This window comes from Labeo rohita, chromosome 5 (genome assembly GCF_022985175.1).
Source record: "Labeo rohita strain BAU-BD-2019 chromosome 5, IGBB_LRoh.1.0, whole genome shotgun sequence".
Taxonomy (NCBI): domain Eukaryota; kingdom Metazoa; phylum Chordata; class Actinopteri; order Cypriniformes; family Cyprinidae; genus Labeo; species Labeo rohita.
Window position 1 is genome coordinate 8,270,025 of NC_066873.1, and position 71,581 is coordinate 8,341,605.

The following is a 71,581-nucleotide window of genomic DNA, read 5'->3' on the forward strand; positions in this document are numbered from 1 at the left end:
GGAGGAGGTGGAGGAGAAAAAGAAACTGATAGCAAACATCCGGAACAAGCCCTGGCGAATGAGAAGACGACTTAAAGTCCTCAAGTACTGAGGGATCTTATGCAAATAAATGTGATGCAAATAATGTTAAAATAAACCAGTAAGGTTGAAGAGACACCCTTTATCCATGACTAAATTCACAATACAGCATGATTTTCTAAAACAATGCTAAATAACCTGCTAAATAAAAGCACAAAGAACAAATTTTAGTGGAGACATTATTTTATTAAGTGGTTTCATTAAGTTCATTCTTCCACTAGTAGATAAAGTCACTGGCATAATTTAAAGGGATACTCCACACAAAAACTGACCATTCTGTCATCATTTACTAACCCTCACGTGGTTCCAAACCTGTGTCTTTCTTCTTTGGAACACAAGAAGATATTTTGAAGAATGCTGGAAACCAAATAGCTTCACTGTCATGCAGTTTTGAAATGATATTAAGGTAAGTAAATGATGACAACATTTTGGGGTGGAGTAGTAGTTTTATACTTTGTGTGGTTACTGCACTGTAAAAAATAAAAAACACAATTTGTTGAGTCAGCTTAAAATAACTTGTTATCCTGCTGCCTTAAAATTTTAAGTTCAGTCAACTAAAATAAGTTTAGTCAACTTGAAATGTTAAGTTGTACTAAGTAACAACTTACATATTTGTGTTTGCTAAACTTAACAGATGGGTAAGTAACCCAGTTGCCTTAAAATTTGAAGTTGATTCAACTCAAATATCTAAGTTGTCACTTAGTATAATTTTAACATTTCAAGTTGAATAAACTTTTTTTGAGTTGACTGAACTTAAAATTTTAAGGCAGCCAGGTTATGAAATATTTTAAGTTGACTCAACAAATTGTTTTTTACAGTGTGGGTTTAATACTTCAATAGGCCTTTATGACTGCTGTGCAGTGGCACAATAGCTGGTAAACAACTGTTTTACATCAAATTTCTTTCTATATTGTGTATTTCAACTGCAGTATTGTAATAATCAATCATCTTCAAGAAACTGTTTAGTTTGATCTCTTCCTTTTAATTTCTTGTTCTCCTTGTGTCCATAGAGAGGCTCAACAGTTTGTGGATAAATTTGAAGGTGCTTTGGGCAAAGGGAAAGGCAGGAAACTATATGCCTACAAAGTGATGATGATGAAGGTAGGAATATGTAAATCTTCAATTTATCCTTTGTTTGTGTTTTTGTTAAAGAAATAATTGTTAATATTACTATTGCTGAAAATGAAACAACCCTATCTTGAGAAAGATCCAAGATAAATCTAGAGATCAGAATGTCATAGAGTCATAGAGACTCTTTTGACTAGAACCAGTATGCAACCACCTAGCAAACCCCTACCCACAACCTGGAAATACCAATAGCAACAATATACCAATGGGAACACACTATTTAATACCTTAGCAACCACATATTAACCACCCAAGCATTATGATGGCAACATGTGCATAGGCAGATGCCACTGACATGTTCTTGAAAAATGTAAAAATCTAGTTAATTGCAGCCTCTTAATTTTCCCTATATGCTTTGTTCCTCATCATACAGAAATGGATAAAGTTTCAAAGAGATTTTGAAAATTTTAGGACAGCCTGCATCCCATGGGAGCGGAAAATAAAGGAAGTTGAGAGTAAGTACTAAAGATTTTTTTCCCCCCAAAGGAATGGTACATATCACTTCTGATGTCTAGAAAATTATTTCTTTTACTCATACTGAATTAGAAATTGAACCACATTTATGTACATGTTTTCTGCAAGTGACCAAAAAAAGGTATTCACATGAATGTTCCTTACTGTGAGCCCTGGTGATGTTTAATCCACTTGTAGGTCACTTTGGCTCCTCGGTTGCTTCATACTTTATTTTCCTCCGTTGGATGTACGGCATGAACTTGGTCCTCTTCAGCTTAACCTTTGGCCTGGTTGTGATACCAGAGGTCAGTAAAGATCAGTAATATATCTTTCTACCTTATTTTCTTATCTTATTTCTTTAATGGTTCACCCAAAAATGAAATTTTGCACATCTACATATCTAATATGTAGATGAGGTTTTTTTTTAGTTTGGTTTTTTTTTTCATTTGGAGAAATGTAGCATTACATCACTTGCTCTTCAATGGATCCTCTGCAATGTCTTAGGGCAGCGTTTCCCAACTCCAGTTCTTGCGCCACTGCCTGCAGCGTCTTCACACACGGACGAAACTTGCTAGAGGACTGGAGTTGGGAAACGCTGTCTTAGGGGTCTAAACTTCCACAAGTAATCAACAATTATTTAGATGAGATGACTTTTCACTGGAGGAAGCAATATTATTGATTGAGGACTTGTGTTTTAGCTGGAAACAAACACATTTTATTACACACACAGAGTTTTTTGCTTTACAAGACATTAATTGATGGACAGGGGTCGTGCTGATTACTTTGTAGACTTTTTATCAGCTGTTTGAATTCTCATTGGGATGGGACTCTTTCACTGCAGAGGATCCATTGATAAGCAAGTAATGTAATGCAAAATGCAATTGTAATGCAAATCTCTTTAGACAAAGAAACAAAGTCATCTATGAGTACATTTTCAGCAAATTTTTACTTTTGGGTGAACTATTCCTTAAACTATTTAATTATATGACTAAATAATTTGGAACTGTCCACAAGGTTCTAATGGGACTTCCATATGGGTCCATTCCTCGGAAAACTGTGCCGAGAGAAGAGCAAGACACTGCTATGGACTATTCTGTTCTCACAGATTTCAATGTAAGATCATGATGCATGCATTATGCAGTAGGATTAAAAGATCACTAGTGAAAACATTTCTATTTAGCTTTTAAATACAATTTTCAGCATTCTCTAACAGTTTGAGGAAAAAAATAATATTAAAAAGAACACAAATTTCAGAATATCTTTAGAATATATTTTTATGTTCCCTTTTTGACAGCAGCACACTGAAAAAAAAAAAACCTTTGTACCAAATAATAATAGCAAAACATTCATGCAAAGTAAAAATATTATTCATTAGAAAGACTATTTTAAAATGTGGATTATATTTTCTGTTATATAACAAACATATAATTAATACAAAAAAAATTAATACAAAAAAGTGCAGAATCTGAGATATTTCGTTTTATTTTGCAACATTTATTTGACATTTTCTGTTTAAATTAATTTTTTTAAAGGTTTAAATTACATTTGAAACCCTGATTTTTAAAACATTCTCAGATTTTTTGACCCCTCTGTACACATTTCATCACACAAAAATGTGTGATGAAATGATCCCACTATGTCTTTCACATTAATTTCTTATTATAATAATATAAATGTATGGTTATCAATAACACTCTCTGATGCCTTTTCTTTGACAGGGTTACTGCAAGTACTCAGTTCTTTTCTATGGCTACTATAATAACCAGAGAACCATTGGCTTCCTGAAGTTTCGTCTCCCTCTGTCTTACCTCATGGTGGGCATTGGGACCTTCGGGTATAGCCTCATGGTTGTGATCAGAACGTGAGTCCCTCTTTCATTCATTGCTAGATGTGGTAGCAATGACATGAAATGTTCTTGAGAAGTACATGTCACTGTGAATGTCTATGCCATTACCAAAAAGTGTTTTTGAAAGATTACAATTGTTACAAATACTTACTTGATGACAGAAGGTTGTGCAGGTTGAATATAGTGTGTTGTCTTTAATTCTACATCTAAGATGGTTAAAAAGATGAACTGTCTAGTCATATTAGACAGAAAGAATAAACCCTCCAACCTAAAGGTGAAGTGTTTAATATTACTAGTGGAATTGTAGTAATAATAAAAATGAGATCTCCAAACACTAATCCTATACTAATCCTTATACCATTCAGTGATCGATTAAATGTCTACATTTTTATAAATAACATGCATATCTGCAATCTGATTTACATGTTCACCACATGCATTTGAAACAAAAAATCAGCAAATTCAAACAGTAACATTTAGTATTAATATACTATAACAGGGACAAGCTTATGAGTCTTGTCAGAGAAATATGAAGGCATGTTTCCACCTCAGACTAAAATATAGTAATGTAATTGTGAGATTAAAAAGCTTGTAATTACAAGTAGTAGCTATTTTGAGATATAATGTTGCAAAAAATAAAAAAATAAAAATGCAATTACAAGAAATAAAATAGAAATTGTTTAATATAAACTTGCAATAACAGAGTATATAGTCACTATTGTTAGTAAATGAAGTCATAATCATGAGAAATACAATCACAATTGTGGTACTGACTGAAATTGAAATAATGTTTCACTGAAAATCTTCCCTTCTACCCATTAAAATTAAGAAATGACACCATTTTCATTGGTTCTTGTGTAATATTTTTAATACTATAAAATATCGTAAGATTATTGTAAAAATAGGCTACTAAATTTGACTTAAAAGACACATTAACCATATTAGCCTTAAGTTAATTTCTCCACTTACAAGGATTCAAAAGTTTGCATGTCATTTACAAAACTCATGACACTGGTCAAGCCAGAGGTTGAGATGTTACTCAAATAATGATTTTAAATTGGGGTGAGAGTCAAAAACAATAAACACTTCACCTTTAAATACAAAAACTTTTCTTCAGTTATCCGAGAAAAAAGTTCACTACATCATTACTGTATTATAGCATATTGCCAACACGATCGTTGTTATTTTGACTGCAATTAGAAATTGCGCTTCTGTTATCCTGCCGGCGAGAATGGATTCTCTACAAGTGTTGAATAAAGTCCACTCTCGCTGTTAGGATGGCTAAAAACGCAGATGTGGGGGGAGGGGACGGAGAAGACAATGAGTTCACCTTTGCCTGGAAGATGTTCACCAGCTGGGATTATCTTATTGGGAATGCAGAGACAGCTGACAATAAATACGCCTCCATCACCACCAGCTTCAAAGTATGTAATTGTGTGTGTATGTGGAAGTGCTTGGGTAGGTGTTGATGTGTGTGTGCTGACCACTGCAGTTTTTGTTTCATGGTCTGGTTGTCCTTTCAGACAACTGAGGAGGTCAACTCTCTTTCAGACCATATTTCTGCCACTGGTTTGATAAATCCTCTGGCCAGATCAATTGATATGATTTATAAGAGTGTTCATACATGATCTGTAGCTCAAAAATGCTCATGTATGAGTTTTTCTCAATTTGGAAGCTCTAATGCATTTTGCAGGAGTCCATTGTGGATGAGCAGGAGAACCAAAAGGATGAGAACATTCATCTAAGGAGATTCTTACGTGTCCTAGCCAACTTTCTCATCACCTGTACACTGGGAGGAAGTGGCTATCTCATCTACTTTGTGGTAAAACGCTCCCAAGAGTTCGCCAATATGGACAACCTCTCATGGTACGAGAAGAACGAGGTAAAAATAACCACAAGACCGCATTCAACATTTTGTCTTATGTATAGCTAATGTATTGTTTCACTAAAAAGACAAATATTAACACAGAAGCCCAATTAATAATGTAATAACAATAACATTGTATCTTAGCTTGAGATCATCATGTCTCTGCTGGGGCTTGTGGGTCCGATGCTCTTTGAGACCATCGCCGAGCTGGAGGAATACCATCCACGTATAGCCCTCAAGTGGCAGCTAGGGCGTATATTTGCACTCTTCCTTGGCAACCTCTACACATTTTTGCTTGCTCTGTTCGATGAGGTTAATGCGAAAGTAAGTTCTCTGATGACAGCAGTGTTTACTTTCTATTCTTAGTTGGGAATCAGTGATTTTTAAGTGCACAAAACTGTTTTTGGCTTCAAGCTTGAAGAGGAGGAGTCTATAAAAAATGCCAGCATTTGGTTCATGAAGGAGTATTATGCCAACTACTCAGCCAACAACCCAAATGACACAGGCACTCCACCTCCTATCGACCCTGCTGATGTCATCAGAGGCCCATGCTGGGAAACTACAGTTGGAATAGTAACATGTCTTGTGTTTATGTAGCTTCTCCAGCAAAATAATGTATAGATTATATTGTTTAATTGATAAGATGTAAACTTTTGTTTGCACATTTGGTCAAAATCAAATTATTTACCTTAAACCATTCAAACTCTACTTTTAGGAGTTTGTCAAGCTGACTGTATCAGATATACAAGTGACTTATCTGACCATCCTCATCGGTGACTTCTTGAGAGCAATGATTGTACGTTTTCTGAACTACTGCTGGTGTTGGGATCTGGAAGCTGGCTGGGTAAGTCCAGTATATAAGCTTATCACCAACACCCTAAACTGTGGCCATTTAAGGATTTTACATCTAACAGCCTTTTTTTCATTCTCAGCCTTCCTATGGTGAATTTGACATAAGCGGCAATGTGCTTGGTTTGGTATTTAACCAAGGAATGATCTGGTAGGAACAAATGCACACAACATAAAAACAACAGAACATAAAATATAACCAATGGCAAACGTATACATTAGTGCATAGTTTGCTGTGTACAGCCATGACTTTTTTTATGTAATGTGCAAAATATTGCTACTACTTGAAAAAGTTGTCTGCAGTTGTCTGCATACCTTTGAGATTAAATGACAGATTTACTCACAGCTTGTTCTAGTGCAAATGTCTCGGTTACGTTTGTAACCCCTTGTTCCCTGTAGGAGGGAACGGAGACATTACAGCCCAATCACCTCTGAGCTTAAGTAGAAAAGGGCAATGAGAATTGGCAAGTGGAATTTGCATGCTAAGCCACTCCCCCCTACATATGGGTATATAAGGTGGTTGCGTGCATCTGCTCATTCAGGTTTGTGCTGAGGAGCCGAGACGTATCCCAGCATTTAGCGCAGGATTGTGGCATGAGGGATGTAACGTCTCTGTTTCCTCCCCAATGCCCTGAATAAAGGGCCAATGCCAGTGCCAGTGTTTCTGAAGCAGACGTTTCCGGGGTGGGGGGTCTTGTGGAGAATTTTGGAAAAGTTAAAGAAAAAAGGAAACGTAAACTGTGCAAGCCAACACCGAGCCAGCCTCACGCAAATTACCTGACGTTACCCAACACACGGGAGGACAGGGGCTTCACACTAAGATTGTAAAATCTTGCAAAGGTGTTAGGTGTCACCCAGCCCGCAGCTCTGCATATGTCTGCAAGAGAAGCACCATGCACCAAGACCCAGGAGGAGGCAATACTCCGAGTAGAGTTAGCCCTCACTCCTAGGGGCTTGGCTCTCCTTGGCACTGGTACGCCAAGGTGATGACGTCCACCACCCAATGAGCCAACCTCTGTTTGGCGACAGCATTGCCCTTCAAAGAGCTGCTCAGAGCATCTGAAGCTCTGGGTGCATTCCACGTAAATGTGAAAGGCACGAATGGCACACAGCAACACAAAGGCAACGCAAAACCCTCCTCTGGAGGTTGCGATTGCAGGTTCACCACCTGAGCTCGAAAAGGGGTGGTGGGAACCTTTTGGGCACATAACCGGGCCGGGCTCTTAAGATCACGTGAAAATCAGCTGGGCCAAACTCTAGGAACGATACATTGACCAAGAAGGCGTGCAGTATCCACTGCATCGTGGTGGACCGCATTGCAGCCTCTGCTGCAGCCACACTAACTGAGTATCTCTGGGGGTCCTCTCGGTGAGAGGAACACTATTCAGTGAACAGATCCCACTTCAGAGCGCAAAGCTGCCTCATAGAGGGGGCCCTAGTAGTATCTATTACAGCCTGGGGAAGGCCCGTCCAGAAGCCAAACATGCAGGTTTCACAGATTGGGTCGTGGGTGTGAGATCATGCCCATCCTCTAAGAAAGAAGGTCCTTCCTTAGAAAAATCCTCCAGGGAGGAGCTGTCACAAGGAGCTTGAGGTTGGCAAACCATGTTCTGGTGGGCCAATACAGTGCAACCAGCAGGACCTGCTCCTCATCCTCCCTGATCTTGCACAGGGTCTGTGCAAGGAGGCTCACTGGGGGAAAGGTGTACTTAAGTAAGCCCCGGGGCCAGCTGTGTGCCAGTGTGTCCATGCTGAGGGAAGCCTTGGTCAAGGAGTAAAATACCTGGAAGTAGGAGGACTCCTGGGAAGCAAACAGGTCCACCTGAGCTTCCCCGAATCAACTCCAAATGAGCTGGACCACCTGGGGATAGAGTCCCCATTCTCCAGGACAGGTGAGCTGTCATGAGAGCTGCACGATTCAGCTCTCCCGGAATGTGATCGGCATGCAGCGACTTGAGCCATGTCTGACTCTAGAGGAGGAGATGGCGGGAGAGTTGATGTAAGCCACCGTCGCTATGTTGTCTGTACGGACTAGTACATGCTTGCCCTGCAACATCGGCCGAACATTGGCCTGCAACATCGGCGAAGAGCAAGCATCACTGCCAGCAGTTTGAGGCAATTGATGTGTCATTGCAGTCGAAGTTGGAGCACTAGATCACTGTGCTTGCACAATAGATCTTGCGAGTGAGCGAGCCAGTTGTCGAGATTACAGTAATTTTGGCGTGCTGTGAATCCATATAATGTCTAGCAAAAGTTAGCAAAATGGCTGACATCATTTACATCATATTCATTATCAGAATAGTGATCCCAAAATGCATTGCGTTGAGCTCAGTAATAAACTCTAAAAAGTTGGGAAAAGTCGATAGAAATGTTGATTATACTGAAAATATTGCATTAAATACTAGAATAATTAATAAAATAATTCATCTAATTGAACATATTATTCCAATGTTTGTTTGTACCTCATACTGATAAACGTCAATTTTATAACTCTGCATTAGAGTACATACCAAACATTGCATACCAAAACAAGAATTACCCACCGTACTCTTTTCTACCTGTAGATATTGAACTATTTGTTTGTTTTTTAGGATGGGAGCATTCTATGCTCCTGGTTTGGTGGGCATCAATGTATTGCGGCTCCTGACCTCCATGTACTATCAATGCTGGGCTGTAATGGCCTGTAACGTCCCACATGAGAGGGTTTTTAAAGCTTCCAAATCCAATAACTTCTACATGGGCCTGTTACTGCTCATCCTCTTCTTGAGTCTCCTGCCTGTGGTTTACACCATCATGTCATTGCCTCCCTCCTTTGACTGTGGACCCTTTAGGTATCAATGCACACACACAAGTTCACATATGCACAAAAACACATGCACAGAATACCACACATGAATTTTTATTTCCAAATTTGCTCCTGTTTACCACAGTGGGAAAGAAAGAATGTTTGACGTCATTATGGAGACCATTGATCTAGATCTACCTGCGTTTATGGGTACGCTCTTCGGCTACGTAGCAAACCCTGGACTCATTATACCAGCAGTTCTTTTAATGGTGTAAGTGAATTATTAAAGTTTTCACGATCACCTAATACATGCAAAATCCCTTACAATTTTGCTTTCTATTTCTAACAGTCTGGCCATTTACTACCTGAATTCTGTGTCAGAGGCTTATAAGAACTCCAACATGGAGCTAAAAAAGAAAATGCAAATGGTCAGTATTGTTTATGTACAGATTCACAACAGTAAGTTTTGTTATATGGCAGAAATTTGTTTAGCTAGTGTGTGCTTCTAAAATTAATTTCTAGGCAAGAGATGAGGAGAAGAACAGACGGAACAACAAAGACAGCACTAACCAGGTGATGAAGGACCTGGAGGATCTACTTCCAAATCGCTCTCTTGCGCCCCCTGTTCCTCCGGAGAATAGTGCAGGTGTGTATTGCACAGAATGTTGTTACTGACTAGTCCTACCTTTGCAACTGATTATCAGATAAGCTTTTGCTGCTACAAATCAAATGTTTTGAAAGAAACTAATACTTTTATTCAGCAAAAATCGATTAAATTGATCAAAATGAGATTTACATTGTTACACAAAATTGTATTGCAAATAAACAGTTTTTTTTTTTTACTTTTTATTCATCATAGAATCTTACAAAAATAATTCATTAGCCAGCACCATTTCAGCTGTGATAATAATAATAATAATAATAATAATAATAATAATAATAATAATAATATGTCACTTGAGCACCAAATCAGCATATTAGAATGATTTCTGAAGGATCATGTGACACTGAAGACTGAAGTAATGGCTCCTGAAAATTCAGCTTTGACATCATAGGAATAAATTGCATTTTAAAATATATTAAAATTGTAAACATCTCTTTTAAATATTTATAATGCTTCACAATATTATTGTTTTTACTATGTTTTTAGTGCAGCAAATGCAGCCTTAGTAAACAAAAGACAAAATTTCTAAAACATTTAAAAATCTTACAGACACAAAACTTTTGAACAGTAGTTGATCATATGCATTTGAATAATTAAAAAAAAAATGTGCAGAAATTATCAAAAAATACAGTAAATCTCTCACCCCTCATTCCATTTGTTTCTTCCTGCTTTAGAAAAAAAACATGACCAGGGTGGAAAATCTCCAAAAGTGAAACCAGGCACAGCTGGAGGTGGTGTGCATCTGCAGAAAGATGTATCACTTGCGTCAGCTAATCCTAATGCCCGGGGGCCTGTGACTCGAGCGCCAGGCCCCAGGGGACCTGGTCCCCTACCTGGCCAACCAGGGGCAGGCAGGGGTCAAGGGCCACCACCTAGACGGCAGTAATATGTGATCTATTCATTATTGTGTGCTCTGCCAGTCTACAAGCTGTAAAATTAATGTAAGCATTGGTTGTTTTATTAAAGAAATGGATATTTTAATTATTATATTGTTTGCTGCTGGACACTTCTGCAGAAATTTGGAAATATGTATGATATCATACATTTTCATACAATATATTGCATATATACATACAGTGGCCCCAAAAAGAATTTGGTCACTTAGTCACATCTAAAAATATTTTAATTTAACTGCATTAGAATTTAATTGCATTACCAATTTGCATATTCAAGCAAATGGCAGAAGTTTTCTTGAAGCTTCCCTAACTTTACTGAAACATTTTTCCATGACTTTTATCTATGTCATCTGGCTTTGGTCATAATATTATCTAGCAAAGTCTTCCACTGTCATCAGACATCCAAAAGTGTCCAAATACTTTTTGTCTTCATTTTGAACAGTATATTGATTGTTTTGTTATTTAAAAAAATTGTGAAATGTTTTACTTAAAAAGCATGCTCTTGAATTTTTATTTTAAAGAGGACATCAGATGCCTATTTTCCACAAGTTGGTATGATTCTTTAGGGTCTTCATGAAATGTCTGCAAAGTACTTTAATTAAAATCAATGGTCATGTAAAACAACATCCTTTTTACCTTGTCAAAAACAGTTTTGGTCACATCGTTCCATTTCTACTGCTCACTCCACCCCTCCCTAGCAGGCACCGGACATCAATATAACGTCAGGTTGACGTTGGACCAGACATCAGACAGATGTTGCATTTTGGTTGAGAATGAAAACTCAGTTGACATCAATATTTGATGTTGACCTAACACTGGATTTTGGTTACACAACCTAAAAACAGCAAAATATCAATGTCAGCTGACGTCTGTATTAGATATCAAATTAATGTTGACATTAGATGTTGCATTGACATTGAATTGTATCACAACCAAAATTTACTCAAATATCAACGCCTTATGACTTTGTGTGCCTGCTGGGTCTCTTCTGTTGATTTTTTTTATTAATTTTTTTTTTTTTTTTGTATTTGGTGGCGCATTACCATCAAAAGCAAAACTAATCCACTGCGTCCTCAGTGGCTTTCATGTCGGAAGAAAAAGAAGACTCTTATGTTCACTTTTACATGCAACTACAAAACACGTGCAGCTGCAGCTACAGCTGCTCAGGTGCAGAGAAACTGGTGGACAGCTTACAACTGGCTGAGGGCTGAAATATACTAATATAGGACAGTCCGTCAGCGGTCATGGGTGGGGCCTGAGCAGTATGACGTCATATTGATCAGAAAATCAAAATGGCCTGACAGTTGAGACTGTTTAGGTTTTTGGGGGATTAAAAAAAAAGGAGTGAATGGGTTTTTATCATTGTAGGGTGGTTGTGTCCACATACTGTTAGGACACATTTTTATGTAAACAGCATAAAAATAAGTGAATTTACTTAATGTCCCCTTTAAAATAAATGCTTGCTGTGGTATTTTGTTTAATGCAGTGGCATTCATGTATTTTTAATTGTGTCTTAAGTGTCTAAATTCTTAATGGGCCTACTGTATGTGTGCCGTGTTTAATGCGTATAAATTATCACTATATTATAACCACTTTATTATTGAACTGCAGTTGCATGTTACAGTTATAACATTTGTTGTCTATTCTGTTTTGTGTTTTATAATAAATCCAAAATCTAAGAAGTTTTTGAGTCATTCCCTAACTTTAGTGACAGTTGAGCATTCTGAAGATTGGACTGCTAATGATCACAAAGATGCATTAATCACTCAAAAAGCACCCATGTTCTGAATGTTTCTGCATTTATCTTTTGTGTAAAGGCGTGACACAAATTTAGAACCCAGTTATACAACATTACTTTTTTAATCCTCGTGTGTTTTTTGAGTTTGTCCTTTCACCTAAAAATGACCCCACAGCTTTGACTTAGAATCTATAGTATGAGAGAACTGTTGTCAGGAGTTCACCCAAAAAATGCCATCATTTCGTCACCCTCAAGTCATTCCAGTTTCCTTCTTTTGTGAAACACAAAGGACTCATTCTCATTCTCAGTCTCTTCCTTTAGCCTTTCACAGCAGAAGGTTTTTGGAAAATCAATGAAGGAGTAAATCATGATAGAATATTCATTTCTGGATGAACTAATTGTGCATGAATAGAATACAATAGAATAGAATAATATTAAATCCAACAGAAGTTGTGTGACAGTTCATCCCACACAAACTGCAGTTTGAGGTGAGTGCAGCAAACACATTAAGTGACTAAAGCAGGTACAACCAGAACAACAAGGTCCAACCCCTCCGCCCAGCCAAGTTTTTTTGAACACGTGTGTAAAAAATAAAACGCCCGGTTATGTTACTGAAATTTCAGAGCAGCTCTCACAGACTTGCCAGGGGAACAGGTGAGATATCATATTAAATGTGTTTTATGGTTGTCTTCAGTAGCAAAGATACATTTGTAATAACGTTTCACAAGCACAACATAGCATTTATGCATGTGTTTATGTAAGGTATGTATTTATTTTTTTTTCTACTTGTCGCAGCTTTTTCAAAATTGTTAAGGATGGCATTCATCAGGAAGTTTCTTCAGAAAATTAGTGATGATGACAGCAGCAAGGTAAGCATAGAATATATATACATGACCAATGATTTACTCATAATAATGTATACTTACATTTTGATTAGTCAATGGTTTGACATACAGTGGATGTTGGAATGTTATCGCAGGGTTATAAAGGTGGTCCTGAGGAGACGGCATACTTTGGAACAGTCAAGGCTGATCCAAACTTTAATGCCCAAAATGATGCTGCAACATTGAAGAAAGCCATTGAGACCAAAGGTAAATACTTTGGTGTAAATACTGGTGTTTAACTCATATTTTGAATCACGTATAGCATTGTGTTGTGCTTTAGGGTTAAAGGAAACATCCACATACTCAACAGATAATATTCTGGCAGGAAATGACATGTACTTTTATAGGTTTTCTTACTCTAGATTTTTTTTAGCAGTGTAGTCATCAAAGGTAAATGCGTAAACTGCTCTCATGCACCTGATACTAATGTTAAAACTACTGTAGGTATGCTGCTGATTTTGTGAATGTGTTTGAACGTGTTATGAAAAAGAGTGTTAATTTTCAGCAAGATATATTAAGTTTTGCACATTTATTCAAGTGTTGTCATGTTTATTAGGACACACCCCTGCAATACCTGGACAACGTTCCTGGAATGTATTGCTAGAACTACTGTATGTCATAGTTAAAATGCACAAAAATGCAACAAAACTGGCTACAAAATAAATGTTTGTGGACCAAGAAATTATGTTGTATTTTCTCATTCTCAATATATGTTTTACTTAGTGTGTATCGCCAAATCACTAAATGAGTTATGTGCATGATGCAGTGACTCATTTTAACACACCAGAATTACATTGTAGACCATAAAAAGCAGCTCACTTTTGTCTGTTTTCCTCTTATGAAGGTGTGGATGAAGCCACTATTGTGGAGGTGCTAGCAAAGAGAAGCAATGCACAAAGACAACAGATCAAAGAAGCTTATCAGCAAAGTACAGGAAATGTAAGCATATTCACATCCAACAATGTTTGTTTTTGGCCTATTTAAATGTGTGTGTGACAGTCCGGCAGTGGATTGGAGCAATGGATTGAATTTGAGGGTGGTCAGAAGTTGTCCTTTAATAATTCTCAGTTATTTTTAATTGACATATGAACTTTAACTCAGATTTTCAAGATGCAAAAATTGGGAAGTCAAGCACATCAGAGCTATGCCAATTGTTTTAAAGGTCATGAGCAGATGTAGCCTACATTTACAACATATTACCAGCAGATGGCACTCTTAAGTCATAAGGTCACATAATTGGCTTTTTGTTTATTCTCATTAATTTTAGCAGTGTGTACTAGTATATTGTATTATTTTATTTTCTTGTCTTTTATTTTTGATGTTTTATGCTTCAGCCTCTGGCAGATGCACTGAACAAGGCTCTGAAATCAGATTTTGAGGAAGTGGTCCTGGCCTTGCTGATGACACCTCCTGAATATGATGCTTTTCAAATAAAAAGAGCCATGAAGGTCCAGTGTTTTATCCTTTTTTGTGTGTTGTAGTTGATGTTGTTGTTTTCCAAATATTTCATTTTATTTTATTTTTATTTTTTTTTTTAAACTTCACTGTTAATATTCCAGTATTTTAAAAGTTGTGCATGTTAGTGACATTTACACAACCATGCAATGCGTTATTTAAATATTTCAACACTAAAATTGAATTGATAACCAGGGTCTTGGGACAAAAGAGGTTGTCTTAAGTGAAATTCTAGGGACCAGATCAAACAAGGAGATCACAGCGATGAAAACTGCTTTTAAAGGAGGTAACAACACAGATCAAAATACATGCATGTAATTCCTGAATGTAGATGTGTGTGTAGCTGCTAACCTCTCTCTGTCGTAAAGTCTATAAAGAGCCCCTGGAGGAAAAAATTAAAGGTGAAGTTAGTGGAGATCTCGAGACCACCCTGCTTGCCCTTTGCAAGGTACAGAAATGGCACTGTTTAGTGTATTTACGCTACACCATAAGAAAATTAAATCTGTTATGTGTATTGATCTCATAATATCAGGCTACCAGGAGTGAAGACTCTAAAATTGATGATGGGCTTGCAAAGAGTGATGCAAAGGTACTGTGGCAGATTCCTCACATTAGCTAATGTGTTTAAATGAGATGATTTGTCTGGGTCTAAATCATTTTCCAGTAGCCTGTTCTGAATTTATATTGGCATCTGGATGTATCCCATTAATTTTCTCCACTGGCTACAGTGTATGTTTCTGTAGAAGCTATAAGTTTTAGAGTTAGGGTTAGATTAGGATTTAATGTAACAACATCAGATATTACAACAGTACAGTTATAAGTGTGATGCTGCTTTTATACAACATTTATGCATGAAAGTTAATATTGAGTAACTTACATTTAGACAAATTTAGACAAAATATAGACAGTTATTTTGTTTTAAAGTGCACTACTGACATCTGTGATTGAAACATAAAATTTCAAGATACTGGTACTTGCATTTCTTGTCTTACATCAGTTGTGCTATGTATGTGTGTGTACACAGTTCTGTACCTTTGTTGTTTAAATTTTCTTATTCATTTTGTATACACTTTTTTGTGTGATTCACTGTGGAACTGGTTGGTTTAGGGCTTTTAACTCTTTGATTTATTTACACCTATTGACTGAATGAATGACAATAATATATGTGGAGCCACTTAAATCTGGGTGATTGCTGATGTATTTACATATATTAATTTAGGAGACACTTTTATCCAAAGCATCTTTGAAATGTATAACTTATGGAGACAACTGTTTTAGTAGAGCCACAACATTAAATTTCTATAGTAAACCGGAATAGATTTTATTTTTACTGGTGCTAATTTATCAAGCCTTGAGTAGAGTTAATGGATGTGAAGTGGAGTGACTGGGCGTATGTTGAGATGTAGATGTGGATAGTGAGGATTATCTGGTTAAACAAGTGCTTCATACGTTACAATAAGGTCCTTAACTGCCGTTACCATTGTTGAATCTTTGCATAGTTAAGCTGAAGGTGCAGATGTCTGAGTGGAAGGTTAGATAAAAGCTAATCTGCCCGGTCTTAAGGAAGGCTACTAAATGCAGCTTTATGGCTTTATATTTGGCCCAGCGAGGTTGTGCATATTGAGAAGAAGATGGGGCCAAGCACTGAACCCTGAGGCACCCCAGTATTTAGCTAATTAAAATTTCAATGGATTTGCCTCTAAGTTAGGACTCAAGACATCAAGGTCCAGTTCCTGTAATTCAGTAATTCAAAGAGGATGGACAGGAGGAAACTTGGATGTAAGCTCTACGCTATAGGCTTAGCTACGTTCAGCTTTCCTCTAAATGTTTACACCTATAAAATATAATGAATGTAATATGTGACCCAGGACCACAAAACCATAAAGGTCATTTTTTCGAAAATTGAGATTTATACATCATATGAAAGCTGAATAAATAAGCTTTCCATTGATTTATGGTTTGTATTTGAATATATGGAATCTGGGGGTGCAAAAAAATCGAATATTGAGAAAATCGATTTATGCTGTACCTCCAAGCAAGATGAAGTACACTTTCTTCTAATAATCCCAGATCACATGTAATATTTTACTTCATAGTTACATACAGAAAAATATTTTGTGTAATGTCAATCGCCTCTGTCAGCAGTGTGGTAGTCTACACCAATCTTGACGATTGCTACAGTTACGTCTGCAGTAATAATTAATTCAGAGACATAAATCCTAAAAAATAATCATGCCTGAACAAATCATGACTTTTCAATTACACCTACTTTTGTAAGATTTAATCTCAAACATAGCACTACGCCTAGCAACAGGTATCGATACTATGCAAGACTAAAAGTGTGTTTAACGTCCAACCTGGTTTTACAACCAGGTGTACGTCCAGCTGGTGCTACTTGCCCCTGGTGTCTTACTGTGCCATTCCAAAGGCAGCAGACAGGTCTAAAAAAGATCAGTGCCATTTTTGGGAGAGGAGGACAACAACATGTCTCTTTAGTGAAGTTGTTCAGTTGTGTAAATGCCAGCATACTTGTATGAATGTAAATGCACTCACTGTCTCTGCTTTATACAGGCCTTGTTTGATGCGGGGGAGAATAAGGTTGGTACTGTTTGCTCTGTCCTAATTGATGTCCTCACATCAAGAAGTGAAGCTCAGTTGTGCAAAAGTAAGTGGAGGAACATCTATAACAGAATACAAATGTTACATATATGATTATTCTTCAGAGATAGTTGACTTGAATTTAGTCCCTAATAATGTTATTTAAAATGTGTTTGCAGTTTTCCAGTATTATGGCAAATACAGCCAGCAGGGTTTGGCCAAAGCACTGGAGAGTGAGCTGCATGGAGATCTTGAAGACTGTCTGATGACCCTGGGTAAGGAACAAGTCTTCATTTGAGTCTGCATGTATGTATGTGGGTGTGTGCGACAGATTGTAGACATGCTAAATGCTTCAGTGATCGAAAGCCTATTCAAAGCACAGCTATTAGGAAGCTTGTTTTTCCAGCTCTGCGTGTTGAGGGTGTGTCCAGTCAGCATTATCTCATAAAGATAGGTACAAAGATACAATAGCAACTAAATCAAGCAGTACGTCTTCCTTTTGTGTGAACATAACAGCTTTTTGCCACCATGTAAACCTCACAACATTCTTATTATCATGTTTAGTGAAGTCTGCTTGGAACAAACCTGCCTTCTTTGCAGAAAAACTCCACCTGGCTATGAAGGTAAAGTTGCAGTGGAATTCATGGAATCTATTTCAGTACACCCATGTAGTTGTGCGCTGTGAGTGCTGTGTATGTTTTTGATATTTTCAGTCTTTATCTATTTCTAGGGGTTAGGAACCAATACTCATACACTGACTAGAATCATTGTGAGCCGTTCAGAAATTGACCTGCTGAAAATCATTCAAGAATATAAGAGGATGTATGGCAAAACCCTTCAGGAGGCTATTCTGGTGAGTCTCCATTATTTGAAAAGCTCTAACCAACTAGCTTGAAGCTACTGTAACACAAAGTAAAAAATTAGCCCATTTACTTCACATCCATTATGGAATAAAATAGTCACTTCATGATCCAGTCACTTCTAATGAATTCAAATCAAGTTAACTTTTACATATACATTTTTTCTGGTTTTACAGAAGGAAACAGGTGGAGATTATGAGAAGATTCTGCTGGCTCTCTGTGGCACTCAATAATGATCTCTTATATGTCTGAATTATGAGAAAAACATGAAAAACAGATTCATTACATGGTTATGTTAACTACAAATGTCAACTGTTCAACTTAAATATAAAAAAATGTCTGTCATTATGCTCATGCTGCATACTAGTAGTAGTAATTCAAGTGTTTATTACAATTAAATGGCAACCGTGTATTAGTATTATTGTAATAAATCCCTTTGTAAATCGTGGCAACATTTTACATTGTGATGAATATATTGGTTCTTTAGCATGTGACAGTGAGAACTCAGGGCAAGAGCACTGGCTTGACCTTATAAATTCCACAACTAATAAACTCTTTAAAGCTGTAGTTTAAAACATCTGCATCTTATGCAATATCTAGTTAACAATATAATTTAATATGTGAGTTTGGTCACACTTTAGTTTGTGGACCAATTCTCACTATTAACTATATTGCCCTAATAAACTCATAATTTGCTGCTTATTAATAGTTAGTAAGGTAGCTTAGGTAAGTTTAGGTATAGTGAAAGATTAAGGCATCTAAAATATGGTCATGCAGAAAAAGGCATTAATATGTGTTTTATAAATATTAATAAGAGTTTTTGTTACACTTGTTACACTTGTAACATCGCTAGCCATTCTTTTAAAAACTGATCTCATGCTTTCATTACAATTATACCTGTTTTCAATCAGCATATTTGTTGTTTCAAAATATAATATTTAACATTTGATTTAATCGCTAAAACACAAGAGTATGATCTTATTTCAGTCTAGTACTTTTAATAATCAGTTCATTCAAGAGCAAACAATGCTAATTATATGTTTTAAATCATCACCTTTGTTGCTGAAATAATTACAGTAATACAGGCAATAATTGTCTTGTTATGAAATACACTTACATTTCCTAACTTGCACAACTCACATAAAATGTTGTACAAGTATTTATTCAGTGTGTTATCAAAAAGTGTGATGAAGGTATGACATGGCCATAAGGTTTTGTGCTAGAACAGAGTTTACTGTCAGTGCAGGAAATGTCTGTATGACTGAAACTATACTGTAGCTGAACTTTTCAGGTGAAAAGTAAGTTATAGTAATGCCTAGTCCCTACCATGGTAATGCCTTTACTCTATATACACAGTATCACATGGCATAATTTAATGAAAAATGCTGTATTTGATGCCATCCCTGGTGAAAAAACCAGCATATGCTGGTAGGTATGTTTTGATGCTGGTTTAAGCTGGTCCTTTGCTGGTTTATGCTGGTCCTTAGCTGGTTTAAGCTGGTCCTTTGCTGGTTTTTGCTGGTCATGTTGCTGGTCAAGGACCAGCATGAACCAGCAAAGGACCAGCATAAACCAGCTAAGGACCAGCATAAACCAAGCAAAGGACCAGCTTAAACCAGCATCAAAACCTACCTAACCAGCATTCCAGCATCAAAACATAACTACCAGCATATGTTGTTTTTTTCACCAGGGATCTGTCTCTTTTTTTCTGCTACCCTTGTACCCTGTTGTATGTTCACAAATTACAAATGAGGACATCCTCAAACTGAGGTTTTTGGTCATTTTGTCAGGTTTTGCTCATTTCAGGGTACCAGTTTGTCCCCAAAATATGGTTAAGTAGGCACACACACACATACTTGCACATACACAGGTATTCCTATCATTATGGTGACAATCCATAGGAGTAATGGGTTTTATACTGTATAGACTCAAAGTTGCCCAAAGGACAAGGATTTTAGATATTGCTATCATTGTGGGGACAAAATGTAACATAGCAGTGTTTACCTAACCCACACACATTTACAAACTAGTGGTTATCATCTAAGTTAAATCACTTATAGTGTAAAAATAATCCATTAAAGGGGTCACCAGATGCAAAGTTCACGTTTACATGTTGTTTGAACATTAATGTGTGTTGGCAGTGTATATACACATCGACCCAATGATAAAAATCCATGCAATGGTTTTTAATTAATCTGTAAAAATAATATCCCCTTTTTCAAATCAAGCCATTTGCAGATGCCTGTCGGTGTGGCGTCACACGGGGTGTCAGCGTTAATGCTTCATGGAGGTCTGAAGCTTCACGCTGATTGACCAGCGTCTGCACCGAACGGGATTGGCTAGCGTATGCACTAGTATATTTGCATAAGACGATCTGATTGGCTGACGCCTGCGTTGGCGCTTGAAAAGTTGAAAAATATTTAACTTCTGTCGCAAGCAAAGTATGTGAGCGGAGCGGTGTGATTTTGAATGGAGTGAGGAGCGGAAATTATAAAATTATGAGCCTTGTGGTTTTTACTCGCTCCAAAAGCGTTCCAGCATGGTTCCATCACGAGTACAATTCATGACAATGACATAATATAACTGCATATTTAGCAATAATTCACGTGTTAAACATAGCCTATTTACCTAGCCTGATAGAGATGGATCACTCAAATGAGAAAGAATGTGAAGACTAGGATGTCGGCAATGGACATGAGCAGAAAGTTATAGTTTTCAATGAATTGGTTTGTTCTTTCAAGATACTGAATATTTTCAAGTGAAAGCGTGATTTAAACAAGTACAATATTTATTCACAGGCAGCTGCTGTCTCAATCATGCATTCAAACAAATATAGACTTACTGTGGTACTTCATCTGTATCTGATTTCAAATAAGAAGGTTTGTTTGTGAAGTGAATGCACCTCCCGATCTACATAAACGTGTCTATGTTTGCGCAAATCATTCGTGATCCAGCTTTACCTACAGCAGAAGTGAGTATAAGGGGTTTATTATGAATTTCTGCAATCACCTTTCTTAATAACATGCTAGTTAGCAAGTTCAGCAGCTAAACGTGGTTAAATGTGGCTAAAGTAAACAGGATCTTCACAGAGCAGAGAGGGGTGGGGCAAGCAGTGCTCATTTGCATTTAAAGGAACAATCCATCAGAATGGGATGATTTTTGCAGAGCTCATTTTGACAAGGTAAAAAGGGTGTTGTTTTACACTACCATTGAGAATTTTTAACCAAAGTATATTATAGACTTTTGATTAAGACCCTAAATAATCATATTAACTTGTGGAAAATGGGCATCTGATGACCCCTTTTAACATCTCTAAATTGCAAACAAGTTCTTTAGAAACTACATCTATTGAATCTATATTTATAGATATCTATACATGCACCAAATGATTTACTGATTAAACATTGAGATGAGTTTAATTAAATAATAGATTAATTTAAATATTAAACTGAATGAGAAGACATACAAATGAAAAGTTTATTAGTAAGAGCTTTATGAAAGGCAGTTACTGTAAATGAAAAAAAAAGTATTCTGATGAAACACTTATTTTGTGTAGTGAAAAGGAAATACTTTGTGACTGTCTGTATTGTACTACACTGTATTACTGTATTAGACTGACTGTGGAATTCACAATTAACTGGCAGCAAGTGACAAGTAACAGCGTAAAATTATTTACAGTAATTAACTAGCAGCAATTGTAAAGTAACTTATTGTAGAAGAAATAACCATTTTTTTGCAGGAATCAAACACAGGTCGCCAGAGACGCTTGCTTTATACAGTATGTCAGTGTGCTAAGCACTAGTCTATCGGTACCAACAGGTTCAATTGCAATGTTGCATGATTTAAATAGGGATAATTATTTATCAACAGTCACAGTTAACAGCTCATCATTATAACAAGATTTATTAAGCATTCTTCACTTATTGCTAGAAGTGTTGAAAACAATAAAATCTTGATGACCTTCTAGTCATTTTTTTTTTTTTTTACTTTTTTTTTCTTAAATTAAAGAATACATTTGCTTCCTATATTCTCTATTTAAACTGAAATTAAATGCAGTCACTGGCTGGGAATGCTGCTGCCAGTGTACTGTGTTTTCCTTCTCTAACCCAGTGGTGGCATTTAGCAAAACCCTATTGTATAAAAGTACAGTGAAATTTCACAACACTTTGTTAGATACTGTAATTTTCCACAGTACATAATTGCTTATTGTGTTTTCTACAGTATGTTGGTAATTACTGTGATTCTTTCTTTGACTCTACGGTATTCTACTGTGAACATGTGTTTTTTACAGTTTAAGATAATTGAAAATATGCTGAAATATTTGACCAAAAAAATGGCACTTTTGATGATCTGTTGTGATATTAGTACTAATAGTTTTGAGAATTTAACAGTTGCTTGGGAAAATAGTACCAAAACAACAATAATAATAATAATACGTTTTAATGTAAGTTTTGTTAGACTAAAACTGGGGGCGAGTGCAGCAAACACATTAAATGACAGATTATGTCAGTGTGTTTCAGACAGGTACAACCAGAACAACCTGGTCTAACCCCTTCACCCAGCCCAAAGTTTTTTCGATGGGTGTGTATGAGGAATAAAAAGACAGGTACTGTTCTCGAAATTACCCACTTCAGATCAGCCTTCACAGAGAAACAGGTGAGTTATATTTGTAAATGCATTTCACTGCATGTCCTTGTCTGTAGTTTGCCCTAATTAATGTTGTCAGCAGGTCTTCATGATGATATATGCAGTGTTGGGAAGGTTACTTTGGAAATGTAATAGGTTACAGATTACAAGTTACTTGATTTAAAATGTAATAAGTAGTGTAACTTGTCAATTACTTTATTAAAGTAATGTAACATTACTTTTAATTACTTTTTGATTACTTTTCTAAATTTCTAATATTTTCAACTTTTAATCATTTTGAAACATTTAAACCAGGCAGAGTTAACCTTACAGTAGCACTCAACACTGATTACTGTCAGACTTTCAAAATCCTTCATAACTTGAATTAAGATTATAATAAGTTAGGGATAATATACATCTTTATTTTGCGATAACAACTGGCTGAACGTACATTATCCCACTTATTACACAACTGCTTGATAGATTATTTAGATGTTTTGTGTCAAAATTATTAGACACAAAACACTGATCTGAGTTGAAATATTTGAACACAAAGCTTCCATGAAGAAATCAGTTGCTAGTAAATGGCAAGTTCAAACTAGACATTTTAGGGATACAGTGCAGTCATACCAGTTTTCTTACACAACATTTCACCACATAAATAATGAAGTAGTAGTACTAGTTTGTTAGTTCTTATAATCCATTACAATGTACAAAAAAAAAAAAAAAAAAAAAAATGGCAGCAGCTGCATTTGTATGAAACAATAGAGCAAGTCCACGATACCAGGATGACAGAATTAAGAAATTGTACACATAATATTGAATTAAGCTTTAATATTTTATTAGCAAAGAAAAATTATCAAGCATATAGCACTGACTTAAGTTGCCCCGAAAAAGTCTGAGCTGTGTAATAATTTAATTTAAAGCACAGCCACCACAAATTTAGACTTTTCTTTTTTTTTTTTTTTTTTACGTATATATTTTTGGGCTTTTTATGGCTTTTATTGCGATAGGACAGTAGAGAGATGACAGGAAAGAGCTGGGAGGAGAGAGGGGAGCGGGATCGGCAAAGGACCTCAAGACAGGAATCAAACTTGGGTCACCGTGAGCGCAGTTGCGCTATATGTCATAACAAGATCATAACATAAATAACATCATAACAAGAAATAGTTTAATAGCTATGATACTGGGTTTGAAATCAAATGTTTGCATAGTTATGACAGAAAACATTAGCATCTAACAATGCCTTGGAAAAAACAATCTTAAAAAATAAAGTTTATGCATAAACCCAAATAGAAAATAAAACAGTTATCGAATAAGCATGTGTCCTGTTGTGTGTCCTAAACTCCTGAAGCATTGGTGTGTCATTTTAGAGCAGTCAATGCAATTTAAAAGTCACTTAAATCTGTAAGTAGGGGGTGGGTGTGTGAAAAAATTCAGATGTAATCCCCTTTGTAATCGCTGGCATTTTTTAAAAGTAACTGTAATTTAATTACATATTTTTTCTCAGTAACTGTAACTAATTACAATTACATTTATTTTGTAATTAAATTACGTAATTCTGTTACATGTAACTAGTTACTCCCCAACACTGGATATATGTAAAGTGTAATCATAATATTGGAGTTGATATGACAATCTATAGTAGAGAATTCTGCCCAATGATTGCAATGATTTCTTCATTTGTTACTTCTTTATAGCATCTTCAAAGGTCACAAGATGGCTCTTTTCAAGAATTTATTCCAACAAACTAATGACGAAAAGGTAAGTAAATAAAAGACTTTAGGTGGGTCTTCTGTAGATATTGACCAACTCAAGCACACCTCAGAAGAAACCTAGCATTACATATATGTACTTACATATTGCTATATATTTCATCTCAGGGTTTTAGACCTGCTCCTGCTCCTGAGTCTGGATTTTTTGGAACAGTCAAGAGTGATCCTACTTTTAAAGCCGAGAATGATGCTTCAAAATTAAAGAAAGCCATTGAGACCAAAGGTAAAATACAAAGTTAAACATGTTTAACATGCATTCATGTTCCTGGTGTTGAAACTCAAGTAGAAGTTATAAAGAATTTTGCAAATGAATTTTTTGTGTTGTTGCACGTTTGGAGGACACACCCCACCATTTATGTCATAGCAGGAAGAGTCCCTGTATACTTTTACCCTCTGTTGGGACTTGTATTATTTTGCTTCTGTATTGCCCCAATTTATCAGTGATTATACACAAGGAATCAAGTGAGCTCAATTGCCCATTAATGACAAGAACCAGCAGTATTACTCTGTACATAACTGCTAATGTGAAAACTGATGTGATTTTGCCCTGTTTTCTTCTCATGAAGGTGTGGATGAAGCTACTATTGTGGAGGTACTAGCAAAGAGAAGCAATTCACAAAGGCAAGAGATCCAAGATAATTATAGGAAGACTACTGGAAAAGTAAGCATATTCACATCCTAAAATCTTTTAAAGTATACAGTGTTCGTTTGAATCCAGTTACTTATTCATCTGTTGCTTATTGACGCTTTCCATTCCACCTTAAATAACACTTGAACTTCACAATATGGGACAATACAGATGAATGAGCCAAGTCATATTGTGCCATCTGCCTATTTTAGATCAGGCTTTCTTGGCCATTGAAATGGTTTGATAAAATATGACAATGGTGGGTCTAAACTTTTTTTTCAACCCCTGAACGTGATATATGAAACAACAGATGAGCCAAGCCAAGTCATTTACAGCATCTCTAGGTCCAATTCCAATTCAAGAGTTTTTTTTTTTTTTTTTTAAACAGCATGAGCCGTTTGTAGTATTATGTTATTTTGTACTAATTGCTTTTTATTAATTTAATATTCATTTTTTATTTGTATTAATCCTCAGTCTCTGGCAGATGACTTGAAAAAGGCTCTGAAGTCAGATTTTGAGGAAGTGGTACTGGCCTTGCTGATGACTCCTGCCAAGTATGATGCTTTTGAAATGAGAAAAGCCATGAAGGTACAACTTGCATCTGTTCTTATATGTATTGATTTTATTCAAAGTCTTACTAAATACTAATACTTGAATTAACTTATTAATACTAAAGTGTCATTAATAATCAGGGTGCTGGGACAAATGAGAAAGTCCTAAATGAAATTCTGGGGACCAGATCAGACACGGAGATTAATGCATTGAAAACTGCTTACAAAGAAGGTAACAATAAACATTTACATACATACTGTACACGTTCTTCCTAAATGCAGAGGTAGCTGCTAACCCCTTTCTGTTGTACAGGTGGACACCTGCTTGAGGAAGATATTAAAAGTGAGGTTAAAGGAGATCTTGAGACTACCCTGCTCGCTCTTTGCAAGGTACAAAAATAGTTCAGTGACAATTCTGTTACAGAACAAGAAAATAATCTGCTATGTGCATTGCATAGATGATGACATATTACTATATCAATACCTCATAACTTAAGGCTACCAGGAGTCAACACCGTGACTTTGATGATGGACAGGCTAAGAGTGATGCAAAGGTAAAGATTCTTTACTATGGTCATTGAAGTATGTAAGCCGTAAGCATTATTGTGAAATAAATTCACTTACCAATTTGTTTTACTTCCGGAGCAATATTTCTATTTTCATGTTTTAACTTGGGCCTCCATCCAGTCATCTTATTGATAGGTTTATGATAGCCATATAATAATAATAGTGAAGCTGCAAAATAGTACTACTTGTTCTAAATTCTGTTGGTATGAAAAACAAGAAACCACAGAATAATAACGAACATGAAAATGACATGGGTGTGTTGCCATGGACAGTAGGAATGCAATACAGTTAGTCCACGGTTCAATGCGTACCTCGGTTTTTAACCATGGTTTTCGGTTCGGTTCTGATCTTGCCACTTCAGTGTGTGTGTTTTTTTTTGCAAGAATTAACAAAATACTCCCGTAAGCCTCTGTACACTAGAAAAAGCATGGTTTAGTATATGTCTGCTTAATTTTTCTTTTGAGAGATGTATTATTTTTTCGATTTTTGCACAAAATAGAATCGGTTTCATTCATACTGGACGCCAGAGGGCGCCCTCGTGCAAAAAATAAATAAATTAATTAAATAAATAAATAAATAAAAATCCTCATATGCCTCAAAGAAGTATCCCTGACAACATGGCTATTGCTGTAACTGAATAAAAACAAGATATAACGTTAAACGTTTTGAATTATGAAATGTAAGGACAATAAACACTCGTCTGCAATAATATATGGTTTATCTGTGTTCTTAAAAAAAGTTAGAATTTTTTTTTAATGTTTTTATAATGTTTTATTTTTTTTATAACTTTTGTTTTTATAACTCTTCTGTTGGACAACAGGTTTAGAAAGCATTATCATTGCATGTCATTAGAATGGAAGATACTTTCTTTTTCAAATATAAACGGGGAAGCGTTTCCTCATTTCAGCACGTGAAATCGCGGGCACACACACAGCAAATTCCGAGTGAGGTAAAACAAGAAAGTTATTTAATTACAAAACCGAAAAACCGCAATTCACAAGCGCGTATTGAACCGTGGATATTATATTGAGAATTGTGTCATCCTTAATGGACAGTGGGCCAATATAAAGTTTTGTAGTCATTAAAAAATATCTGACCACTCAAAGCTTGACCCAACATAATCAAGTTTTCCACAAAGCCGTGTAATGCACTATAAACTGACACAAACAATGTAAATACACTCTCTGACTTTGTGTATGTTGTTGTTTCAGGCTCTTTTTGAAGCAGGAGAGAATCGGGTTGGCACTGTTTGTTCTGTTTTTATTGACATCCTCACAAACAGGAGTGAAGCTCAGTTGTACAAAAGTAAGTGGAGGAATCTGAATACTTTTCAGAGGACTCTTCATTTTTATTTCATTTTGGTATAGTTAAGCTCATGTTTTTTGAGGAACTAACAGTGTTGTTTAAAATCTACAGTTTTCCAACATTATGCCCAACTGAGCAAAGACGGTTTTGCCAAAGACCTTGAGGGTGAGCTGCATGGAAACTTTGAAGACTGCCTGATGACCTTGGGTAAATATATAAGACTTCATTTCAGTCTGTGTGTATCTGTATGGGTGTGTAAAAAGAGAAACGAGTCATCTTAAATGCTTCAGTGGCCATTTGAATGAAGGCGGCTCTACAAAAACTTATTAAAAAGCCAGGCCTGTTTTTTTTCCAGCTGTGCATGTTAAGGGTGGTTTCATTCTCACACATGAAAACTTAGGTTAGGTACAAATATCCAAGGATAATTAAATTTTAGGGCTGTCAGTTTAATGTGTTAACTTAATTAATTAGTTATGAAAAAATAACGCGATTAAAATATTTTTTACGCAGTTAACGCGCTGACCCCACACCTGTACATCATCTTATATTTCATACAGTTGACTGTTGACAAATATTATGCAACTCCTGCAGTTATGCCCTAAAATTCAAGATATTGGGGCGAAAATGCCCCAGACACATGACATCACACGGGCAACAGGAGCAATGTGACACAATTATCACATGTGATAATATACAGAAGTTCAGTAAATAAGAAGTTTGATATTGCGAACACAATATTGTGTTTTTGCTCAGTTTTTGCAGAGAACATATTACCTTTGAAGCCACAGCAGAATTGTTGCACCTCTCCAAGCAACACAGCCGTGTTTAGTTCTGAATGAATCTGCGTTTTGAGCGAATCGTGTGAATCAGTGATTTGAAGGCCCATTCATAAAGAGAGCCATTTACTTCATTCTTGAATCAGCCGTTTGAATGAATCAAATTGAATGAATGACTCATATAGACATTTACCACCACCTGCTGGCAGGTTTAGTTTCTTATTTAGAGTATCATTTCATTAAAATAATAATAATAATTATTATTATTAATAATAATAACATTAAAGGGATAGTTCACTCAAAAATGTAAAATTCTGCCATCATTTGGTTAGCAGTGATTTTCATTGTATAAACCAAAAAAATACGGAGATGTTTCTCAGATTATCTTCTTTTGTGTTCCATAGTTTACATTAGGCTGTTGCAGCCTAAATGTTTCTGTGTAGTAAATCAAATAAAATATTTATTTCAAAAGCTACAATTTGTAATGTCTCCTTCATACTTTCTCATTTAATACAAAAATAGCTTCAAATAATCTTTTGTGGGAATTTTAATAATAATTAAAAATTATATTTATAATTATATTAAGAAGAAGAAGAAGAAGATTTATTTGTTTGTTTGTCTGTTTTTGCATTAACAATGTTTTTACTGTCTTTTTCATGTTTAGTGAAGGCTGCTTTGAACAAACCCGCCTACTTTGCAGAAAGGCTCCACCTGGCTATGAAGGTACAGTTGCAGAGAAGTTCATAAAATGTGTTTTATCGATTTTGACAGAGATTGTCTGTGTTTCTTATCCAGTGCAGTCATCAAAGAGGCTAAAACCCTTTTGTTTTTCTGGAATTTTTAAATGACTCTTTTTTTGTTTGGGATATCAATCAGGGTGTCAACATTTTGGTAAAAATGACTTTGTAAAAATCGATGTCATTATACTGAACAAATTTGCATTTTCACGGATGACTCAGAATTGGGCAGATTTTGCAGAAGTTTGAGATATTTTAAAGTTTCCTTTGGTACAAATGCTAACATTAGCCTATTATTTACAAATGGACAAACAAACAAAAATAGTTGCCAACAGAATTCAGTCACGTCATCAAATTAAGTAAACTGCAACATGATCTTGCTTTATAGGGATTGGGAACCAACAATGACACACTGACTAGAATCATTGTGAGTCGTTCAGAAATTGACCTGCTAAAAATCATGCAAGAGTACAAGAGGATGTACGGCAAAACCCTTCAGGAAGACCTCCTGGTGAGTCCATGTAACTCATAAATGGCGATCTGAAAAGCTTTTGTATATAATTTTGCATTCTTAGATCATTTCTATGTAAAACCTCGAAAATGAAATGAAAAATGGCTTCTTTGTTTTTACAGAAGGAAACAAGTGGAGATTATGAGAAGATCCTGCTGGCAATCTGTGGGGCTCCGTAGACAACAATAAATATCTTTATTCAACTGGATCACATTAAACACATCTGTTCATTATATGGGCGTATTCATGACCCGTGCAAACACCTAACCTCCTCAGGGTGTGGCTCTTCAGGAGTGTTTCATTAAAACTCTTTGTCAAACCATTGTGTAATATGTTTTTGTTGACCAGTAAGCTCAAATGCATGTAGTTTAAATGTTAAATACTTTAGGATACTTTAAAGTAACATAACTGAGAGTAAAAGTCTACAGTTGTGCAAATAAGCTGTATTATTCTCAACGTTTTGTGACATTTGATTGTACGCTGTAACTAAAAACATGCAGATGTTGCCATAAGGAGCTGTTTCTTCCTGATCTGACCACACATTTTGGTGTAACCCAATGCAATGAGGTTTATTCTTGATATTGATCCATTTCTTGAGTTAATGTGAATAAAACCATTCAATTCAGAAATTTATTTTTAGATTACTTGAAACTCATTTTATTCATACACAATGTTTACATAGAAGACGTCAATAATTAAATAAATATTGATATCACATACGAAAAAATGAATACAAACAAGTATGCAGCTAAAGCAAATAATTAAAAAAAAAAGATCTATCCAATGCTGTTTTTATATGATGATGTCATGAATGGACATTAGACCTATTATCCAGTGTTCCCAGTGTTTCTTGTTTGCTGTGCGAGTGCACAGTGCACCTGTAGAAACTGATAGGACTGTAATTTGAGATGATGTGCCACAGGCAACAGATGCAGCGGAGCCATCACAGTGGAGTAGCGCTCACACAGTCAAACTAGGTCCTTAAGGAACTTTTTGCAGTCATTTGACAGTCCAGTTTGTTTTAGACAATGTCAAGTCGCTTTTTAATGAGAACTTTTCAATGAAGAGTGTCATCAGCCCAGTTGTTCTGCATGAAGCAGAGAGCATAACCATCTGAGATGTCTCCTTCAGCACTTCTCCTATACACATTTTTACTTGGGATTGGACTCCAATGTGTCCAGGCAAAAATCTACACAAACCACTGGGCAGTTAAAATAACTGGAGGTCCCGATGCTGCTGATCTTATTGCGGAAAAATATGGATTTGTGAACATGGGCCAGGTAAGTAAACTGCAATATTGTTATGACAGTTAAATATGTTTCATCTGGTACCAGCAACGTCTCACTTTTTACAATATAAACTGTGTATTATTTTTTTAGAACTTTGAAATGCTTGTTTCCTGTATTATGTATCTCAAACTTATACTGAATTGTATGCTTTTGTGTTTTCATGATTTCTGTTTGATACCAGAATTGTAGATTCTTTTCAACAGTATCTTTTCATCATGACAGAGGGATGGTCACAGTTAATAATACCATGCTATTTTGATAATCATATCCACATACCTAGTCAAGTCAAGCTTGATTTACTATCACTGAATGTAAAAAGTAATGTTTCACCAGGTCCAAGAATAAAACAAACTTATATTCTTATGAACACATACTGTGCAAACACAAACTCTAGAATTTGCTCTTAGAATTTGTTTTCTTTCAAATTAGTCTTTAATTCTTACCAAGCCCATGTCTCTGGGTCACTGGCTCTTGTATAATAAATGTGTTTAACCATGCAAGACGAGCTCCTAACCTCCATGGCATCTTATACCCTACTTCAGTTAGTTAACCAACTGGCACACTTTCTTTTGTCCCCTAAAAGAGAAAATGCGTAAGGAAACTACTGTGCAAATAAATACAGCAACTGTAAATTTAAGAGACATAATTAATTGAGACAGGATGCTTCTGTAGATTTTTAAATGTGATTTTCATTTAATTTAGTATTTGAGATTTAAAATGAATAAAAAACAGAATGAATATGAAAAAAAAAAAAAAAAGGACAATAGTCTAGAAGGCAACTAATGTACACTGTACTGTAATGTTGACTGGCATGTAGTGTGAAACTATTTTTTTAATTAATACTTTTATTCATCAATGACAATAGTAATGACAAAAGTCACAGTAAAAATGTTTATAATGTTACAAAAAATTCCATTTCAAATAAATGTTTTCTTTCGAACTATTTATTAAATAATCCTAAAAAAAAAAAAAAATGTAGCAGCACAACCGTTTTCAACATTGAGAGTAATAAGAAATGTTTTCTGAGCACCAAATAGGAATATTAGAATGATTTCTAAAGGATCGCGTGACAATTAAGGCTATAATAATGGCTGTTCAAAAAAATGTAGCTTTGCCATCGACAGGAATAAATTACATTTTAAACTATACTAATATAAATATATATATTTTTTGTCATACTTTATTTTTAGCGTTTTTATGACTTTATTTATAGATAGGAAAGTGTAGTTTGACAGGAAGCAAAGTGGGGGAGACAGAGAGAAGGGGGTGGGATCGGTTCATGTGCCAGGATTCGAACTCGGGTCACCCACAGCGCAACGGCACTATATGTCGACGTGTTAACCACGAGGCTGTTGGCGCTGACTGGCATGCTTTATTTTAAAGTCCAGTTCTTGCTATTAAAAAACAATTAACTATGGCTTTTGCCTCAGTAAACTCCTAATTAGCTGCATATTAATAGTTAGTAAGGTAGTTGTTAAGTTCAGGTGTTGGGTAGGATAATTGATGTAGAATATGATCATGCAAAATAGGTGCTTTGTAAGTACTAATAAACAGCCAATATGTTAATAACAGGCTTGCTAATAAGTAACTAGTTAATAGTGAGAATTTTTTTCATATATTAAAGTGGTACCATTTTTTAATTTGTTATTTTAATTTGTAATAATATTTCACAATATAACTGTTTTTACTGTATTTTGATCAAATAAATGCCTCGATAAGCATACAAGATTTCTTTCCAAAACAGTATGCCTTCAGTAGAGCTTTAAATATTTCTGTATTGTTACTTTTAGGCCAGTTTGAATCCCAGTTGTTTGTTGTGCAATGCATCATTTTTTTGGCCTTGATTACTATTTGGGTTTCCTGCTGTGTGTGATTAGTCAATTTATTTTGCTTTGTCTAATTGTATTTGGTAACATGTAAGATGCTGACTTCCTCTACTCACTCAAATGAAATGTGTAACTGCCCTCCACAGTGGGGCTGTTTAGTTCCGGTTAAATCTGGTATGGCTTCGGCCAACATCATAATGTCAAGGCACAGGGTGTCAAAGAGTAATCAGCAGCCAAAGTTTAAGCTCAGCTGAATCGTGCAGTGGTAGCTCAGGTTGCCTGTGATGGTAAGTCTATCAGCGGTGTAGGATAACCCTTTTGTTGTTTCAAAGGCATACGTCAGGGAGAAATACATAATTTATATCTCTGCCAGTCACACTTGAGCAGCGGCTCTAGATATAAAACACAATCTCCTTCCCCTTGTGCCGCTGCAGATAGGTGGGCTAGTGGACCATTACCAGTTCCAGCACAGTGGAATCATCAAACGATCCACAATTAAAAGCAGAGGAAACCACAGTCTCATCACCACAGAGACCAAGGTACAAGGATCATATACCTTCAGTCACTGAGACACCACTGAATAGTTAATAAGTTAAATTACACCACCCTATAAACACCACACACACTTACCAAAACAGATTAAGACAGAGGTACACCAAACTACACGGATGCTTCCTTAAACTTGACAAAAGCTAAATGAGACAATGATAACTCTTAAGACAATGATTACTCATTACTCTTAATGAATATTTCATTCAATTCAGCGTGCTTTGTGAAGCGTGATATGTTTTCAGTAGCACATCATTAATAAGTTCTAATGCTAAAGGTGGAGTGGATCCAGCAACAGATGGTTCAGAAGAGAGTAAAAAGAACCGACACAATGGACCAAAGCCACGCCGCCAGCTTCAGTGACCCTAAATGGGACAGCATGTGGTATATTGTCAGTATGCTATTCATTACATTCAGAAATGTTAGATTTAGGTAAAAGACATTATTAAGTTGAATAGTGCTAAACTAAAGCAATACGTTCTGAGGTGTTATACATCATGTTAAAATATCCCCTACATACTTTAAAAAGAGTACCTTTTAAAGAAATAATGTCGTTTAAAAGTATATACTTAAGTGGGAACTGAATTTAATATTTTCACTGCATGTTATTTACAATCAATTACATTAAATGCAATTAGTTGAAATAAGTTATTGGTTGAAGTTAGTGATGATCTGAGAGACAAATACATTAAAACGCATATATTTGCCTTCCGTTACATAGCACTGTGATCACAACTGCTTGACAGACATGAACATACAGGCCGCCTGGCGCAGGGGCTATACTGGGAAAGGAGTTGTGGTTTCCATTCTGGACGATGGTATAGAAAGACAGCATCCAGATCTAAAACAGAACTATGTAAGTGGTTTGACATCTTGAGATGATCTAAGAATAAATAACAAAGTTCATGAAAAAAAGAGATTGTTGCATTAAATTGACTGTATTTGTAAAAAATTGAGTTGTGTACATCCTTTAAGGTTTGCACTTCAGATTTTAGGATTCTTCAAGTGATTTAGTGGTCAGTCAGCATTTAAATTTTTTAGTATTAGAGAGAAGTGTGGCTGATACAATATGATTTAATGTATATTTATAACTTTATATAAATTATTACATGTGCTCCAAAACAAAAACATTAGTCATGGCCAAACGTGGTTGTTTATTTAATCAGCCAAATGGAAATTGTTACAATGTGTCAATAAGAGTTTAAATACTGTCTGAATAATTGACAATGCATTATACTGATCTTTTGAAGATTTAATATTGTGAGTGAGATTTGCAAAATATGAAGGACTATTCATATGTTGTCAATATGCTAACGGATGTTATTAAAGGGATTGTTTACACAAAAATGAAAATTCTGTCATCATTTACTCACCCTCAAGTTGTTCCAAACATGTTTGAATTTCTTTCATTTTTTTAACACAAATGAAGATATTCTGAAGAATGTTGGTAACGAAACAGTAGACAGTAGCCATTGACTTACATAGTATGGAAGGAAAAAAAATCTATGGAAGTCAATAGCTACTGTCCACTGTTTGGTTAACAGCATTCTTCAAAATATGTTTGTTCTTTTATGTTTAGCAGAAGAAAGAAATTCATACAGGTCTGGAACAAGTGTTTGTACATGTATTTGTGCGTATTTACAATTAAAGTGTCCCTTTAATGTGTCATTCTATCTTTACAAGGACGCACGAGCCAGCTATGATGTTAATGGCAATGATCCCGATCCAACACCACGCTATGATGCAACCAATGAAAATAAGTCAGTCCGTTTCCATTGTGATTCAATCTCACTTTTACAATTTTTTAAAATACATTTTAAAATTCAGTGATACAGATAAACATGAGCTTTTCCATTTCTTTGTGACTGCACTAGACATGGGACAAGATGTGCTGGTGTGGTGGCTGCTTCTGCAAACAATTCCCTCTGCATTGTCGGAATTGCCTACAATGCAAAAATTGGTGGTGAGTTATCAGAAGTGTTTGTATATGTTTGTATACAAATGTCTCTATGGCTATATTTGGTACATTACTATATAATACATTACATTACCTACTATTAAGCTTTCTGCAACAATAATCATTTAGGTAATATGTAATATGGTATTCAAAACTGTTGTTGGTATTTCGCCTGTTATTGATATTTATTAAGCTGTGTTTCTTAATATGTCCTCCTTGCACATTGTAGGTGTGCGTATGCTGGATGGCGACATGACTGATACGGTGGAAGCCCAATCCCTGAGTCTGAAACAGCAGTATATTGACATCTACAGCTCCAGTTGGGGTCCAGATGATGATGGCCGGACAGTAGATGGCCCTGGCCCTCTTGCCCGACTCGCTCTGGAGAGTGGCATCCGCAAAGTTAGTGTGTGTTGTTGTGTCTATGTATATTATAGAGCAGTGTGAGTCAAGGCCAGATCCTACAAGACCCAAAGACCAATACTAGACTCTCTGCACCAGCTGTGGAAAGTAACACAATATATTCACTTTGCTATTGCACTAAACCACAGTATGTAACATTTGGCCAGTGGAGTTTTAGTTATTTAAGTTAGTTTCAGAGGAACATTGTTTTGTTAATTGCATGAGTTCTGTGTATGAACCTGATGTTTTGTTTTGTTTTTTTTCTTTATATATATTAAATAAATAAGGTTTGAACCAAACCAGGAATCAACCATACATTCCTCTTTGATTCTCAGGGCAGAAAGGGCCGTGGCTCCATCTTTGTATGGGCATCAGGAAATGGTGGGCAGAGTCAAGACCACTGCTCATGTGATGGTTACACCAACAGCATCTACACCATCTCAGTAGGCAGCACCACTCAGAGTGGCCGAAAGCCGTGGTACCTGGAGGAGTGCTCCTCTACTCTGGCCACCACCTACAGCAGTGGAGACAGCCACAGCTTGGGCGTTGTAAGTCACTCAGTGTCTGTTTGATTCTTTGTCATAAATTGTTGGTTTTTCCTCACCCTGGTGGAAAACATCCATCCATACTGTATGTGTGTTTTCAGGTGACGACAGATTTGAGGCAGCGTTGCACTGATGAGCACTCTGGCACTTCAGCATCGGCCCCTATGGCTGCAGGAATTATCGCCCTCACATTGGAGGCAAAGTAAGTGGTCATGATTTATGCTCTGTCTGGCAAGAGTAAAACACTTATCTTGGATCACCTCATTGCAAAACTTTGACTCTTTCCATTGGTTCAGAGCTGAATTCTGTTATCTTTGCTCATGGGATTACAGGTTCACATTTAGGTTTTACTGAGCCAATCATGCTTTAGGATAAAATATTTACTATCATCCCTTTTGAGCATGTGATGAATAAACTCATTTCTTTGTTTTTCATGCTCAGTCCAGCTCTGACCTGGAGGGACGTTCAGCACATTGTGGTGAAAACGTCACGCCGCGGTCACCTGAGTGCTTCAGACTGGCAGAGCAATGGAGCTGGATATGATGGTAAAATAAGCCTGTATATTAAATGTCATTTAATTTGGCTTAAAAACTAATCATAGCAATCAAAAAAGAAAAGAAAGGCAGAACATTGCCTAATTATCAGTAGATTACATGTCTGATCTAATTTATAGGTCCTCTATTGTACTACTAAAAAACATATTGACCACCATTCTTCTAATATGTGTCTGTGGAAGTCAATTAAAGATATATATATTTAAGAAAAATATATATATATTTTATACACAGCCTTCGACTGAGAAAAATTGTTTTGGAACTGGATAGTTTAAGGTTTAACACTATACCTTTAGTGTGCGGTACATATTTTAGTGCATAGTATGTGAGATAAGATGCAGTCATTAATGCATGGGAAATAAACCATGTTCTCATTGGCAGTGTATAATAAACTGTTTCATCACTGGCTGTTGTGCAGCTAGTCACCTTTATGGGTTTGGCTTGATGGATGCTGAAGCCATGGTGGAGGAAGCAGAGACTTGGAAGCAGGTGCCTCCTCAACATGTGTGTGAGGAAAACATAGTCCAGAATGCCAGGTGACTCTTTGCTCATGATCTTGCTCATTATTTCCAGATTCTTATACCATGGTATGGTCCTCCAAGATATGTCAAAGAATATCATAGTAATGCTATTGTACTTTGTGTCTGCATTTATGTATCTCAGGACCATCAGTACAGAGAGGGTATTGAGGTCAGTGTTTAAGTCCTCAGGCTGCTCTTCTCAGCGTCTCCAGCGGGTGGTCTATCTGGAGCATGTGGTTGTACGTGTCACAATCACACATCCTCACCGTGGAGACCTGTCAATCACACTGACATCACCCTCTGGAACCAGATCTCATCTTCTCACAAACAGGTACAAATATACTGATCCAGTTCCAGACTGGAATTAAAATAATAAATGTAGTTTGAGTGATGAATGGAGCTCAAAAGTAGCTCAGGCAGACCACGGCATGACAACCAGCATCAGGTGTGCTTGTGGACAGCTCAGAATCTGAACCCTTCAAAGCAAAGCCTGCCACACAAAAATGCCATAATGTTCAGAAGCTCTACAGTAATCTTAAACAACAGAGTGGTCCTGACTGAACTCTATATATTGAAATTCAGTACATGATTCAGCCTTCAAAACCATCATATTTGATAATAAAATGTTTAAGGCCTCTAAATAATTATTTGTTTAGCAAGTAAAAGGCCTTTTAGTATAGTTTAAAAAATGTCCACTTTTAGTTCCTGGTAAACATTTACCGAGCAAATATAATTCTGTGGTGAAATATGGATTTTAATTAAGTAAATGTAGAAATACATTTTATATTGTTAGTAATATTTTAGGATGAACACTTACTGGACTGAAGTAACTTAAGTTTGCTTGATTATCCTTACATAATTTTTGGAAAAATCATGTTAAAATAAGTATCAAATATTATTTCACATTATTTGCACATCTCTCAATCATAAAATCTAATCATAAAAACTACAGCGCTGTGAACCTAAAACTAAGCATTTAAATCTCATCTTACTACGACATTTTATTGGAAGACATAGAGTGACAGATGGTATTTACTCATTTAGATCTTATTGATTTACATTGCAAGCTTTTAGAATTTCATCTTACTTGTCCACATAAATATCAGCAATTTCACCAAAATCACATTTTCCCACCAATTCTTTGGAATTATCTTGTTTCAATTATTCTGAGACTATATCCTTTCAGACCGCATGACCACTCCAATGAGGGCTTCCTTAAGTGGGAATTCATGACGACTCACTGCTGGGGTGAAAGACCAATGGGAGACTGGATCCTGGACATCAGAGACACACCATCTCCACGGAGAAACGGTCGACTACAAGGTGCCCATCATAAAACTCTATAGTATTATAAAACATGTAACACTATTTCAATGGTACTCCAACTTCAAAATACTTTAAAGTATGTTGTGGTAAAATCCATGTCAAGTGCAACTGCCATAGAATGTACAGTAAAATGTTTTTCCTTCTTTGTTGTTTACATTAGGGAAATTGGTTGAATGGTCCCTGGTGCTTTATGGAACATCCACACATCCTTACATTCGGCATGAACAGCCCCGCTCTGCCCAGCTGCTGTCTGAAGATGACGCCACAGATGAGTACAACGGTGATTTACAACTTTACATAATATACTTTAAATAAAAAATAATGACAACATGCAGTGACCCAATTAAACTACATGGACACTTAATGTATGAATTTCATAAAAACCTAGTGGTATCTGCAAAGGCCATTTAGGACATATTTCAGTGACCTGCATATGCAAGTTAGTTCTTTTGTTTTGTTTAAATAGCGTACTTGTGATATTTTTCTGTATAATAAAGGCCACTTGGTTAGATATGTTATTATGTAATGCAATGACATTTCTATATTTTTAGATGGGCCTAACTTCCCACTCTTGTGAAAAAGGAGTACTTCAACTCATAAAAGTATACATTTTTAAAAAGCTTTGAATAAAAGGCCACTTAAGTGTACATAAAGAGAATACATGTTTCTTAACACACTTAAGTACACTTTGTAATATGTCAATATGTCAAATTTAAAGTTTTATTTTAAAGTAAATTTTGTATCATTATGTTTCATTCATTTTTGGCATGCTCTAAAGAAGTACACTTATTTTGATGTGTAGACTAACATTATCAAAGCACATGTAAAGTAATTGATTTTAATTGTAGCTATAGTGCCCTATTTGATATTGCATTGAAAGTTAATATATTTTACCTACACCAAACTGTCAACTTAATTATTATAAATGTGTAATTACAAATATTTTTAAACAGTACATGACAGACTAGTTTCAAAAGAAGTACAGCAAATGCTTCTCAGTTCATTTCACTTATTTCACTTAAATATATTATTTTAAAGCAGATTTTAAAACATATTAAGTACTCTTTATAAAAGAGTACTTCTTTTGTCACAGGGCTTCTTTTGTCTTGGGGCCACTGTAAATATATAATTCTTTTGTACATGAGAATATCTTTTCATTTTCTCTCCTCGATATAAGGCTCTTGTGACCCAGAATGTAGTGAGGATGGTTGTGAAGGACCTGGACCCCACCAGTGTGTTTCCTGCTTGCACTTTTTCCTAAAGTTCAAAAATAACACAAGGTCAGAAAATGTTTACTTTTGTACTTTTTGTTCTCCTTCAGAGGGTTTTTGATAATACTAAACCAGCTTGTTTTTCAGGACATGTGTGTCAGAGTGTCTGACCGGGTACTGGGGGGATAAGAAGAGGTGTAAAAAATGTTACTCCTCCTGCAAGTCATGTTTGGGCAGCCGCAGTGATCAGTGCACAGCCTGTAAATCTGGATATCATCTGAATGAGGAAAAGAACAACTGTGTGACCAGCTGTGAGGATGGCTACTATCTTTACCACGGTTAGGCTAATTATGTGTTAAGACTTACAAATAAGCCAGTTACATATTTACTCAAATACTTCTGAATATAAAGGTTCTTTATTGGCATATGGTTACACAAACAATATTTGACCTTTCCATCGCACGATTTTACATAAATGTTTATAATAGCGAAAAAAAAAAAAAAAGAAAGAAAGAAAAATGTTTCTTATTATTGACTGCTATAGTATCTGCAATGACTGATATACACTTTTTAAAAGCGAAAACCAATTTAAAAATTGCCTAAACATTTAAAAGCCCCATGCAGCCACAAAATCACTTTGGTCCAAAATCCTGCTCCACTTAGCTGTATTTTAAACTTACTTGTAGTGTTTACTTAAAAAAGAAAAAAAAAATACTAGAGATTCCATGTAAGAGATTAGGATAGTTAGGACTTTTTTGACTAATTTTGTGTTATTAATGTTTTTGTCATGCAGAGGAAAACTTGTGTAGGAAGTGTAATATCAAGAACTGTTTGAAATGCACCTCAGCCTTCATTTGCACAGAGTGCTCTGATGGCACAAGGTAATAGATTTTAATAAAATATTTGAACCTTCTGAAATTTCATTATGCAATGTAGCTGAGTCTGTTCATTGTAATTAAAGATGACTGTCTTTATCTTTGGCCCTTTCAGTCTGGTGGGGAACAGATGTCAGAAGAGTTGTGAGGTGGGCAGTTACTACAGTGAACCGGAGGACTCATGTGAGCCCTGCCACCCAGCCTGTGCTACATGTGCTGGTACAATCCACAAAAACACAGTACATAATTAATCACATCCCACCAAATGTATTTAGATCAACATACCCGAGTCCAACCCTAGAACAGTGGTTCTCAACCTTTTTGGCACATTGTCCACAACAATATTTGAAGGCTTCATAAACCTATCTTTGTTTTCAAAATGTATTTTAATCTATTATTTTAATCTAATTCTAGTTTCTGTAGTTTCTGTCCTGCTCTTTTTAGCTAATTAATTTACATGTCTCTTCCAGTCATTTGTGATTTTATGGACAAGGAAATATATCATTGTGTTAACACTTTAGTTTAGGGACCAATTCTCAAGTAGTTGTGTATTCATTTTTATATTACTAGCATATTGGCTTATTATTAGGGGTTCAAGTGTGTAGCGCTGAAACGACCTCCTAAGTACTCTTACCACCAACAACATCACTAAGGCTCTGCCCAGTTGCCGGTCACTGGGAGGCGATCTTGCATTTTTCAAGAGCGTAAATGATTGTACATCACACATACGCATGATAGTCCTATCATACGCTACACTGTAAAATCCAATAGTTTACCTTACTTAGATATAATTAGTTATCTTTACTTAGTTGCTATACTTACTAGGTTTTATTAAGTTACAGCTACTTTCAGGCGAGTAAAACAGTTTACTTACTACTTTGAGTGACGCTTACTTAAAATATTCAAGTAGCCACAAAGAAACCAATGACATTAATAAACCAGTGAGAGGCAGCAGTGCACTAATATGTTGCTAATTTGCAAAATAACAACAGAAGAAGAAGAAAAGCAATTTTTTTTTGAGGTGGCAATTGTTAATGTGGTTATTTTTCACTAGTTACATTCACTCATTTTCCAAAGTCATCTTGAATGTTGTTTCAGTACAACTATATATTTGAGAGAACATCACATAAACTGACTTCATAAATTGATGTTGATTTTCGTAAAATGTTGTTGGTGTGTCTTATTTTATTTATTTTTTTTATTATTATTATTATTATTTTTTTTTTTTTTTTTACTTACCATTATAGTGATTAATGTTCTGTTTGGTTGGGCACTTGGAACTTTGCTTTTCTTGTTATAATTTTCTTCCTATTGATGCAGCAATGCAACATGAAGTCATAATTTTTGATTTCAAGGGAAGAAAAGTAATAAGGAGATTGCTTTTAGAAGGTAACCTTCAAGTTCTGTTATTTCAATTAGCTAAATCTTTCCAATTCTTTAGCTAATGTATTTTCTATATTTATTAATGATATTTTACAGCTTTATTGTTCTTCATAAACACCTTGAGAAACTTTATTGGGTTGAGACAGTCCTTTAATATTTGTGATAATGTGCTCAAGTCACAAACTTCAACATTCAGCACGTGAATCACAACGATGGTAACAATTCAATTTTATTTATTTTTATTAATTGTGACAATAACCATTATATTATTTTATTTATAAGCCTAAAGTAAATGATCAAGTACCCCCTACAGTTCTTTTTTAGTTACTAGAGCTCCCGTGTAAGTAAACTATACTAAGCATTTGTCACTACAACATACTATTCTTATTTCACTTTACTTAGTTTTTTTAAGGCAATCGGTTTGCATGCTTTTTTTAAGTAAGCCCAACTAATTAGATTTTACAGTGTAGAACTCTTCATTTAGGACAACTTTGCCTACACTGCTGTCAATCAAATCATTTGTTAAAAGATGGAGAATATGTAAAAAAAAACAAAAAAAAACTACTTTTGAAAACTAGTCCTAGATTGTTTGCTCAATCTGGAAAAAAAAAACAAAACACTGCAGATAATTCCTTGGATTCTCTAGATCAGGGGTCACCAAACTTCGTTCCTGGAGGGCCGGTGTCCTGCAGAGTTCAGGAGTACCTCCAACTTTCCTCAACACACCTGCCTGGAAGTTTCAAGTATACGTAGAAAGACCTTGATTAGCTGGTTCAGGTGTGTTTGATTAGGATTGGGAGCTAAACTCTGCAGGGACACCGGCCCTCCAGAACCGGGTCTGGTGACCCCTGCTCTAGATCAATAATTATCCAAAAATGTTAAAATGTAAAAAGGGGCCTGTCCAAATTTACCCAATATCCTATAAAGCTTAAAGCAAAACTCAAAACTTCACGAAACCTGGTGAGCAAATACGACAGGTTCTAAACAAGCATGCAAAGTTTTAAGGAGATCGGACCACAGTTGACTCTATAACAGTCATAAACATTACAAAACATAGTATTTCTATGGTAAATTACCTGTATTTGCAAAAAAAAAAGTCTCTTTTTGTATGTGTGTAAATGCCTTATATCAGCTATTTTTATTATTATCAGCTATAATTATTATTATTATTATTATTTTGGGATCTCATAACGCAATTGTTCCTGAAAATAGTGCTGTGTGAACTAACAACTGGACTGTCTTCTATTTATTTCTAAATATTTAATTTAAATATCACAAAGGTCTCTAAGAGTCAAGTAATTCTAATGTATAATATGCATATGAGCATTAAGATTTGGTTCAGCATTGTGATCAAATTTCAATAGGAAACCTGTACAGGATCTTGTGACTATGACATTTTGTATCTTTAACAGATCTTTCTGTGTAGATGTGATGTTTAAGGGTCATGTCTTTGTACAGCTGCAGGTCTAGAGTCATGTAATCGCTGTGCTGAAGGCTACCTGATGGAGAACTGGAGATGTGTGTCCTCCTGCAGTCAAGGTTTCTATGCTGTACAAGCGAACTCTGACAGCACAGACACTCAGAGCGCCTGTAAGAGGTATGTGTGATACCTCTTCTCATCTATTTAGCATTTATCATCTCCTATCAATATTTTGATTCTGAAGTGTGTGTATATGTGCAGGTGTGATGCGAGCTGTCTGGCCTGTGTCGGGCCAGGTAAAGGAAACTGCAGTGAGTGCGTAGATGGGCACACACTTCTGGATGGTGTGTGTGTTCTCAGCCACAACTGTGTTGATGGTAAGTTATATTCTGTTCAACCTGTTAATATAAAGCAGAGTTGTTGTAACATTTCAGATATAATTGTAATTTATGTTTGTGTTTAAAGGGGAATATCAGGATAAGAGTGGAGAGTGTCAGCCATGTGATGTGTCCTGTCAAAAATGTAAAGGTCCAGCAAATGTGGACTGTCTCAGCTGCTCCAACACACAGTAAGAAACAATTTCAACAATTTTTAACAATTAGTAGGAAGAATAATGAAGAACCATAATTATATAATAATTGAGCATCAATAATAATGATAGTATTTGAGCATATTGGAATGATTTATGAAGGATCATGTGACACTGAAGACTGGAGTAATGCTGAAAAATTCTGTTTTGCCATCATTGGAATAAAATACATTTGAAAATATATTAAAGTGGTAATATTTCACAGTATTACTGTTTTACTGAGTTTTTGATCAAATAAATGCCTTGGTGAGGATACGAGACTAATTTCAAAAACATTAAACATTTTTAATTGTTATAAATATTTTATTATTTTTCGCACTTATTTTACTGTACATTGCGAATAATGTGCATTTTCTCTGTGCTTTTCTTGTAGTTGGCTGGATGAGGGGCGATGTGTGGTCAGCTGCTCAGATGGGAAGTATCCATTCAGTGGACAGTGTCACCTTTGTGACCACACTTGTGCTCAGTGTGTTGATGCTGGTCCTACTAACTGTACCAGCTGTGATACAGGTCAGGATTCATTTCTCATCTTATTCCAAATGGCCCATTAACTCAACTAAATTAGCATGTGCAACCTCAACTATCCAGTTATTCTTATCTCTAAGAGCTCCATCCAGTGTCCAAATGAACACTTGGCAAGCACCAAATGTGGCCTGTAGTCTAAAAGTATAGTAGTTTTCTGTTTAGTGGTAAGCAAGTAAAACCAAAAAGATGCGAATAGTTCAATAAAAAAAAAATCCAATGTGACTGTCTCACATCTTATAACAAATTTGACTTTAGCTTGTATTTTAATTTACCTTTAGATTGGAAGATAAAACATCTTTTTCCAATTCCACAATTTAATTCCTGGCCTCAAGCCACCAAAATGAAAATACGAGTAACAACATCACCATCACCACCTACAGTATGTGTCCCTGTGTGGATGGTATGGTAATTTATGTGTCTTATGTGTTTGTGTGTGCTGTAGATAAGTTTGGGGTGGACCGGTACCTCTACAGTGGCGAGTGTGTGGAAGTGTGTCCTCAGGCTCATTTCCACACAGCACTGAAGGCATGTGAGCCGTGTCCTTCACACTGTAAACTCTGCTCCTCAGCTACACACTGCATCAAGTGTGAAGACTCCTTCTACCTCAACGACGGAGTGTGTAATAAACTGGAGTGTGGTGAAGGTCTGACTTTATCTTCCTGTAAAGTTCAATAGCTTGTTTTGTTTTGTAAGAACACGCGACAAGAGATATTTAGCAGTTCTTTTTCATACATAAATTCATTTTGTGGTGAACTATTCATTTAAATATTATTAATGATGCCAGGCTTTGAGATTATTTTGCACTTTCAGGACAGTCAATGCATTTAACTAATTTGTGTGTGCGTGTGTTTCAGGGGAGGTGGAAGATCCAGAATATGATGACTGCATGTCATGTGAAGAGGGATGTAATAAGTGTGTTCTCTGTAAGTTCAGCAGCATATACTATTACTATTGCTCATACTCGGCGTTAGTTTTGTATTGGAGCACATAGCTGATGTTTGAGTTTGTTTGCCATGTGCTCTTCAGACTTTTAATTACATTTATTTAGTAAATCAGAATATCACTGATGGCAAATTGATTTGTGTTTACATTCCACTGTAAAGTACTGAGTTGACCAGACAGATGTTTCTACATAATTTACAGTTCCTTCACTTTGCAGATAATCCCAAACACTGTCTGTCCTGCATTGGCGGATATTACAAGTAAGAAACAGTTAAATGATGTAACAGAACGATCTGCTGAAATTTGTGTGAAAGATGGAATAAAAATGTCAGAAAGTTCATTTACCAAAATGTTGTGTGACCAACATTTTTTTTTTTTTTTTTTTTTTTTTTTTTGCACAGGTTTGAAGAGGGCTGCTATAAGCACTGTCCTGCTAAAACATACACAGTGGAGGAGACCATGAGCTGTGTGTCCTGTGAGCATGACTGTGTCAGCTGTGATGAAGATGAGTGTTACTGGTGTGAAGCTGACCTATTCTTGTCAGGTTAGACATTTTACCATTCATGGTATACATTTTATCAGTTTGTGCATTCTCTGGGAAATCTATGCCCTTGGCATTGCTAGCACCATGCTCTATTACAGTGGTTTTCAACCAGGGGCCTGGGCCCATTAAGGGGTAAGCCCAAAAATGACAAAATAAATAAATAAATAAATAAATAAATTACTCACCCTTGTCGTTCAAAAACCATAAGACCTTAATTCATCTTCGGAACACAACTTAAGATGTTTGTTTTCTTTGCACACACAAAGTATTCCATATCTTTATAAAATTAGGGTTGAACCACTGATGTCGCATGGACTATTTTAACAATGTCTTTACTACTTTTCTGAGCCTTGAAATTAGTTGTGTTGCTGTCTATGCAGAGTCAGAAAGCTTTCAAATTTAATCAGAAATATCTTAATTTGTATTCCAAAGAACAAGTGTCTTATGAGTTTGGAACAACATGAAGGTGAGAAATTAATGACAGAATTTTCATTATCCCTTTAAAATGATTTAAGTTTAGCTATCCACCTTATTTTTCCTGTAAGAGTACCCGCTTAATTTCATGTTGTTTACAAATAAATAAAAATGTATAAATGTGTAGTTTAAATATATTAAATGCAACTTTAGAGTGCCTTTTTTAAACCAGTGAAGTAGGATAAAATGTTTAAGTACACCTGTATGCTTTGTTTTTTCCTTCTACTACTTCTGCTGACTATGAAAAATGGTTAAATGTACTGACAAGCATTTGTGGTAAACTAAAATATTCTTAATGTCATTTCAGTTGAAACTTGAAATCATGAATTTTGTCATTTTTGTAAGTTGTAATTACACATTTGGAATAATACATTTGCAATTTAGTACATTTAAAATATAATAACTTTACATGTAATATCAAACAACACTCTACAGTTAAAATTATAATCAAGTGCTTGTGCTTTAGTATGTTAATAAACACATCAGCACAATACATTCTCCTAACTTTCTACACAGACACAACCATAGGTACAAAACAGACCTTAAAACTTCAACAGACAGCAAGACACTTAGTCTATGTGTTGAAAAACTTTTTTAACTTTTCTTGAAACTAATTTTTAAGAAATTTTACATCATCTTTTGACTCAGCTGGACAAGACTGTGTTTAATGTACTGTTCCCTGCAGATGGGAAGTGTGTGCGGGAATGTCCTGATGGTTTCTATGGTGATGAAGATTCCCAGGAGTGTGAGGAATGTCACTCAGACTGCAAAACATGCAGTGGGCCAGAGGACAGTGATTGTGAAAGCTGCGGTGATGGATTTACACTTGACAATGGAGCTTGTGTTGCTGAACAGGATGTCTGCCCTGCCCAGACGTACCTCACTGGTGAGAGCATTTTAAAATACCTCTCCAGGAGGAGGGTTTATATGAAGAGTTTACAGATACTGGAGGTTTTTCTCAGGAGAAAATCTGGAGAGCATTTGTAGTCATTTGTATGACTTCATTCATTTTAGTATATTGCTGAAAACAAAAGAGACCTTTAATTTCGGAGTTTTTAACCACAGTACTTCACAATTAAATTCTACTATTACATAATGGGCTTTTTCAAGTGCTTAGCTTTGGAAAAGCCTATTATTAACTGATGATTAAGCTGGAAACATCTGTACTTTCATATAAGAATGCTTTAGTTTGACACCCTATAATTAACTTATTAGACATATAAAGTAAAATGACTTGAATACAAAATGACTTCAGTATATCTTCAGCTTTCTGTATGGTCATTTCTTTGTAGCTTCACAAAAAAAAATGTGCAAAAAATTTACCTTACAGTTGTACAATAGCTTGTGCCACTGGGGCAGTACTCTAAAATATTTTCCCCTAAAACATGTATAGTAGTACCTTAAGGGTGCATATTATTACCCTAAGGTGCTAATGTGCACCCTTTAGTTATAGATGAGGTACTTTTGTAACTTGTACCTTTTTTGGGGGGTATGTCTATTTGTTTATTCACTAACAGTAAAAACGTTCTTCTAAGTTCTTGCAATGTACTACATTTAAAATATATTAACTTTAAATGTAACACAATTACTTTACATGTACTTTAGTACCTTATTCAATACATTAACACAAGTGTGCTTCTTTAAGGCCTGACAAAAGACTATTAAAACATATTGATCTAAAATGTACTTAAAAGTAATATTTTTTAATTTGACAGTATTACAAAGTACACAAACTGCACTGAAGAAACATAGTCATGGAAGTGTTTTCTCCTTATTTACACTTAAGTGACCTTAAGTAGCTAATGTTACATTATCTGTTATATGTTTTTAGATTTTTATTGTACAAAAAGCACAAATGGATCCTCAGGATCAAAATCCGGAAAAAAAAAAAAATCATTAATTAAGTTTCATTTGAAGTAATTACGATTTGTACTGATTTACACACCCTAAGTTGTCAGCTGACCGCAGTGATTTCACATTTTTTTGGATTTGCAATATACTTTTAACATTTGAAAGAGACTGCAATCGATGCAATTGAGCATGCGTCATAGGTTCTGCTATAAAACAATTGTTGGTTATAACTGCTCCTGCTTTCATTTCTCAGATTATGGAGAATGTGAGACCTGTCACTCTTCATGTGAATCCTGCTGGGGGAGAATGAAGACTCAATGCAACACCTGTGTTAAAGGTAGTACAACTTAAACAAGAATATGATGGAAATATCTTTGGTTGGTTGTATAGAGAGTTGGATGAATAAATATTTAGACATTATGTGTGTGTGTGTTTTAACCACTCTGTCTTCTAGATCGATATCTGAATGCAGATCAGATGTGTGTGGTGCGATGCCCGACGGGCAGCTTTGGCAGTAAGGAGAGTGGGCACTGTGAGACTTGCCCTCAAGGTTGTGCCCAGTGCCAGGATGATCAGCTCTGCACACGCTGCCAGTCAGCACGTAAAAACCCTCTTTATTTGCAGGCCGGCCAGTGTGTGCGCAAGTGCACAAGGTTAGAACCATTTACTGATTTTTATATAGAGGTATGAAAAGCTAATGATATACTGTTTTCCCACAGATCCACTTTTTCAGGGTTCTTGCACCAATTTAGTTAGAATTTAGTCTTACATATCTAGTCTAAATCTTAGAGTGAATCAATTACATTAATTACAGTTTAATTACATTGTTATTATGCACATTTACACAATATTGCTCATTTGCTTTTTTTGTTGACTATCATATTTGGTACATCAGTCTTTTATGGTTCATACAGTATGATAGAAGAATATAGAGCTTCTGAAGGAAAAGCACCTCAACTCTTAGTCAAAGGCCCAAACTGAACAAAAATATGTAGGTGCCATTACTGATGTTTATATGGCCAAAAAAGGAAATTCCTATAGCTTATAATGTAAATCAATGAAACTATTTACAAAAAATGCATAGAAATATCAGCTACTCTATATTTCCCAATAGTTTGACTTAGTAAGATGGTATAACATACTTAGTTTTATAATTAAATCGTTGCATTTTCATTGTGTTGGGCAAAACATAATGCATTGTAATTCTACCACAAGGGGGCGTTATTGAATTACTGATATTTTTAAAAAACCTGTTGTTTAAGTACTTTTACTTACTAAAAATTAAAAATCAATCAAATGAAGACATGTAATACATTGCTGACACGTAGTATGAACAACAGCTTTTTCAGCAAAGCTTTGATTATGTTGACATTATAGATGACTTGTGCATCAAATATGATAGAGTATGTTTTTTAGGGTTAAAAATAAAAGGCAAAAAATGTCACACTTCCAGTACAGAAGTGAAAAAATGGAAGAAAAAAAAATAATGCAGTTGTTAACATTTCTGGTGTTTTGTAGTAGTTATATTGTAAATGTATATTCTATTAAATTATATGCATGTATATGTATGTTCAGAGGGTATCCAGTGGGTCAGGTGTGTAAGAGCTGTGCATCTGGTTGTACATCCTGTGAGAAGAATGCAACACACTGTCTGAGCTGTGAGGAGACACTGCTGCTCCACAACCATGAGTGTGTGGCGAAATGTCCGTCTGGACACACAGTTAGGAATGGGGAGTGTGTGCAGTGTCCAGAGAGCTGTGTCATCTGCTCTGAGGATGGACTCTGTACAGGTGAGACTGAAATTCATCACAGTTTTGCACGTTTTCACGAACTGTTCTTTTACATTGAGAAAATAATAAATAAGTAACAAAGATGTTTCACTGTTGTTGCAACAGTCTTCTACACTCTTCTATCTCTACAGCAGCTGTCACTGGGGCAGTGCCCTTTTAAAATGTACTCCTTTGTACTTTTTTTACCCCTAAAGGGTGCATATTAATACCTATCACCTACTTCAAATAATAATACTGTACCGTTTTCCCCCCTCTGAGAATGTAATGGCTTTCTCAGTAGCATTAATCCCATCAACAGTGTTTCTTACAGGTTTCATACATATGGGTAATTAAACTTTCTTCTAGCTCAAACAGTAATGCATGGCAGTTCATGGGTTCAGTTCCCAAAAAATGCATAAAGTCATAAAATGTATGTTGATTTAAATGCATTAATGCAGTGTATGTTGCTTTAACCTTTCTCTGTCATTTTCTGATAAACGCCTATGCTGGTGCAGCTATTACAAAATATTCTAAAGTATTCTAATTCTACAGCTATTCTAAAATAATCTTTAGAAATCAAACAGAATAAAACAGTAGGAATGTCCAATCAAGTAAATACATTAATGACATCACATGAATTAATAAATAGAATACATGCTGTTACATAATATTGAAATCAATTAATATATTGAAGAAATTCTGACTTTATCAATCTGAGCATTTTTACATTCATTGTTAAATATGTTACTTTAGTTATTATATTCTTCTGTTCTTTCAACTTCAGAGTGTAAGGAAAACTTTTTCCTGCATGCGGGTCAGTGTATAGCGGTGTGCCCTGATGGGTTTTTCGAGGACACAGATCAAGGCATTTGCGAGCGTTGCCACACCGATTGTGAATTATGTGATGGGCCCAAACCAAACAACTGTGATTCCTGTTCCGACCCTGAACGCATACTACACAACGGAGCATGTCTAGCACCCTGCCCCACACATACTTACAGGGAAAGCAGGTCCGGAGAGTGCATGGGTGAGACTACATCACATTCTTTACTGTTACTATTAAAGGTGTAGTCATGTTTTTCCACTTAATTATTCTTCATTACACCCAAACAAATGAATATCACTTCCAACAAATACATATTTCAAATGATGAACACAAACATAAGATGTAGTTTTATCTTACATGAAAGTGCATAAAGATATAAGGTTAAATCCGGAAGTTGAGGTTTGTTATGTAGTATATTATGTCTATATCACTTTACATAAAGTTGGAAAGAATATATATATACAACTTTACAGAGATTTGCAATAATACAGTTTACATTTTGTGGTGATATAAACAATAACACAGATGAGATTTTCTATATATTGCTTTATGTGAATGTACTGTATGCATTCCATCTTTATAATTTGCTATTAATTATTAATGTGTGAACTAATTTTTGTTATTAATTCATTATTAATTAACTTTATGAAACCTGTGAGGTTTTATTCAATTTATTTGGAGTAGGGACAAGACTAATTACTTTTTGGTGATGACTGACACGGTTAAGTGATGCATATTAATTAAAGCATTAAAAATGTAATATCGTTCACCCTCAAGCAGTTTAACCAAGGAGTTAACTGAAAGTACAAAGGCTTAATATATATAATACTTAATACATAACACACTGCACACATTATATTTTTAGTCATCTAGTGTGCAAGCCAAAGACTGTGGCAGGGGGACTAAATATATTTGGCTGTGATGTATGCAAACTCAGAGATGAAGAAGGAGAGTAGGATCCAAATGCAGTTTATTTAGACAAACAATAATCAAACACAAGGAGCAGAAACCAGGAATAAAAGGCACAGAACTGGGGACAGGACTCAACAACTAACACAGAAACACTGGGGTATAAAAGGCAGACACAAACAAGCAAACAAGACACATGTGTAATCAATAGCAGGGTAATCAACAGAAAAACTACAAAGAGACTACAAATACAAAGGAACAGGAAATGGATAGACTTCAAAATAAAAGACATGACCTAGAACACAGACAACAGACCAAAACCCTTACAGTGGCAAGGACCAAAAGAAACAAAAGGAAGATAAGTGTCAAGGAACAAAAAAAAAAAAAAAAAAAAAAAAATCGACTTGATTTTTGCATAATGGATAATCCAGGAAACACGAGGGGGCCAGTCCTCATTTTACTGGCTCTACAGTAAAAATATAATGTCAGTAATTAAGTAGATATATTACTGCATTGATAATATCAGTATGTTCATTTAAAAATTAAATTACAGTTAAATAGATTTTTCTATATACATTTTGTCAGTTTTAATAACCATAATCGTGCCATCTAGTGCTGGGGTAAGTTACTCTTAAAAGCATTGCATTGCAATATTGGGTTACTCCCTTTAAAAAGTAACTAGTTACGTTACTTTTTGTGGAAAGTAATGTGTTACATTAGTTTTGAGTTACTTTTTTTGCGTTAAGTCTGGACAGGGCCTGCTTGTTTGTTTTTAATATAAAAAGTTCTGTTTTTGGCGAATGTAAAAGCCATTTCATACCAAAAAGTGAAATAAATAAGCCTCATGCTGAAGAAAAAGGAAATTCATGTCTGTACAGTAGAACGCAGGAGAATAAAGTTCAAACGCTCTTTACCAATAAAAAAAAAAATGTGAATGAAGCACTAATGTTAATTTATCTAGTCATTTCTGTATATTAGGTTAAATTGGATCAAAGGTCTGCAGCAAAGACATTGGTTAATAAAATGGAATTAAATACATGAGATATTTGTGTTATTTAACATTTTTAATTATTGCAGATTTGCATTAGTTGTGATTTTGAGTTTATATTTTACTGTTCCTATTCATTTTGCAATCTGTTTTTGTGCAAGTGAGATGAGTAAATGCATGTTCACATTTAGTCTAGAACTACAATAAACATGTTTACACGGTGCATAGTCAATAAATTGGAAAACAAAGTAACTGGTGTTACTTATTTGAAAAACAAACTCAGATATTCTCTTGTAAATTAAAAAGTAATGCGTTACTTTGGTAGTTACTTGGAAATGTGTTACCCCCAACACTGGTGTCATCACTAGATCACATCATGTTAATGAAACGTCTCTTTTTGTTCTGCAGCCTGCGACAGCTCATGTCTAACCTGTTCTGGTCCTCACGACACATCCTGCACCAGCTGCTCTGAGGGCCTGGCGATGGATGCCCACGGGCGCTGTGCCACACCCACCACATGTCCCTCACACCACTACAGCAACCAGGATGGAGAATGTCACTTGTGTCACAAGTATTGCCAGGACTGCTCCGGCCCACATCAGGACCAGTGCCTCAGCTGCAACCAGAACCACTATCTACTCAGTGAGTTTGTGCCGTTGAGGCCTGATACTCTCTTGATTCACAAGTGGAAGATTACTTCAGTGCAAAAAAAAAATCAGAAGGGCAATAGTTGCAGTGAACGATATGTGACCCTGGAGCAGAAAACCAGTCTTAGTTGGACAGGTATATTTGTAGCAATAGCCAAAAATACATTGTATGGGTCAAAATTATCGATTTTTCTTTAATGCCAAAAAACATTAGGATATTAAGTAAAGATCATATTTCATGAAGATATTTTGTAAACTTCCTACTGTAAATACATCAAAACTTGATTTTTGATTAGTAATATGCATTGCTATAATTTGAACAACTTTCGTGTCTCGGCCAAACATTGTCTGATGTATAATCTCAATTTTGAAAAATTTACAATTATGACTGGTTTTGTGGTCCAGGATCACATATTACTTTACCTGAATTTTTTTGATTTTCTAGGTCAAAGTTTTCCTACGACAGATGTTAAAAGGAAAAACAACTGATGTTAAAAGGAAAAACAGCTGTTACAAATGGAAAACTTTTTGGTACTTCAGCAGTTGTACTGCACCAAAATCGTTCCATGATTAGCAACGAAATATGGGCCACAATTTTTAATAAATATTGTAAAGCAATCAATACTTTTATTCAACAAGGGCGCAATAATTATTTTTTGTTTAAATTACATTATAATGCTCTTTTGAACTCTATTAATCAGAGAACACTGAAAAGAAAAATGTGCCATGCTTTCCATAAAAATATTAAGCAGCACATGTGTTTTCAAAATTTATAATAATTCATTACTTGGGCTCAAATCATTTTTCATAGGCTTCAGTGTTAACAAAGGTTCCACTTCATCCACAGATGGCAGCTGTGTGAATCAGTGTCCAGACGATTTCTTTAGAGGGGAAACCCAGCGCTGTGAACCCTGTCATCCTAACTGCCTCAGCTGCATGGGACGGCACAGCCACGAGTGCCTGAGCTGCAGAGCTCACCTTTACAGAGACGTTAAGGAATGTGTGGACACATGCCGGTCTGGGTAACTACAGTACTCAATATCTGTAGGAAGGCATTTGGCCTGTGTTGCCTTATAAACATACAATACAGTATTAGGTCATACGTCCAGTGGCTTCTCAATTTTTTTTAGACAACGCATTACATTTTCTGTTTCAAAATGTTTTTAACTGAATCTTTTCCAGTTACTACGCCTCGCCTGTGTCTAGGACATGTGAGCGCTGTCATGAGAGCTGTGGGGAGTGTCTTCAGGCCGGTGCTGAGGGATGTGTGAGCTGCAGAGAGGGGATGCTGTTTATCAGGAAACAGGGGCGCTGTGTGTCTTCCTGTCCTGATGCGTACTACCATGATACACACCATAAAACTTGTGAAGCCTGTCACCCCAGCTGCAGAACATGCGCAGGTACAGTTTGGAACAAATTACAGATATGACGACATATTTCAGACAATCTAGTCAATTCTACTAATCAGGCCATTGTGAAACAGAAGTGAGCTTAATTGTACTGAATATACACTTGTAGTATAAATCTTAGGAGTATATTTCAAAAAATTTTCTTGCAGATAATAAAATAATAATGCAATAAAAGCCGCTTACTGTAAGTATACTTACAGAGAGCACACTTTCATGACTTGATGTTTCTTAACAGAATTAACTACACTTTTAATTTAAGTAAAATATTTTACTTTAAAGCATTTTAAATAAAAATATTCTAATTGTACTTTAAAGAAGTACAGGTAACACTTTAAGATAAGGTGTCATTTGTTAACATTAGTTAATATATTAACAAATATGAACGAACAATGAACGATACTTTTGTTACACTATTTATTAATCTTTGTTAGTTAATAAAAATACAGTCGTTCATTGTTTGTTCATGTTGACAGTTCACAGTGCATTAACTAATGTTAACAAACACAACTTGTGATTTTTATAATGCATGTAATGATGAAATTAACATTAGCTAAGATTAATAAAGGCTGTAGAAGTTATGTTCATTCTTCGTTCATGTTAACTAATGTAGATAACTAATGTTAATTAAAGAACCTTATTGTAAAGTGTTTTCGAAGTACACTTATTTTGATGTCTTGACTTACTAAACTTACTAAAACACTTGGAAAGGTCTTGATTTTAATTTTAGCTGTAGTATGTTATTCAATATTTGCAATATTTGTCAAGTAAGTAAATATTTTAAATGCTAAAATTCGTCATTACAAATGTGCAATTTACAAATTACATATATTTAAATACATCACATATATGTTTCAGTAGAAATAACATTACATTACAGTTTACCATAAATGTTTGTCAGTAACCATATTTCAAAGCGAATAAAAGTAATTAAGAAATTACATAGATTAAATTACAAAGACTTATGGTGCGTTCAAGTTGTAATTATGATGTCAGGTTCAAATCTCTTTGGTTGGAGTAAGATGGTGATTTACATTTTTTACATCAATTTCAAGATGTTTAACTCTTCTCCAAAATGATGAATGATTTTTTTTTCTTTGAATTGCTATACATTGAATAATTATATATTTTATCTAGTACAATGCCATGGTATGCAACTTAGATTTATTGTAATTAAAAAAAAAAGTAAGAAATTTACTATTAATACAATCACTGCATTTATTGAGTCCATTATTATTATATTATTATTTATTGAGTCCATTATACTGTGTTTTCTCACTGAAATTCGGGTTTTTCTGACAACTTAAATGCACCATTTAGTTACTAAGCATCAAAATTTCAGCTTAAATCCTTCTGAAGTGATTGCATTTAATATACAGTGGCATGCAAAAGTTTAGGAACCCCTTGCAGAATCTGTGAAAATGTGAATAATTTGAACAAAATAAGAGAGATCATACAAAATGCATGTTGTTTTTTATTTAGTACTGTCCTGAGTAAGATATTTTACATTAAAAAATGATTAAATATACTCCAAAAGACAAAAAATTGCTTAAATTATTAAAATAACCCTGTTTAAAAGTTTGGGAACTCTTAGTTGTTAATACTGCATGTGGTTACCTGGATAATTTACGACTGTTTTTTTTTTTGTTTTGTGATATTTGTTCATGAGTCCCTTATTTGTTCTGAATTGTTTGTTCATCAAATTGTTTGTAGATTCTTCAGTTTCCTAGCATCTTTTGCATATTTAAACCCTTTCCAGCAGTGACTGTATGATTTTGAGATCCATCTTTTCACACTGAGGACAACTGAGGGACTAAAACACAACTATTAAAAAAGTTTCAAACATTCACTGAAGGAAGGAAACACAATGCTTTAAGAGCCTGGGGGTGAAAACTTTTGAACAGGATGAAGATGTCTAATTTTTTTTTATATTTTGTTGAAAGATTCTGCAAGTGTTCCCAAACTTTCGCATACCACTGTGTAACATCGAGTTAAATGTCAGAATTTTTTTTTTTTTACAAGAGGGTGATTACAAGTTTACCTGCCATTTTTTTTTCTACAGGAATAAGTCAACCTTCAAATGGTTTATGCATATACCTATTTTAAACAAAAACGAACACACCTTACCTTTGAATTCTATTTTCAACCATTAACCATTCAGTAATTTAAGCCTAAAATGTTGGAATGTCATTTCAATTGACAGGCAAGAGTGTTGAGGATTGTGACTCATGTCATCCAGGTTATAGACTCACACAGGGTGCTTGCGAGTCACCTTGCCTCACAAGAGAATATGCTGAGCCTGAGGTAAACTTTTGTTCTGGTTCAGTCTATTCAAACATGTAAACTTCCTGTCTACTTTGACCTTTTTTATGAAAGTGGTCACATGATATCTGTTGTGATCTCTCTGCAGGAACAAGGCTATAAATGTGTGTCATGTGATGAGTCCTGTCTGGAATGCAAAGGTCCAGGGCCTCATAACTGCACCATCTGCCCAGCACAGTTCATTCTGACCGCAGAGGGGCGCTGTTTGCCCTGCTGCACCAACACAGAACAGGAAGACACAGCCACAGTTCAGCAGGAGTGTTGTAACTGTACTGAGACCAGAGGTATTTGGATTTAAAGTGACCATTCTTCTTCAAACAAATTGATCACAATTACAAAATAACTGACCTAGCAATTCATAGCACTGTCTTTTGAAGCTTCAAAACCTTTGTGAATAATTTGGGTGGTTGGGGGCACATATCAAAGTTCCAAAGTCACAAGTTTTTCCTAATCTCCTCCAACTTCAAAAATCATCCTACATGATTTTTTCGTAAAGGGTGTTTGACGTTCTTTGCATGTTCACTTTGTAAACACTGGGTTGTAAACACTTCTGCAGCGATGTAGGACGATTCTGAAATTGGAGGAGAAAATGAGATGGGAGTTTGTCGACATACCCTAACTGTATTGAACCGGAATGCACAGAGTACTTGTAGAGCTAGACAAGATAAGCAATTAAGGTTAAAAAATTTTTGTAGAAAATGATCAATCGTTTCGCTAGATAAGACCCTTTTTCCTCAGCTGGGATCGTTTGCTTGGTTCCTTACAATGTTATGACCTCAGAATAATTTGTAAACTAATACATTTCGAAATATGCAACAGATAACAAACTCCATAAGTATGGTTTTCCTGACGTAGTAAACTTGCTCAGTAGTTCACCTGGTACAGCACTGTAGTCCCGTGAGTCATTATAAAAGAGCTCAAAGACTTCTAGAAGCAAGCTATAATATGTTTTTTCCTCATGTTTGTTTTTTTTTAACACGATTGGTTAGGTTTATGGTAGGTTTTTGTGTAGGCAATATATTATTTTAGATCATGATAGATCATTAACCTTTTAGCTCCACTCACCACACATTGTATTTCCAAAATCCTGTGATACATACAGAAACGAAGTAATAAAACACTGCTGGATTAATGTTTAGCATAAAACTGAACATGCTTTTAGTGCCTGGACATTTCAATTAGAAAGAGTAATGAAACTTGCAAGAAGCACCGTAATATTTCAAAGAAATGTCACACATTATTCCAACAAGCCTGCCTTGAAATTTTTATTTGTGCTTTAGTTGTTCTCTTTAAACTAAAATATTTAGTAACATAATACATGTCTTTGTTCTGTCTCAGACATTAAAAATCAACTTTTATCCCTGTTGCAGGTGAGTGTGTCCTCAGCACTAACTTTGCCTTCCGTAACCATGAGGAAGAGGAATACACAGGAAACCTGCCACTTTTCATCACCACCTCCATCCTGCTTGTTTTCGCCTTAATCACTGTAATCATCCTCATTAAGCGTTCTCTTTCCAAACGACCCATGCCTGAGCCCCCTGTTCCACGTGGGTATGAAAAACTGGGCCATGGTGGAGGCAGAGACAGCTTCTACAGAGGCACTTCATCATCCACCTCCACCTACGGTGGTCAAGCAAGCTCTAGTTCTGGACGGTTCCGTGAGTCACAGCTGGTGGACCTCGGAGATCAGAAGATGAGTCGGGATGATGACGACGAAGATGATGAAGATGAAGATATTGTATATATGGGACAGGATGGCACTGTGTACCGCAAATTCAGATACGGGCAACTCGGAGACGAGCAGGAGGATGAGTTAGAATATGACGACGAGAGCTACAACTACCGATAACATCTTCAGCTGTTAAAATGGAAATCTATTCTGCAGGGTTACTAAAATGTGTCACTTAGAATGCAAAAGCAACATTGTATAATTTAAAAAAAATGTCTGAAATGTGAATAATAATTTATTATGTATGATGATATTACGACAATGATAATTTGTAGTTTTAGACTACTTCTCTCAGCTGCTTGTCTTTTTTGTTCTCTTTCATCTTCCAGCTTTTATGACGACTTTTTTTGTTTTGCTCCGCCTGTGTGAGTGATTTTTTTTGTTTGTTTTTGGAATGTGTGCATTATGTCCCTGTGCAGTACGTTTCTGTATATGATAGTAGCAGAAGTACAAATGAGTACCAATTTCCCACTTTAGACTTTGGCCTTGGTCATTTTTGTTGTTAAAGTGTGTAAGCTGTAAATTTTAACAAAAATATAACGTTATGTGTTCATTTATGTTTTCAGTATCAATTTTTGATACAGATTACAGATTCTACTTTTGCTGCATTTTTGGTTGTCCCTCTGGTTACATTTGAACCTTCATATATATATATACATGCATATATACAGTGCACAGCATATATGAGTACACCCTCTCTGAATAAATATAAAACGTACTTTCTTAATGATCACTAATATAATTTGTGATTTGTGGAGAGATTGAAAAATGTATTAAACATACTTAATAAAAAACAAAATATATGCCAATACTTTCTGTAAAATAAGTAAATTACCCAATTTTGTGTAAATGAAGGATTGCAGAAGTAAGTACACACATTCAGCAAATATATAATATTCTAGTACTTAATATGTCCTTCGTAATTCTAAGTACACTGCTCTGACCCCCAAAATTTCACATCTGTCCTGACGACCTCCTTAAATGCCTTGGTTTTTAATGGGGAGTTTTGCTCAGCTCTTCTCTACAGAATCCCCCACAGCTGCTCAGAGATGGCAAAAGTACACACATCCTTCACTCAAGTAGAAGTACAGATACTCACGTTTAAAAATACTCTAGTAAAAGTAGAAGTACTGACTACACTTTTTTAACTTAAGTTAAAGTTAAGAAATATGAGCTCAGACATGTACTTGTCATGTACTTGTACATGTAAAAAGTACCCATTACTACTACCTGTTTTAGTGTAATGTTGGTAACTGAGGTCCAGTTACCAACATTACACTAAAACAGGTAGTAGTAATGGGTACTTTTTATCACATCATATTGACACATTTAAAATTTGTTAGCTAATGAATTTATTTTTTTGTTTTTTGTGGACTGATTACAATCTGTTTTAATTTAACTACAACCATAGTTTTACTACACATCTCATGGTTAGACTATGGTTAGTATAGCAAAACCATGGTTCATTTGTGGTTACCATGGTTTAACTATAGTAACCATGGATTTTGGTTTTATTTTCACAAGGGTTGTGCTGTTATCCGCCCTAGCTCTCTCTGAACGTATTGCAAAGCGATTTTTTTTTTCCTAAATTACTACTGTAACTTTACAGTAGATAATAATGGTGTCCTTTTCTATCGAGTATTTTGAGTGATGATAGTAATTTAGTTTAGTTTCATTTATAGTACTACTGCTGTAGTTTTGTCTTTGTTCACTTAAGCATTAAACTGCTAGCAACTCTTACCAGCCTGTTTACAGATGAAACTGACCTGCACTTTAAGTCCTGAACAGGTCAGTAGTTTTGCCTTTATCCACCTGGGCGCACAAGCTGAATCTTGTTGCCAGTCAAGACTAACTGATCCATGATTTATTAGAGATTTGCTATCGAATGGTGATCCACCAAATGCTGATTAAAACTAAAGTAACGAGCCTGGTTTGAAAATGTAAGAAGTAGAAAGTACAGATATTTGTGTAAAAATGTAAAGTAAAAAGTAGTCAGAAAAATCAATAGTGAAGTAAAGTACTGACACCAGAAAAATCTATTTATAGATTTATAAATCTATAATCTAAGTACAGTAACAAAGTATTTGTACTCAGTTACTTCCCATTTCTGCAGCCGCTCAAGAATGTTAAGACTGAGTGAAATACATGTCCACTGAAGGATTTTCACCCAGGGAGATCTTCAGTGTCATGTTGAAAAAATGCCCAACAATGCAGGGAATGAGGGGAGGGTAGCATCTTCTGTTTCAAGTTTTTGTAAAACATCACACAGTGGTGTGTGAGTTCATGACAGCTTTGATAAAGTAAAACTCCCTCACACCTTTAGTACTCATAAATCCCTATACAAGACCTTTACTACCACTGAACTTCACTGTGGGTACCAAGCAACACCAGAACATTTTGGATGCTTTTGGATCCGATATGATTAACTTGATCTCTTGAGACCAGGGTATGGATTCCCAGAAGTCGTAAATATGGGCCTTGGAAGAGGTTAAATGAGTTTATTGTGCTTTGGCTACAGTAGGTAATTCTAGTGGTGACAACAACCATCCATGTCATTTCTACAGGCTGTGTTGTACTCTGTGAGATAAAGTGTCAACATTTTTTATAGCTTTTGCTGACTCTGAGACACTAGCATGGTATTTCTCTGGCTATTTTTCTAGCAAAAATTCACTCATCACTAAATGAAAACTTAAAGTGAACACCTGATTATTTCAGGAGCCTTTTCACAAGTTCATTGTTTTTGAATGTCGGTGCTACTTCTGCTATATTTTCACACTTAAAACAATAATTTGGTATTCCTCATGTACCACTGCCCTCTTTTATGCTAAGAAATAAATCTCCTGACAGTTCTCTCCCAAGTGGTTCCACTGTGGTCAGCATTAAGTCTGAGTATGATTAAGTAGGCTATATAACACTTTTAATTGTCAGGAAATTACTTGCCTTTAAAGGTTTTGGTTTAATATACTTACCTGTTGATCAAAAATCACTTTGATAAAAAAATCTTATTTTCCTAAATAATTTTGATATTCTTCTTTGGTAATTGATCAAGCAGGCTTGTTGGAACGTTATATCTCCAAAGAACCCTAACATGTCATCTAAGTAAAGAGTAATTGCTGAATTTGTTAAGTTTTAGAGGAGGTGTACTCATTTATGCTGTGCACTGTAAATATATATAATATTATCTGCAATATAACTGTAATATTAAAATGGTATTCAACCAAATTTAATGATGCTTTGCACTGTTTACTAATCTAATTATAAAAGAATACCAGAGAAAATATTAATATCTGAGTGACAGTATCCATTATTTTTTTTCCATGTAGGTAATATGACTAAAATAAAATGGATTTTATCCATGAAATATTTCCCACAGATTAAAAAAAAAAAAAAAAAAAAAAAAAATCCAACTTTAATGACAGAAAACTTTCAAAGAGCTAGACAGTGTTTAAACATACAGTTTTGGAGTTTTGTAATTTTAAATTAATAAAATTAATACATTAATTTATAATATAAATTAATTTTTAAAAAATAAAATACAAATAAAATATGATTTTAGAAAGAAATATTTATCATAGGTATCAGAATATTACATAAAATAGCACCAATAGCACACAACTGATCAGATATATTTCATTTTATTGATTTACTCTGCAATATGACATACATCTCAATCTCAATATGCTCTGCTGGAGAAGGCCTCTGGATCAAAGTTCATCTATTCATATTGTTCAATAGAATTTCAGTCTAAAAGGATCATATATCAACAACCAGGTACACATGCAGTGATACAGTCACACATAATGTCTCTCAGATGTTCTCTCACACACACTTGCATGCTTAATTTGAATATTGTGCTTTACAGCAATCTTTTAAGTCCCTTTATTTTAGTTCCCAAACCTAGCAGGAAGAACTTGGCAGACCTAACAGCATGTAACACATAAACAATCACACTCCCACATACCCATGCACACCCTCACACACTGACACAAGAGGAGTTTAAAAGTAGACAGAGCAGTCACAATGAACGTGAAAACCTCTGAAACAGCATGCTCTTAGGATTTGACAGATCTTTGATTGTGGCAACTATTTTTGCTTTGTTTTTTGTTTTTTTACCTATTTATACATGGTAAACACTCAAAGAGACATCAAAGTTCTGAAACATCTAGGACTGATTTTAGTGCTGTGAGCACAAGAACATCTAATGCATCACTATGGCTTGATTCTTAAAGGTGAAGTGTGTCAACTCCAAACAGAATTGGAAAAATAAATTGATTACATTTACATTTCAGAAAAATGTGCAGTGCTTTCCTATCCAAACCTCACTGGTTGCTTGTTTTTTTCTAGCTCAAGTCAGTACATAAAATACCCATTTTTTGACATGAGTGCTCGCTTGGAAAATAGCACACCTTTTCACAAAAAGCTACAGGATTTGAGGTATGATTCAAGACTGTTGATTAACATTTAGAGAGAGTGATTACAATATTTTCAGAATAAAAATCACATTAATTTTCCCCATTAAAGAGTTGTAATATCTTCTAAAATACCATAAAGACATGTAAACCATTAAAGACAGACCAACTGCGAGCTACAAGGTTGTTGATCAATGCAGTATATGCTTTTGTAGAAGCCATAAGCTTCCATTATTTTGACTTTTCACATTATTTTTTGTCATGTTTAACAGTGGAGTTCCTGATGAAAATATGTATATGTATGTAAGTTTGTAAATGTCGTAATTACCCTTAGTTGGTTAAAGCTTGTTGATTTGGTTCATGTCTAATATCTTTAACAAAGACTTGAAATATGAGTGGATAAATTACTTCCATAACCAAGAAGGCTGAAAAATTGAGCAGGCACTGTTGCACTCTAGCACTGGGTTTCACAAATGTTCTCAAGCCGCCTGTTGTGGCAATATCCACTAATGTTCGAAAGGGATTGGCTGAGCCAGAGATGTACGAAACACTGTTTTGAAAGAGCCATAAAAGTCTACATTGTTCAGGAAGTCAACCTAAGCTCAAAGTAATAGAGAAAGCATTTTAGCATAACACACTTGACATTTAAGAACTACAAATGATTTCATCCCTGCTGATTTTGAACTGATACATGTAAAGTGATATGAGGTGTTGTTTAAATTTAAACCTGACTCATATTGTTTCTGACAATGGCAATAATTAACTAGTGCTCTATTTTCTGTTTCCCCAAGTCATCAATTTAGCTTGACAGGGTAGACAGTTTAGCATTAGTGCTAACAGGGTGTTACGCATTGTCTTTGTGTTGAGAATAACCTTGCATGCACTAATATTAATACAGAGCAGTTAAAGTGACAAGATTTTGCCCTTTGTACATGCTCCAATTAGAAAAAATACCTGACGGTAAAAATTATGAGCCTAAAGGGGAAAAGTATAACTTGATATTATTGCTAAAATGCCTCTCATGCATAATTCAAGTAACAAGAGAAACTTCTGCAAGACGATAAGAGACGAAGAATGATTCAAGCATTGCGCTGGTTTAAGCTACTGTTCTGTGAGAAGAATTATTACGTTTGAGGTGATTTGTGTTAAACAACATGTGGTGCTGCACTGTTCATCCCAGCACTGTGAGATACCAAAGCACAAAAATACCCTTTTCTCTTATTTTATGTGATTATTGCATCCACATCAGTGTGCAATCATTACAATTTGAAATACTCAGAACCTTTACAGACATACTTGCACCCACAGCCAACGGCTCTTATGAACTGCTTGCATTGGGTTGAGCTCTGATAAAAAAACAGAAAAGTTAATCATTATTAATAATTATATCACTATTTAGTATTATTTAAAAAAAAACTTGAATGTACTTTCTACATGTAACAGAATTCACAACACATTTTTCTTCTGTAATATGATGTATTTCCAGGTGAACTAAGACTTTAAAAAGTATTTTCTGCTCATCAAGGCTGCGTTTATTTGATTAAAAATACAAAACAAAAACAAAAAAAAAAAAAAAAAAAACTGTAAGATTGTGAAATATTATTGCAATATAAAATACTGGTTTTCTATTTAATATATGTTAAGATGTAATTTATTCATGTGATGCAAAGCTGAATTTGCAGCATCATTTCTATAGCCTTTATTCTATAGAAATTATTCTAACATGTTGATTTATTATCGGTCCTGGAAACCTATTAAAAGTCCTTTTTTTGGAACCTGTGATACTTTTTTGTTAGGATTCTTCGATGAATTAAATGTTAAAAAGAACAGCATTTATGTAAAATAGAAACCTTTTGTAACAATATACACTACTGTTTAAAGTTCTGTTTTATTCTGTTGTATTTGTTTTATTCTATTTCTATTTTATTCTACTTCTGTTATATTTTATTTCTATTTTGAATAAATGCTATTTACTTTTTATTCATCAAAGAATCCTAAAAAAATATCACAAGTTCCAAAAAACATATTAAGCAGCACAACAGTTTCAACACTGATAATTTATTCATTAAGAAATGACTGGATTTTGAAAAATTGTTGTTCTATAGATTTGCTGTGGATTATAGATGCTGAAGTTCATCACTAAGAGCATCTCACATTGTTGGATTATAGTCAACATTGTTTTATTATTATTATTATTATTATTATTATTATTGTCATTATTACTTCTTGGTGATGTCAGCAGAACATTAGAGTTTATGGAAAAATTCTAAAGATTTGGGTTGTTTTTTGTTTGTTTGTTTGTTTGTTTTTGAATAACATGCACTAATGAATCATGTTACATGAGGAACATGTAAAAATGGTTCGTTGTGATTTCATGTTGACTTTAAAAGCTGCTTATTATGCTGAAATGACTATTTACTTCATGATTAAGAAATCTTACATTGATTCTTGTGGAATCTCACTTCCTTGGAGAAAGCTGTTGATTCTTCATAAAGAAATGAAAAAGATATACATATTCATATAGCCAGAGCACTGCATTACAGTATGACATAAAAAGAGTCAAAGGTCTCAAACATCTTCTATAATACTCACTTAGAGCTCTCTGCTGTTTCCCGTAATTCCTCATCCAGTCTAGAGAAATTTAATATAAATGTAGAATATTTAAAACAATAAAAAAAAACACTTTACTCCAATTTTTTATTCAGAAATTATACAATTCAATAATTGTATTTACTTATACCTCACTTAAATATTTTAGATTATTGGGGTTTGGTAGATAATACAAGGCTGAACTCCTGGTGAAGCATATAAACCACAAACGTTGCTCTTCACCCCAGTGTTTTAAATGTCTGTTCCCATAGAAACGTGTCTTCACAGGTTTTAAATTACTGAGTCACAACTCCTGTACAGATTCTCATAAACACCTCTTCATCAGCCACAGCTGTCAGCGATCGTCTCGCTCTCTGGCAATTTATATGTGCAGCTGAACGGTGCCTTGGTGCTTCGCTGTTTACTCTTGTATTGCACAGAGCAGTGCCCAAAATAGATTACCCTACATTTATATATGTACATTAGTTAAAGATGTGGCTCACCTGATGATGCACTCAGGTATGTGGATGTACTCCATTGGAATGAGCTCCTCCAGTTCTGCTAAGCTGTTCACATACTTGATCTTACTGCTGAACTTTGAGCTGGAAAACATTTATAAATTAATTTAAATTAGTTTGTTTGTATAGGATACACTGTAAAAAACAATTTGCTGAGTCAACTTTTAGGTTCAGTCAACTCATAAAAAGTTTATTCAACTTGAAATGTTAAATTATACTAAGTGACAACTTAGATATTTGAGTTGATTCAACTTCAATTTTTAAGGCAGCAGGGTTACTTACACATGACAAATCTAAGTTTTTACTTAGTACAACTTAACATTTCAAGTTGACTAAACTTATTTGAGTTGACTGAACTTAAAATTTTAAGGCAGCAGGGTAACAAATTATTTTAAGTTGACTCAACAAATTGTGTTTTGTTTTTTACAGTGTAGATAGATAGATAGATAGATAGATAGATAGATAGATAGATAGATAGTCACCATACCTGATAAATGGTTTTGTGATGGCTAGAATTGTTCTAATGAACCATGATGGGTGAACAATGATGAAAGATTTTAAATTCTTTCTGAGCCTGAAAAAGAGTAAACAACAACATAAGTATTCATTAAAAAAAAAAAAAAATATATATATATATATATATATATATATACAGGGGTTGGACAGTGAAACTGAAACACCTGGGTTTAGACCACAATTAGTATGCCGTTTGGCCTCCTTTTGCAGCCAATACAGCATTATTTCATCTTGGGAATGACAAATACAAGTCCTGCACAGTAGCCAGAAGGATTTTGAGCCATTCCTTTCGCAGAACAGTGGCCAGGTCACTATGTGATGTTGGTGTATGAAAACATTTCCTGACTCGCTCCTCCAAAACACCCCAAAGTGGCTCAATAATATTCAGATCTGGTGACTGTGCAGGCCATGGGAGATGTTTAACTTTACTGTCATGTTCATCAAATCACTCTTGTCACCAGTCTTGCTGTGTGTATTGGTGCATTATCATCCTAATACACGGCACCACCTTCAGGGTACAATGTTTGAGCTATTGGGTGCACATAGTCAACCTTCACACTCTGCTCTTATTGGTGGAATGTGCGATCAGTAAAGACTGGCCACCAGGCTGCATAAATATAGCCATGAAACCTCCAACACTATATTGGCCAGTGTTTCAGTTTCATTGTCCAACCCCTGTATATATATATATATATATATATATATTGTATATATTGTGCATTGCACATACAGTATTTAACAGTAATATAATATATACCTCCTATCAATCATCTGGTAGCATCTCTTGAGCCAGTTGAGGCCAGGCATCCTCCGGTGTGGAGTTGCTCCATTAAGATACACAATCATGTAGTCCTCTGCTACCATGAGCTCTAGTGTACTGATAACATACCTGAGGAGCAATTAACATACACTTAGTAATTTATTTTTAAAGCAGCTAATATATCTATTTCAGGTCAGGATTAACATAGCCATATGTAATAATTTGACATCAAGTCAACTGACTGCCCCACAAAAATCATGTCATGTCTGACTGAACTCACAGGAAGAGGTTTTCCATGATCTCGTGATAGTCCTCCCTGTCACTGTCAGGGAGGAAACATGCAGCAAACACAATGATGGCATTTGCACCATTGCCATAGTAGCCTGTGGATAAAGAAAATAACGGTTTGGGAGGATCCCTGCAAAAAGTCACAGCAGTTTCATCATATAGAGTATACTTATTCAACACAATTTAAGTGCAGAATACAGGTTACTCTTGAGAAAAACAAGAGTGCTTAAATAATAACCTGAATAAAATATTTCACATAACAGATGCTTACATATCATCCACAAGAGAAAATAATAGTTGAATTTATAAAAATGACCCCATTCAAAAGTTTACATACACTTGATTCTTAATACTGTGTTGTTACCTGAATGATGCACAGCTGCGTGTTTTTGTTTAGTGATAGTTGTTCATGAGTCCCTTGTTTGACCTGGACAGTTAAACCGCCCACTGTTCTTCAGAAAAATCCTCCAGGTCCCTTTGGTTTTCCAGCATTTTTGTGTATTTGAACCCTTTCCAACAATGGCTGTATGGTTTTGAGATCCATCTGTTCACACTAGTACATAAGGTTCAATGCATTAAGAGAGGGGGGTGAAAACTTTTGCACAGAATGGAGATGTGTAATTTTTTTTTAGATTTTGCCTAAATATCATATATATATATATTTTCATTTAGTACTGCCCATCAGAGGCTACAGCAGATACCTACATGTTTCTCAGAAAACAAAATAAGTTAAATTTACTGATCTTCAAATTCAATAAGTTGAATTTAGTGAGTGTTTGAACCTTCTGTGATATTTACATATGAGTCCCTCAGTTGTCCCCAGTGTGAAAAGATGAATCTCAAAATCATACAGTCATTGTTCAAAACAAGAGACTCATGAACAAAAACAAAACAAAACAAAAAAAACAACAACAAAAAACACACACAGCTGTGGATCATTCAGGCAAGAATACACTATTAAGAATCAAGGGGATGTAAACTTTTGAATGGGGTCATTTTTGTAAATTCAGCCATTATTTTCTCTTGTGGACTATATGTAAACATCTTTTATGTGAAATATCTTATTCAGGTCAGTACTAAATAAACAATAACATTTTGTATGATCTCTCTTATTGCGGTAAAATTAACATTTTGCAGATTCTGAAAGGGGGATGTAAACTTTTGACTTCAACTGCTACTTGTGGGCAACATAGTATTAATTAAAAAAAGGCCTCTTAAATGTACTTTCCTGTTCCCAAAAAGAGTATGTTTCTTAACAGACTTGTTTTTTAACTGTAGCAATATATAAGTAATATATAAGTTAATATATTTCAAATGTACTAAATTGCATCTTCATCATTATAAATGTGTAATTACAGATATTTTTTAATACATAACATACATGTTTTAACACATATTAAAGTATATTTTGTATGTGATAAATGCTTGGAAATGCATTTGACAGTACAGTAAATAATCATTAATTAACAAAATTCTAAATGATTTACATTTATTCATTCAGAAATGCTTTTATCCAAGTGAAGAATACAATAAGCGATTTATCATAAGGAAACAGTAACATGAGAAGTGTTAGCAGTACAAAGTTACATTTAAAGATGTGCTTAAGTCCTACTTAAATAGATCAAAAAAGCACATTTAAGTTCAGCTAATTGAATTTAATATAAATTGAAACTATAATAATTTTCATTTAATTGTAAATAATACAATTAGGTGTCTGAAAACATTATGTTCAGTTCGCACTTACATACATTATTTTACATTGTGTTATAAATATTTTATAAATATGTTGTTTCTGTAATAAGTTCTCTTTTTTAAAGCTAAAATGCTAAAATCACATGTACAATGCACTTACAATGAAAACATATTGGGCAAGTGTGCAGAGCCACAAATAGACCACAAAGTGTAACCACTTTACCATAACTTTTAAGTCAAATTGAGCCATAACGTTTACACATTACACATTAATATAAAACTGATTTAGAATTGCTTACCAATCTTCTCTCTGCAAATAATCCTCAAATTGATGATTTAGGCATTACAGGTCACATATCAAACATGTTATTAAAAATCCATGTAAGACCCTCAACAAAAATTGGAGCTTCACATTTTTACTTTTAAATACTCCATTGTAGTTAGACTTCTTCCCTTAGACTTCTACACACATTTCTCATTTGTCTGTGCTAACCACTCGTCTCTTTACTTTTACTTTTTTTTTTTTAATATTGCTTTGGCATACCTCCATGGGATACGACTTTTTGGTATGGTTCAATGCTCTTCATGTTGATGCGGTGCTCTTGCTCTCCAATGATGACGGTTCTCCAGAGTTTGGAATCCTGCCGCTCCTCCTGAGCACTGTATGTGGGAATGGGTTCAACTGTTTCTTTTACAGAATCTCTCTGGGATGCTTGAGGCTCTGAAAAAATATTGCGTGCCAAGATGTTAGTAATCTCTTTAATATTAAACAATTGTTTACCAGAGTTCACATCCCACCTTCCCAGTCTATTTCATGGTCGGTATAATCTGCTTCATCAGGTGTGTCCAGATCATCCACATTAATGTCGAGGTCATCTGGTGTGTCGAACAGGTCATCCTCACTTTGGTCCAATGATAGACTTATACGAGGAGCCGACAGCTTCTTCCTCTGAGAGGCTCCGCCCCCTTGGCCCTGCAGGGGCAGGGATGTGGGTGGAGCTAGTGGAATTCAACAGACAATCAATAAACATTTACAAAATGATGCATCTATTCATCATAGTATTTTAGATTGCTTCATTTCAATATTGCTCCAGGGCTGACAAGAATTCAGGAATGTATCCAACTTGAGTAAATCATGTTAAGTCTAACAAGACTTACAAGAGAATGTTACTTTACACCTCTGATTCATAACAGTTACACTGATATTAATAGTTATGGCATATTCTAGAAGTGTCAGTTTGTGTCATTCTCACCTGGTCTACCCTCTGCCCCCTCAAAACTCATCTTGCGTTCATGAGTCTGGTCCATCCCCACATCGCCAGAAAGGGAACTATGAGAAACAAACATATAACCATCATCATCATCATCATCATCACTCAGATCTTTCTGTCGGACATAATAGGGACCATTATTATTATTATTATTATTATTATTATTATTATTATTATTAGTACTGCAATACTTTCTACGAAGCCCGTATTTCTAATATATTTTAAGGGTAGTCTTAAGGCATTATAATGAATGCATAACGCCTTATAAAAAACATATAATATGTAGTATCACCTCATGATATTGATGATAATGATAATAATAATAATAATAATAATAATAACAAACAGCTATAAGATCAGGTAACTGATCAGATGAATGTGTAATATGAAACATTTGCTTTGAACTATTTTTATTGTAATATCAGTTTGATTATTTTGATGGTACCCCAAAAGACAAACTGATTATAAGTAACTTAGTAAGAAAAAAATGAAGTAGATTTAATATGGTGTTCATTTTGTGTTATAAATAATCATACTCTTAAAAGTTATAACCTCAAGTACGTAAGTATTACAGTTTTTCTC

At 35.1% G+C, this 71,581-nt stretch overlaps 5 protein-coding genes across 7 annotated transcripts in view; 4 read left to right on the forward strand and 1 right to left on the reverse strand.

Annotated features, from left to right (window-relative positions):
• Positions 1–10,556, forward strand: part of tmc2a (transmembrane channel-like 2a) — a 16,318-nt gene extending 5,762 nt beyond the window's left edge. The window contains exons 5-21 of the mRNA XM_051110673.1: positions 1–84; positions 1,089–1,179; positions 1,580–1,661; positions 1,858–1,964; positions 2,674–2,772; positions 3,378–3,520; positions 4,782–4,929; positions 5,199–5,387; positions 5,517–5,696; positions 5,787–5,945; positions 6,088–6,216; positions 6,305–6,372; positions 8,813–9,052; positions 9,152–9,277; positions 9,356–9,434; positions 9,529–9,652; positions 10,345–10,556. The exon at positions 1–84 is cut by the window's left edge and continues 66 nt beyond it. Coding sequence (XP_050966630.1) covers positions 1–84; positions 1,089–1,179; positions 1,580–1,661; positions 1,858–1,964; positions 2,674–2,772; positions 3,378–3,520; positions 4,782–4,929; positions 5,199–5,387; positions 5,517–5,696; positions 5,787–5,945; positions 6,088–6,216; positions 6,305–6,372; positions 8,813–9,052; positions 9,152–9,277; positions 9,356–9,434; positions 9,529–9,652; positions 10,345–10,556 — 2,260 coding nt within the window. The remainder of the gene's footprint in view (positions 85–1,088; positions 1,180–1,579; positions 1,662–1,857; positions 1,965–2,673; positions 2,773–3,377; positions 3,521–4,781; positions 4,930–5,198; positions 5,388–5,516; positions 5,697–5,786; positions 5,946–6,087; positions 6,217–6,304; positions 6,373–8,812; positions 9,053–9,151; positions 9,278–9,355; positions 9,435–9,528; positions 9,653–10,344) is intronic.
• A 2,322-nt stretch (positions 10,557–12,878) lies between these two features.
• Positions 12,879–18,549, forward strand: LOC127166113 (annexin A1-like). Its single transcript, XM_051111199.1, has 13 exons — positions 12,879–12,958; positions 13,100–13,173; positions 13,284–13,395; positions 14,033–14,127; positions 14,523–14,636; positions 14,839–14,929; positions 15,012–15,091; positions 15,176–15,232; positions 17,215–17,308; positions 17,421–17,516; positions 17,806–17,864; positions 17,972–18,094; positions 18,278–18,549. Exons 1-13 carry the CDS (start codon positions 12,910–12,912, stop codon positions 18,332–18,334), a joined length of 1,101 nt encoding a protein of 366 aa, XP_050967156.1. The 5' UTR covers positions 12,879–12,909; the 3' UTR covers positions 18,335–18,549.
• A 4,129-nt stretch (positions 18,550–22,678) lies between these two features.
• LOC127166114 (annexin A1-like) lies at positions 22,679–30,210 on the forward strand. The gene is made up of 13 exons (XM_051111200.1): positions 22,679–22,757; positions 24,428–24,491; positions 24,611–24,725; positions 25,069–25,163; positions 25,605–25,718; positions 25,823–25,913; positions 25,995–26,071; positions 26,179–26,235; positions 27,460–27,553; positions 27,665–27,760; positions 28,994–29,052; positions 29,455–29,577; positions 29,700–30,210. Exons 2-13 carry the CDS (start codon positions 24,447–24,449, stop codon positions 29,754–29,756), a joined length of 1,023 nt encoding a protein of 340 aa, XP_050967157.1. The 5' UTR covers positions 22,679–22,757; positions 24,428–24,446; the 3' UTR covers positions 29,757–30,210.
• Positions 30,211–30,425: 215 nt separating this feature from the next.
• Positions 30,426–59,125, forward strand: pcsk5a (proprotein convertase subtilisin/kexin type 5a). The gene is made up of 37 exons (XM_051110349.1): positions 30,426–30,857; positions 33,127–33,231; positions 33,519–33,632; positions 33,963–34,097; positions 34,925–35,001; positions 35,116–35,204; positions 35,428–35,600; positions 35,936–36,148; positions 36,247–36,347; positions 36,587–36,690; positions 37,118–37,235; positions 37,363–37,551; positions 38,407–38,543; positions 38,707–38,826; positions 39,724–39,826; positions 39,905–40,095; positions 40,551–40,638; positions 40,748–40,851; positions 43,474–43,612; positions 43,697–43,812; positions 43,901–44,003; positions 44,398–44,534; positions 44,992–45,192; positions 45,404–45,472; positions 45,709–45,751; positions 45,893–46,035; positions 47,195–47,395; positions 48,614–48,697; positions 48,815–49,013; positions 49,936–50,150; positions 50,914–51,156; positions 53,261–53,494; positions 54,347–54,521; positions 54,682–54,899; positions 57,109–57,209; positions 57,316–57,511; positions 58,598–59,125. Exons 1-37 carry the CDS (start codon positions 30,696–30,698, stop codon positions 59,074–59,076), a joined length of 5,619 nt encoding a protein of 1,872 aa, XP_050966306.1. The 5' UTR covers positions 30,426–30,695; the 3' UTR covers positions 59,077–59,125.
• A 3,450-nt stretch (positions 59,126–62,575) lies between these two features.
• The window catches only part of prune2 (prune homolog 2 with BCH domain), a 15,957-nt gene continuing 6,951 nt past the window's right edge, over positions 62,576–71,581 (reverse strand). For all 3 annotated transcript variants that reach the window (XM_051110352.1, XM_051110350.1, XM_051110351.1), the window contains exons 2-11: positions 70,982–71,058; positions 70,527–70,727; positions 70,273–70,449; positions 68,029–68,131; positions 67,746–67,877; positions 66,960–67,046; positions 66,458–66,556; positions 65,958–65,996; positions 65,806–65,850; positions 62,576–64,711 (exon numbers count right to left, since the gene is read on the reverse strand). In XM_051110352.1, coding sequence (XP_050966309.1) covers positions 64,684–64,711; positions 65,806–65,850; positions 65,958–65,996; positions 66,458–66,556; positions 66,960–67,046; positions 67,746–67,877; positions 68,029–68,131; positions 70,273–70,449; positions 70,527–70,727; positions 70,982–71,036 — 966 coding nt within the window. In that variant the 5' untranslated portion in view covers positions 71,037–71,058 and the 3' untranslated portion in view covers positions 62,576–64,683. The remainder of the gene's footprint in view (positions 64,712–65,805; positions 65,851–65,957; positions 65,997–66,457; positions 66,557–66,959; positions 67,047–67,745; positions 67,878–68,028; positions 68,132–70,272; positions 70,450–70,526; positions 70,728–70,981; positions 71,059–71,581) is intronic.

Bases quoted from the DNA above. Each gene is read 5' to 3' on its own strand.
- LOC127166113 (XM_051111199.1), top strand. From the start codon at position 12,910: ATGTTACTGAAATTTCAGAGCAGCTCTCACAGACTTGCCAGGGGAACA. The intron at 12,959-13,099 runs GTGAGATATCAT...TACTTGTCGCAG, and splicing joins CAGACTTGCCAGGGGAACAG to CTTTTTCAAAATTGTTAAGG. The intron at 17,309-17,420 runs GTAAGTGGAGGA...ATGTGTTTGCAG, and splicing joins TGAAGCTCAGTTGTGCAAAA to TTTTCCAGTATTATGGCAAA.
- LOC127166114 (XM_051111200.1), top strand. From the start codon at position 24,447: ATGGCTCTTTTCAAGAATTTATTCCAACAAACTAATGACGAAAAG. The intron at 27,554-27,664 runs GTAAGTGGAGGA...TAAAATCTACAG, and splicing joins TGAAGCTCAGTTGTACAAAA to TTTTCCAACATTATGCCCAA. The intron at 29,053-29,454 runs GTACAGTTGCAG...CTTGCTTTATAG, and splicing joins GGCTCCACCTGGCTATGAAG to GGATTGGGAACCAACAATGA.
- pcsk5a (XM_051110349.1), top strand. From the start codon at position 30,696: ATGTCTCCTTCAGCACTTCTCCTATACACATTTTTACTTGGGATTGGA. The intron at 30,858-33,126 runs GTAAGTAAACTG...GTGCCGCTGCAG, and splicing joins GATTTGTGAACATGGGCCAG to ATAGGTGGGCTAGTGGACCA. The intron at 34,098-34,924 runs GTAAGTGGTTTG...TATCTTTACAAG, and splicing joins CAGATCTAAAACAGAACTAT to GACGCACGAGCCAGCTATGA.